At 34.4% G+C, this 72,089-nt stretch overlaps 1 protein-coding gene across 2 annotated transcripts; it reads left to right on the top strand.

Moving 5' to 3' along the window:
- Nucleotides 1–15,477: 15,477 nt before the first annotated feature.
- On the top strand, nt 15,478–29,790 carry LOC127803771 (uncharacterized). Of its 2 annotated transcripts, XM_052340248.1 has the most exons (6): nt 15,478–15,838; nt 15,934–16,123; nt 16,378–16,456; nt 21,363–21,562; nt 22,898–22,921; nt 29,058–29,790. In XM_052340248.1, exons 4-6 carry the CDS (start codon nt 21,388–21,390, stop codon nt 29,399–29,401), a joined length of 543 nt encoding a protein of 180 aa, XP_052196208.1. In that variant the 5' UTR covers nt 15,478–15,838; nt 15,934–16,123; nt 16,378–16,456; nt 21,363–21,387; the 3' UTR covers nt 29,402–29,790. The 2 variants fall into 2 exon arrangements, with proteins under 2 accessions (XP_052196208.1, XP_052196207.1); XM_052340247.1 differs by lacking the exon at nt 16,378–16,456 and having other exon boundaries at nt 15,479–15,838.
- The last annotated feature ends 42,299 nt before the right edge of the window (nt 29,791–72,089 follow it).

Here is a 72,089-nt window from a genome sequence, read left to right as displayed (position 1 = left end):
CAAGAATTTTTACCGAGCTCCATAAAATCACCATTTAAATCAATCCATTGATTGATTACCAAATTTGGAGGAAAAAACTCAAATTTTCAATTTTTCAAAATTTCAACATTATTCCCAAAAATGCCCGAAATACCCCTTTATTTTGAAAATTCCTCTAGGGCCCAAAATCAATTAAGAAATGCCCTAATTTCACCCAAAAATTCCAAATTTAAAAAAAAAAATAGCCGGCGGGGCTCGCTGGCGCACCCGAGGCCCCGCTGGGCGCTGGCCACGCATGTCACGCGCGCACGGCCCCCTGACCCACGCGCGCAGCCGCCCCCAGCGACCCTGTTGCTGCTGGCTGACCCCTTGCTGCTGCTTCTTTACTTCTTTCTTTTCTTTTTTTTTCTTTGGGCTTTTAAACCCATATTTTCTAGAAAAATAAATTAAATAAAAAAAACTTCACTTTCATCCAATTTTTGTCTCTATTTTCCAACAAAAATTTATTTTATTTTACCTCTTGGTTGCTTCCCACAACACACCCAACAATGAGGTTCATTCTCAACCCGCAATAGACACCTGATTTAAACCATGCGTAATGGTTCCTCTTGTCCTCCTTGGCAAGGACATCACCATGACAGCAACGAATTTCTCTCCCACGATCGTTGCATCACAAATTTCACAGACACCAGCCTTCATGGTCATTCACACTCGGCTTCGAGGTCCTACCATGCACCACGGTTACGCTTGACCTTCTGACAACCTCTTTTCCCCGATAGCGACAATGACAACACCATGCCATCTCAAAAGACTCGCTGCTCCATGAATCTCACTGGTCATCGCAACCAGCACGACCCCACTCTTAGGTCGCTTTTCTCATATCACTTTCTATACTTATAGCTGCTATCTAAATCCCTGAGAGACTCTGGCTTCTCTCGGATTTCTTATACATTTTGTTACAGCCAGCTCACACCACTTGGCGAGCGACCACATGGCTCTAATACCTCAACAGCTTCACTAACCGATTTCCTTTCACAACCGTTAACCTTAGACACGAGGTTAACTCTCATCAATTGCCCACACACTAAGGCATCCCTCTAGCTGTATCACTCACAGCCATTAGGTGATTTCATCACCTTAACACCATTCCTGGAAATCAATCTCGTCCCATAAGCTCTTCCTTCAAGCTCTCATCACCCATTGGCGACATCTTAAATTCACCCTCATCTTTCGACTAACCAACTAGATTAGCATCTGCCGGATCGCCCGACTTACAACCAGCACAACCTTCCTCTAGGCACTACACTTGCACTAATCGACTATCGCTTCAATATAAACTACACCCATTGGAAATCACCCCCGCTACTCCTGTGGAATTCACGCTTCCACTTTATGCCGTAGAACTCACCTTCCTACTCAGGCACTCGCCATTTCGCTAGCTTTTCCTCAGGCGATCTTTCCTGATGAAGTTGTAGCGCCTTAGGAAGTTCATCTCACGCTGTTGCCTCATGCTCAACTTCTCTTAGGAGAACATCTCAAGTTCTTCCCAGGACACATTTCACACTACCATTGATAGCTCTCTCTCCTAAGCCACACTCCCTTAAGCGGCACAATTTTGCCTTGACCAACCATCTTTTTCCCACCTTGGATCCTTTTCTCAAAATTCACCTGATCTAACCACCAGGACCCGCTGAACCTTTATGTTGCATACACGGCAACCAATAAGGCTTTACCTCATGGTCCTTGAGCCTTACGCTCCCAATCATTGCCATCAAGTGCTACCACCTGGCAACTGATCATGTGTCGTTAACTGGAAACCTTCCAGTGCCACATGAGAACACTTTCTCATTTCACATCGACACGACCCGAACTGACACCAGTCTGTGCAATTGCGAGCCTTCGCAAATTTTGAACCTTGCCTTAGCCACTCGTTCAGCCTTCCACAACTCACTTCACTGGATTAGAGATCCCTTTACTCGAAGCCTCCTCACGCTTCAATATTCCCGTCTCATGGTTGGTTTCCAACTTGTCTTGCCCTCCACGGCACTTACTTTACATTTATGGAGCCGTTTACTGACTCCACCAGTCAATCTCATCTTCATGCATTACTGCAAGATCACACTAGGTCCATCATCCCAATTATCAGATCAACCTCGATCAAATTAAGCACAACTACGTTAGCAATCCTTTAACAAGGAGCCTCATCACACATCCTGTTATCACACTATAAGATATCAACCCCCTTAGTTCACAAACTTTCTCGCTGCCTTGACACCAAAAGCACTACCACGACACTTCAACCCTTATGGAATTTTAGGTCTGACCCAGGCATAACCTACAGCATACCCCAAGTCTTCGGCGTCTAATCGTCTCCACCGTAGACAAGTTACTCCACATAGAGGGCTGCAGTCCCTCCCGTGAACTAACCGTCTATATTCAGTGGTCCTTAGCATTAGACTCGTCAACAATAGGCATCAACCGTAGCATTATTCCCACATTAGACCCGTTACTTTTCCCCGGGTTTATTTCTCGAACACCTCATAGATCTTTAGTCCCTGACCATCTGTATAGTCACTGTGTTGCCCTGTGCTTTAGGCGAGCCAACACTTGGTCATCATCCTCGTGTCACTCCCATACACTGGCCCAACACTAGTTCCCCATCGTGCTACCCTGTGCTTCAGAGAGTCAACACCCAATCATGTGTCACTCCCATACACTGGCCCAACACTGGTTCCCCATCGTGTTGCCCTGTGCTTCAGAGAGCCAACACCCAACCATTTCACTGTGTTACTCCCTTACACTGGCCCAACAATAGTTTCCAACAGCATGACTCAGGTCCAACTCTGATCTGTTCGCATCCCGTAGTGTGATTTTCAGCCTTTCAGTCACACCTCTGATATCGAACTTGACATGACTACCTCGCCACGCTCACAGCCACTATTCTTACCAAGCGTCCTACTCGACAACAAATCTATCATATCCCTAACGCGCTCCACGATTCCTCCTTAGGACTACTCTAAATATCGTATCCTTTACAGGAGATTCTCGGTCTCACCTGACCAAATTTCCTAAGGTGCTGCTCCAGATCTTCGACATCCGACCGTCACCTGCAGTTCACTAAATCGCTCAGGCCCACGGGCCACTTGCCCTCAACACGAGCCAACTCATTAGTCCTCTGCCACACGGTCCATAGTATCAGATCCGTCACACCGAGCTTTGCACCCATAGCATCAAAGCTATTTAAAGCCTCCCGAGCTACGATGGTTCCGCCACCACCTTAACCGAGCCATCTCGCTTGGTTATCCTTGCCTTGATAACCTCAAGCTCGTACCATGAGCCCCGCTCCTCAAGATTCTACATCTCTTATCACTTAAGAGACTCTCAACCCACTTCACATCTTGAGGCCTCATGATCTTACCCCACAAGATCATACATCACGGCTCTCATTCAACCTTTGAAAGCTCCAACTTTCCATGACAATGGATCCAAACCCATCATGACTCATTTTACCACCTAACTCATTCCAAAAGCTTGGTTGTTAATGATCTCTCAGTCCGCAACCAACATGCTGAGCCTACTTCAGGCTCTGGCACCCATAACCATAGAGTACCCACCATTACCCTCCAGGTAAATTGAGACCTCTAGTCTCTCCTTGCACACTCATGCACACATTCAGTCACTACGCCCGGCCTGACCTTCCACACGCCTCGCTCGGGCTTCCTTGACTTGGAATTAAAATTCTCGGGCTTTCACCTTGCTCACATGCCCCTGCCCACTTGGCATCTAAAGTTGGCATTTCTTATGCGCGCATAGCCCACGGATGTCCTGTTGCCAATATTTACTACCCTCGGCCCACTCACCGTTCATACCCTTCATTGGGTGACCTCCGCATCTCCCATCAAGGGTCTCATAACCTTAGGCGTCATCTCGACCCTAGGCATCAAAGTGAGGGTCTAATCACCTCTCATCTCTCGACTTTAGGCATCTCGCCTGACCCCACGAGTCAATGAGAGTTTAGATTGACCCATCATCCATCAATCACATGAATGGTTACTTGACCTTTCCCAATCAGGACTTCCAATCCCATGGCTTCCACACGCACATCTACGCAAGCCCAACTCCTTTATCCCAATCCTGGATTCCCCTGGATTCCAGCTAAACTGACTTGGGATTTCCATCTCATACAAACACCCATTAGGGTCCATTGCCACACACCTATCATTTCTTAGGATATATACTATTTCCTCATGAAACCAACTAGGGTCCACTCATACCCTAGGCACATCCCATCCAGGATCTCCATAACCATACTATCATCTCGGACCATATGCATCCCTCATGCATAACACACACCCGACTCCCCTCAGAGTCCTTTAGCAAGCCATCAACATCATGCCTACTTTGGCCATGACCAACATATATTTCACATGCTTGCTCCACTTAGAGCCTTACTGGAAGCAACCTTAGCTTTCTCCCTTCCCGAATTTCGTCACACAATCCTGTTGACGACTTCTTTGTTTGGGCTTCAAGCTAATCTCAGCCTTAGCTCACCCTAGATCAAGCACACAACCCTTAGCACACCCTCTCTATGGGAACAACTTCATTTCCTTCATACCTGCTTGATTATCTTCCCCAACATAGGAATACTCCGCTAACCCCTTTCACAGATTAGCTATACTTCGGGCTCTCCTTGTCCCTTCATGACTCTTGTCATGACTCAGCTTCGTGTCCCTGCACGAGCCTCAACTCTTTAATCACAAGGAAATCTCATCCTTATAATGCCTCATATACCCCCAAATTTCTGCATTTGGGTCATCGATACCAATTCCACATTTGGGCATTTGACTCTTCTTTGCTCAACCCGTATATCTCTTACGGTATATCATCTCGATCCATGATATTTTCTTATTCCTAAAGCAGGAATATCCAAGCATTCCATTCACATTGCCACAAGCCTCAATACCCCGACCCAACTCCTAGGGTCCTCGGTCATTTGTGGTCCTACTTCCAAGGCCTTCCGATCAACCTTCAACCACATTTCTCCAAGCATCCTCTACTTGATGCTCCAACCACGCTCTGATACCAATCTGTAACGCCCCGCTCCCACTTACGGGTGTTACTCGTGAACAATTACCCGAATTGTCCACCTGCCCGGTCTTTTGATGAAGGGCGGACCATGTTTCAAGAAGAAACGCCCTAGGTGGGAACTAGGCTCGTCATTTCCTTCCCTTAAAACCCTAGGATTTACTAGTAGAATTGGGCTTTAAACCACACCGCGTAGGCTATAAAGAAAATCTCATTCCGATGCCCAATCGCCATTTTCTCAATTTTATTTAATTCTTTTCCAACCAAGAATTTTACCGGGCTCCCTAAATCACCATTTAAACCAATCCATTGATGGATCACCAATTTTGGAGGAAAACTCATCATTTTCAAATTTTCAAAATTTCGGCATTAGACTCCTAAATGCCCAAAAAATCCCTTTATTTTGAAAATTTCTCCGGGGCCCAAATTCAATTAAGAAATGCCCCAAAATTCCCCAATTTTTTAAAAAAAATTGGCCGGCGGGGCTCGCTGGCCCGCACGGGGCCCCGTTGGCTGCGCATGCCGCGCGCGGCTGGCTGCGGGCACGGCCGCCTTGCGGCCTGCTGCAGCAGCCAACTGCTGGCTGCTGGCCGCTAGCTGCTCCTTCACTTCTATTCTTTTTTTTTTTTCTTCTTCTTGGGCCTCCTAACCCAAAATTTTCAGAAATTAAAATGAATAAATAAACTTCATTTTCCTTCAATTTTTAGCCTCTATTTCTGCAAAATCAAGGCTTAAACCATGTTCTTGATGTTTCCATAACATATATCAACCATCCACTAATTTGGAACAAAGGCTTACAAGAAAATATCCATTTTCTTCTTCCACAAAGCTTACACAATGGAGTGGAAAATACTACATCTAACCTCATTCATGGAGGTTCATACACATGAAACCAAAATGAAACATAATTTATTTTACATTTCAACCAAAATACATAGGCTACACAACTTTAGCCTTCCCCATTCATAGTCATTTCTCTCCCATTTTCACCTTTCCCATGAGGCTTTCAACACCTACAAAGAGGTTCAACAAACCTCATGAGCTCAAAAGCTCAATAAGGGTGCATATGCAAAGTAAATACAAGCATAACAAGTCTATGTAATGGCAAATGCATGCAAGTATGGTTAGGTCATTCCATCCTCACAACCCAACATGGTTTGAGGCATCAACCTACCATTTCTTTCCCACCCCCATGGCCATAGGTCTCATGAACAAATAAAGTATGCAAAGAGATACATAAAAATTTATGCAACCTACTTACAATGCAATGCAAGGCCTCCTCCACATAGGGCCATCCCTTACCTTAACTCCATTCCTTGAAGCTTGAACCCATTCTAGCTTTATTCCCACTCTACTCCTTGAAAGAACCTTGCCATATAATGGATCACAAAGTATTAAAGAAATTTCAAGAAAGGAAATTTAGCCTTAAAATGGCCAAAACACATACTTTCTTACCTTTCTTTCTTCTTTATTTTTTCTTCTCAATGGAAGACTTCTTCATTGCTTTCTTTCTTCTTTCTCTTCAAATGGGGAAAAGTTTGAGAGAAAGGCTCTCCTTCTCCTTTTATAGGCAAGTATTTCTTTTATTCATTTTGATTTAATTCTATGGCAAGAATAAATCCTAGCCCTTGGATTTAATGTGAGTTGGAAGAACCCATCCTAGCCATCCAAATAAAGCACAATCCATGTGCTCTTGTCTTCTTTAATCTCCACCATTAGATTTCTTTTACTTTTGAAGACTAGATCTCAACCATTCAAATCCCTTTACATGTGGCAATCCATGCCACTTCTCTTGAATCATCTCAACCATTAGATTTTAAAGACTTAATCTCCACCCTTGGATCAAGTCTTCCATTCCATAAATAGATTTTCTTTTCTATTTATTTAATTTGAGAAATTTTCATGCCATCAACTTTGAAAGACATAATTCAAGGCTTTTCCAATTTATTAAATCCCCATATTTTCAAGACTTGATCCCAACCATTGGATCATGTAGTCTTCCAATACCAAAATTAGCCATTTCTCATATATTTAATTTGACTAATTTCACCCTATCACATGAGTGACCACTTGAGAGACATATATAATTTCTTTCCCATTTAATTTAATGGGACCATTTTCCATCATTAATGCTTGATCATTTTCCATTTCTTTTGCATTTTCCTTTTTTTTGCAACATAATCATGTCTCCCATTAATTGCAAGAATGACCATATTCCAATTTCTTTTGCAATTAATTTAATCTTCCATTTATCTTGGACACCACTTTGCCAAGTGTCACTCCATGCCACCAACCTTGGCTTCCAAGACTAAATCTAAACCATCCATGTAGCACCCCATATAAATACACCAATTTAGGAAAAATTAATTATTTCCACTTCCATAATTAACTTCCTCTTTTTCTCATAATTAATTCCTTTATGGAATTTCTCTCCAAAATTACCAAAACACCCTTTGTGAATTTTCAATCCCATTTATTTCCACATAATGCAAAATGAGAACTAATTCACTTCCATACTTAATTCCACCTTGGAATTATCTCTAATTTACCAAAATACCCTTTATATTGGATTTCACTATCCAAATTACCAAAATACCCCTCTCATAGGGCACCCTCAATCTCAAGGATCCAATACCTTCTCAAGGGCATTTTTTGAATTTTCTCACTTTCTTTCTCATTCTTTTAACACCTGTAACACCAGGTGTTACAACAAGCTTGCCACTTTCCCTTTTCTTCTTTAACATAAGAACAACCTACAAGGGGAGGATAAAACCTCATAAGCCACAAAGCTCAGTAAGGGTGCATATGCAAAGTAAATACAAGCATAACAATTCTATGTAATGACAAATGCATGCAAGCATGGTTAGGTTATTCCATCCTCACAACCCAACATGGTTTGAGGCATCAACCTACCACTTCTTTCCCACCCCCATGGCCATAGGTCTCATGTACAATTTAAAACATACAAAGAGATACATAAAAATTTATGCACCCTACTTACAATGCAATGCAAGGCCTCCTCCACATGGGGTCATCCCTTACCTCATTCTTGAACCTTTAAATTTTTATTTCAAGAAAGCTTCCAACATCCTTTTCTCCCACCTAAAATGGCATTTCAACAAGCCACTTATTTTTACACTCAAGCATACTAAAATAAAGAGAAGAAATAAGGAACTTACATTGATTTCTTCTACTTCTTCCTCACTTTTCCCTCCATGAAAGACTTCTCTTTCCTTCCTCTCACTTTCTTTCTCTCTTTGAAATGGCAAAACTTGAGACAAGGGCTTACTTTCCCTTTAAATACTACTCTTGTCTTGAAATCTCCATTTCAAGACTTCATCTTAGCCTTTGATTTCCAAATGCTTTCTTGAGAGAAAATCCCAACCATCCATCTCTTTGGATTAAATATATCTCTCTTGGAAGAAACACAAGAAAGAACAATCCATGTGTTCCTTTCTTGATTAATCTCATCCATTGGATCATTTGGCCTTTTCAAGACTTAATCTCCACCATTTAAAGAAAGCACACTTTTAAGGAGTTGGCAATCCATGCCAACCACAAGCTTTCATCCCCCACCATTGGATCACAATCCCATTAAAAGATTAATCCCAACCATTGGATTTATTAATTTCTCAACATTTACTAAATGGAGACAATTTTCACACATCAAGAATGAATGACATAAATCATTTATTTCTCCTTTAAATAAATCTCATATTTTCCAAAGCATTAATGGGAGACCATTTTCCCATTTTCCTTTAGATTTATTTAACTCTCATATTTTCCAAGGCATTAATGGTGACCATTTACCATTTTCTTTTGGATTTTCATTAATCTATAAAATCATGCCTCTCATTAAATGCTTACAAGACCAATTAACTTTTCTTTTGCATTTAATTAATTTACCCAATTATACTTGAACCACAAAATGCCAAGTGTCACAACAAGACACTAACCTTGGCTTCCAAGTTTAATCTCATCTCTCCATGTGGCATTACCACATTAATTCACCAACTTAGGGAAAATATAATTATTCTCCTCAAATAATTTAATATCCACCATTTTCCCTATTTCCAAAATTAAATTTCCTTTATGGAATTAAATTCTCAAATACTCTTTGTGAATTTATTAATCCCATATATCTCCACATAAATACCAAATTGGGATTTTTATTCACTTACACACCTAATTCCACATAGGAATTATTTTTAATTTATCAAAATACCCTTTTATTGGATTTCTCTATCCAAATTACCAAAATACCCTTCTCATGGGCATTCTCAATCTCAAGGATCCATCACCTTCTCAAGGGCATTTTTGAAAGTTTACTTACTTCCTTTCCTAATCTATTAACACCGGTTACACCGGGTGTTACAACTCGGCCCAACCGAGTGGGGGTCCACTCAGCAATGCCGAGTGGGGGGTCACTCGGTCATGCCGAGTGGCCCCTCCCCCAAACTCGGTCTAACCGAGTGGAGGTCACTCGGCCATGCCGAGTGACCCTTTGGAATTGATGATCTAGACGAGTGCCCCCGTCTCGCCAGTCGAATGGGCCCCAAAATTCTCGGAATGGGCCACGAAAATCTTGGCGAAAATACCGCGAGGCCTCTCTCTCTCCTCCACTATAAATATGAGACCCCACCTTCATTTCAAGGTACGCAATTTTGAGTAATTGAAGCACGCTTTTCTCATTTTCTCTCGAGATCTGACTCAAGCATCAGAGGGTTTGCACGGGGACCCCCACCCGTGTCCTAACGGTGCTCTTGTTTTGTAGGCCACTCGTCATCAGGGCCACTCGTCATTAAGGCCACTCGTCATCAAGGCCATTCGTCACGAAGGTCACTCGTCATTCACCAAGGCCACTCGTCATCAGGGCCACTCGTCATCAAGGCCACTCGTCACCAAGGTCACTCGTCATCAAGGCCACTCGTCACCAAGGTCACTCGTCATCAAGGCCACTCGTCACCAAGGCCACTCGTCATCAAGGTCACTCGTCATCAAGGTCACTCGTCATTAGAGCCACTCGGTCATTTTAGGCCACCTAATCATTTTTGGTCACCTGATCATCAGCCCACCAGATCATCAGCCTTATCAGATTATCAGATCTGGACCTTTAGCAGACCCAATTGCTTGTCAAGATTCTCATCAACAAAGACACGACTCTCAAGACTCTTGCGTCTATCTGCCATTAAAAATAGATTGTTGTATTTTGGCAACAACAATTGGATTATTGAAAGATTAGTTATTAATCTATCATCACTGATGTTTCTAGCAGTGGAACTGTGGAATTCTATTATCTATATATCTAATACCAGCCACATCCGCCACCACTGGCAGCAGCCGACGACCACCATCGGCCGGAGATTTCCATGATCAAATGCTACCATTTGAAACGTAAAGCTAAGGGGGTTAATATATCAAAAAATGGGCTAGATCTAATAGTTGGATTGTCGTAGATCTGGTTTTTAATTTTTGATCAAAATGAAAAAATAATCCGCATTTTCACGAATCTATACTGAAAATAGAATTGATAAAACTAAAAATCTTACCTTCTTGTAGATCGGGATTACTTTCACGGTGAAAATGTAGTCGAATCTAAGATCGAACGGCTAGATTTCAACAAATCTGTGTTTTACTCACTTGAAAATGAGAGAGAGAGAGAGACACTGTAATGAGAAGAATAGAAATGAAGCTGGGAGAGTGGAAGTGGTGGGACCGTGGGAGGCTAAAGTGGAGCTCTAATGGGGTCACAAGTGCAGTGGGCTTGGGCTGCTGGCTTTCTTGGGCCTTTATTAAAAAAATATTATTTTTTTTTTGTCTAGCCCAGTGGGGGCAACTGCTCTCACTCGGCCTCACTTGGCTCCGTCCCTGGACAGATTTAAGAAGTTAATCGACCAAGTCAACACATAAGCACCGTTAGTCAACAAAGCTTATAGCTTAGTTGACCAAGTCAGAAACATACATGTTGTTGGTCGACCAAGTCAAGCTTTAAAATTAATTTTACAATGTTGAGCATATTGTTAGTTGACCAATTTATATTTTATCAACAGATGCATAATAATCTTGAAACCTTGTCAACTAGTTAATAAATTTCCTTTGCTTTAGGTTTTAAACATTTTGAGATATTTCAAAAACAATTTAAACCAATTTAATTTGAGTTTTCGACTCAAATAAACCCTTTGGATTTGAAATAAACCAACTTTATTTCTTTTTTGAGATACTTCATGAAATTGATTTTTGAAAGCATAGTATACATTTAATACATGAATTCCATATTAAATGAAAATTACATTATTTGACATTATCAAAACTATTTTGATTACAAGAGTAGAATATCACGATGATCAACAAAAGAACGAAGAGCCCGACGCACAAAGACGAGCATTGAGGGAGTTTAGAAATGGTTTTGATAATACTTCCATAAAAATAAGAAAATATTCCGTGAATTTATTTTTAAAATAATTTTTTTCTAATAAAAATTGCATGTTTGACTTAAGTTTTAAGAACTATTATTATATGTTGAATTTATACTATTATTGTCAAAATATAATAATAAATTTTTTTTATGCAAGATAATGTCTCAATTAAGATGCAAAAGAGTGTCTCTTGGCGTCTCTAAGAGGTTTGCAACGAGAAAATAAGTTTAGGGAATGAATGACATCGCCTGCAAACCTTTTGATATATAAGTCAATCTTGTGTTCAAAGTGAAATTATAATTTCAGTAAGATTATGAGTATATCTTAGTTTAGTGGAAAGTTTCCATATTTATAGAAAGAAAGAGACTGAAATTTGAAAATTTGAGTCGATATTTTTTCATTTTGTGATTTCTAAAATTTGAAATAATACAAAATTTAACAATATTATGGTTTTTAAACTTTTATTTTTTTTTCAAATGTAGCGTTTGTTTACATTTTGTACATATTTAATAAATATGACTAATAGTTAATTATTATATAACATTTGTAATGTTTGTTTACTACTAATTGTACACATTCAAATCTAGTGTTTGTTTATATTTTGCAATTTAAGTATAAAATCATAAAGACGTGAATACCACACATATATAACATTTAAAATTATGTATGAGTAAGTTTATAAATAATTACCCACACATACGTAATATTTATTAATATGTGTGAGTAATTGTTTAAAGAATTAAATTAATTTTTTATAATAAAATAAAAAATAATGGAATAAATTAAAAAAATAAATTAAATTAAATTAAATGAATTAATTGATTAAAAAATAAAAATAAGAGTTAACATATTTTTTAATTTTTAATATAAATATTAGATTATTTTCTAAAATTTTATGGCGAATTTTATTTTCTAAATTTTACTACTATTTTTCCAAAATCATCACAAATTTTATTTTTAATTATTAAATTAATAAAATTTGCAGCTATTAATAACCGCCACAAATGTTTATTTAATTTTATTTTTTAATTACTGTCGACGTTCGGAGTTAGTCGATGGTCATTCGTTAGCCTGCACTGGTTTGGTAGATCCGAGAGGGAGATGATGAGGTATTTGGTCTGATTCACTGAACCGCCAGCCCGTCCCTACAGGTACTCCGAAGCTCAAGTCAGTGCGTAAGTAAGCAAGTATATCGGGTGTTCGTAAGTTTTTGTTTAGAAAAGAATACATACCTCTGCCCTCAAAAGGACTAGTCGATATATATATGAGAAAGAGCCCTCCTGCATGCGTTGTATGTATGCAGGTGATAGGATAGTATAGCCGGCAGAGACGTCCCTGCAGCAATAAGGTGCCGAACGAGACCTTCATTAATGTGGATGAGATCCGTTATTAATGAGGATGGGATCTGAGGTGAACGCCCGGAAACCCAGGCACGGCTGTAATGATGTTGTTGCGAAAGGTCCAGGATGGGACTAGTATGGGTTGGCCAAGTATGGTGAGAAAGTGGGCCTTAGCAGTCTAGCTGGGGTGGCCACTGGCCTACTGATATACCGTGGCTTATGCCCTTTATATTACGCGAGCTGATCGGCTGAGCCAACAATCTACAAGGATCACTGGGAGCTCGCTCGAAACGTAGCTGATAGCTCGCCCGAATACGTTGATAAGTTAGAGGCATTACTGGCAGCTTGCTTGGTCCTACTGTATGGACTTGGGCTCCAGCAATGCGTCAGCTCGCTTTGATGGGCTCAGCTTGATGTCTCTTAGATCTTAAGCGGTTGGACCAGCCCACCGAATTAAGTCTAACTCACATAGAGCAGAGTCGGAAATACCCGTAACAATTACTAAATTTTAAGGTGATTTTGTAAAAATTGTAGCAAAATTTAATTTTTATTAATTATTAAATTAATAAATTTTGCTATGATTATTAATCATTACAAATATTAATTTAATATTATTTTTTAATTATTAAATTATTTTCTATATTTTACGGTATTTTTTCAAAAATTGTCGCAAATTTTATTTTTTTTAATTATTAAATTTTGTGACATTTTTTTAAAATTACCGCAAAATACCATGTTTTGTAGCGATTTTAAAACTATCACAACAAAATCGCTGCAAAATACCCTCCTTTTTATAATGTGATATGTGTGCGCACTAACGTGGCAATTTTCTAAATTTTCCTCAGTTCATTCTCACTAAAACACGACGTTTTTTTAGCTTATTCTTTTTCTTTAGCGTCTCATGAACTCCATTTCTTTCTTCGACTGTGTCTCCTTTTCGTCTCTGGCTGTATCACTTCAAATCTGGCCGCATCTCTAGTTTTCTTCTCTCTATTTGGTTGTCTTCTTAGCTCCCCCCCGCTTTCTCTCTCTCTTTCTCTTACGTCTTCTCAATTCCCCTCTCTCTCTCTCTTTGATGTCTCCTCAACTCCTTCCCCCTCTCCGACTGTGTCATCTCAAATTCAGATAAAGAGGAGACACCTTCAGATAGAGAAAATGAGTTGAGGAAACACAAGAGAAAGATGAAACTTTGAAGAAAGATAGAGAGGGAGCCAAGGAGATACCAAAAAATTGCCATATTAGTACATGCATATCACTTACTGACTAAATGTTTAAATAAATGATTTTGCAGGTTCAGAGATACATTTAAAACCACACAAAATTTAAGGTTCCATAAGAAAAAACGTAAAAGTTTATGAGCAAAATTATACTTTTCTAATTTTCCAAATTTAGCTAGGGTTGACAAAATTGTCATAACCATCTCTCTCGTTCTTCCCATTTGCTAGAGTTTAGTTGACCTTGTTTGCCAAGCCTCTTAATTAAGTCTTTTAATGAAATGGAAGTGATGATTAGCTCATTTAACACCACCCAAGGGATCACTTTTTCTCCTTTGTCTCTTATCACAAAAAATACTTAAAGAAGGTTCAAAACTCTCCTTAATACGAGTAAAAGAAATAGATAAAAGCTTTTGCATTGCATACAATAATCCACAATACATTTGATCTCACCTTACTAGGTTAAAGCTTAATGGTGTTGTGGTCGTAAGTTTGTAAAAAACAAATGAAGGGAAACACAAGATGAAAAAGTGAATGCATCTTATTTGATATTTAAGTAAAGAAAACAAATAAAGGAATGTTGGTAGTTACAACTCTCATTTTTCTTTTGATGATTAGTTCTCTTTCTTCATTTTCAAATAGCATGGTAAGATATTGATGTGTGAATTTTATGCACTACTTTTAGGCAAATAGACTTAATTGAATATGCAATATAAGATGGGTAAGATATCGTTCTCTCGAGAACTATCCCACAATACCAAGATAAAATGAATCTAATTGAAGCTGAACTAATTAATTAATTAAGTGAAATAATAATTTAATAAAAATTATGAATAATTCTTAATAAAAGATAAATTATGAATATAATGACATTATGGTTTAGATTTCAATTAACCTAAGTTATGTAATTGACTATATAATTCAATCCAAGACCAATATGTAATATGTTGATTGTTATTGCGTGATGACAAATTTCTCTTAATCAATTAAATAACTTTCTTGAGCTTAGTTAATTATATCCTCTATTATTAAATTAATCATATCTATATACAATTTTAAACAAGGGAGTATTGAGTTTTGTAGAAAATCTCTAGTTTAATTAAGAAGGGGAACTATTATCTCTCTTCAATTCACCACATGTGATGCTAATTTCCTCTCAGTCTCTTAGTCTAACACATGGTTTACATTATTATAGAACTAACATATATAATTATTTCTCAAGCTCATGCATGTATCACAAGCTCATTCAAAAGGTGACCAAACTTTGGAAGAATTAAAAATTCAATAATATAAACTCATTATGCCAATAACAATAAAGTCGGGAATTGAATGAAAATAATCAATCACATAGTTCAACGATTAATTTACATATAACCCTAACTTAATAATTTAACTTATCATAATTAATTCAATACATCCATAAAGTTTAAAGAAGCTTCCAATCAAAAATACAGCAGGGAATGAACCGCGTGCACAGCCGACTCCTCCTCGATTTCTCTAGGGTTTCCTCTCCCATTCGAGCCGACTTCGTTCCCTTCCTCTTCGTCGCCATCCACCGCCGAAGTCGAGCCCCTACTTGGGCTTCGTCGCCATCTCCGACTTCCTGTGAGTCGCCATCCACCGCCGAAGAAGACCATCTCCGACTTCCTGTGACTCGCCATCCACCGCCATCCATCTTCGACTTGGGCTTCGTCGCCATCTCCACAAAAGACCAGCTCTGACTTCGTTTTCGTCGCCATCTCCGCAGAAGACCATCTTCGATTTCGAGTTTCACACCACCGGCGCATCTTCATCTTCTTCCACGGTAAGGTTTCCGTCCTCGTTCTGTTCTTATTTCTGTAGATCCGGCGAGTAATTTTTGTATTTGTCCACTGATCTTGGTTTTTCTCTCTGTTTCAGTGAACGATCTTGGTCTTCGACCATCGATCTGGAGTCTTCGTCCACCGGAAGAGATCTTGTTCTCTGTTTCAGCGAGTGATCTTGGCCTCTGTTTCAGCGAGCGATCTTCGTGTTCGCCATCTCCGCCGAAGTCGACCTTCGATTCCGACTTGCAGACCGCCGTTCATCCTGGTCGCCATCTTCGTCCACGGTAAGCTTTCGTCGCCATCTTCCCCATCTTGGGCAATTTTTGTTCTAAAAATTTATAATACAGAAAACTTCTCAACATTATAAATTTAATATTCTGATATATGTCCATATTTGTGTGGAATAAAGGAAAAAAGAAACCAAAGTAGCTTTGGTTTTTGTCACTTCTGCATATTGTGATATATACTTCTGCATATTTGGGTCCACTCGTGTAGAATCAAATAAAAATATTGTTAAATGAGGCATATGCCATTGTAGGTTGAGAAACTGTGTTTCAGATGCACGGAGTTTCTGAAAAAATGGACAAGTCACTGACTGCAGAAACGAATAGTGCAAGGTGCCCATTATTCATAGACACGCACTAGTGTTGTACACCAATATAATTTGGTATATTGATTTATTTGCTTGTGTTATGTGCGTCTCTCTTCTTAAAGTACAATTCTTTAATTACTTACTGTGTTAACTTCATATACTTAGCCACCAAACTGAGCTGTAATTTGTTCATTTATCTGTTATCCTGTGTCTGTCTATGCTCATTGAGATAGATAAAACATAACTTCTTATAGTACAATTCTTTGTTGACTGTAATTTCATTCTACATGGTCATCAAACTGAGCTGTAATTTGTTCGTTTTTATCTGTTATTCTGTGTAATGTGCACATTGGGACAGATAAAACTTAACTCTCCAACCCTATCCGGTTTTCGGTTTATCCTTCATCTAAATCTAATGGGAATTTTGCTTCAATATTTGGTTAGAACTTTGGCTGAAAATGTGGACTGTGAATGAATTCATGGAACCTGCAAATTTAGCCACTAGAACCCCTTTAATTTAGTTGATGTTTAAATTCCAAAGTTGCTAGAATGCCCTTACCTTTTTACCTTTTTTGCTTCAATATACAGTTCCTTTCTGAGTGATATTGTTAGAATAATGTTGTATGTTTGTATTGGTCATCTATAAAATTATTGAGTGTTGCACTGTCAGCTATTGTGATGATGGCCTTGCAAGAGAGTGGCAATTTTTGTACTAATAATTCAGTATATCATCATGGACTCCAAGAGGACGTCCTGCAGATAAGTATGTGGAAAGTGGATAATTAATTATTAGGGGTCTTACATGAACTGCCTATCACTGTTATTAACCATTTGTTATCTGGACATTATGTATTTTCACTCTGTTGATTTCCTAATGACTGGACTCTGTTGATTTCCACTCCCATGTCTATCTATCTATCTAATCTATCTATATATGTATTTTCAAACATAATTAAAATAAATGCACCCCCATGATAATAATTCTGAGTTCAAAAGTAAAAATAAAAATAAAATAGAGGGCGATCGAGGAGTGTGGAAAGCTGCTGCCTGCATTGGAAGGAATTTTTTGACTGCATGCTTCAAAACTTTTATCTCTTTCTAGCAACATCATCAATCAGTCTTTTTTAGTAACATTTCTCACTCTTGATATCTTTCTGAATTTTACAAACTATTGTAGTTTAATTTGTCTTCTTTTTTTATATGTTGATTTTATTGAATTTTTATTTTATACGTGGTAGTGAGTAACATGCCTTCAACAAGGAATCAACGTCGACGGCAACAACAACGTTTAGGTTTATTTTGGATGATGGTCATGCAAGTGATTGTGATATATAATGATATCAGGCGTCGCAACCGACATCTCCCAAGGGCTCCTCATATAAATTGGGATTTTGAAAGACAAATGACCCTTACACGAATGTTTGGAATGAGTGATAGAATTTGTCATAACCTACTTAGGATGAAAATAGAGTCGTTTCATAGATTTTGTACTCGGTTACGAACATATGGATTGGTTGATAGTAGATCTGTCCTTGTTGAGGAACAAGTGGCTATTTTCCTAAACACGATCGGGCATGACGAACGTAATCGAGCTGGAAGTTTTACTTTCTTTAGATCTGGACAAATAGTGAGTCATTACTTCTATAGGGTCTTACACGCTTGTCTCAGACTATATAGAGATGTTGTAAGTAATGCCACTGTTCACAACTCACCATACAAGAAAGATAGTGTCAAGCCTTGGTTCACATATTTTTAGGTTAGGAGTCGAAGTTTTTTTTTTGTTAAAGTAATTTTCTGGCACTTTGGATTAACATTTAGTATAGAAACTACCTTGAATTCAAACTGGCTACTTATTTTATAAAGTTGCAAAGGTTACTGATTCCTAGTGTTGCAATCGAGCTGAGCTCAGGCTCCACTTAGAAAAAAAAAAAAAACTGGAGCTCAAGATTGAGCTCAAAATTTTGTTCGAGCTCGGGGTTGATTGAGCTAAGTCAAGCTCAAGCTTAGCTCACAAGTAGCTTGTTTACATGCAACACACCACCATATGAACAACATCCAGACAACAATACTTGGAGAGAAGGCAGGCAGGTTGAGGGAATTGAGTGAGCAAGTCCGGAAGGTACTCCCAAGTATTGTTGTCCGGATATTGTCCATATGATGGTGTGTTGCATGTAAACAAGCTACTTGTGAGCTAAGCTTGAGCTTGACTTAGCTCAATCAACCCCGAGCTTGAACAAAATTTTGAGCTCAATCTTGAGCTCCAGTTTTTTTTTTTTTTTTCTAAGTGGAGCCTGAGCTCAGCTCGATTGCAACACAAGGAATTAGTAACCTTTGCAACTTTATAAAATAAGTAGCTAGTTTGAATTCAAGGTAGTTTCTATACTAAATGTTAATCCGAAGTGCCAGAAATCACAAGGAACTAGAATAAACAATTGACTAGGTAATTAACTCTAGCATAGACATTATCTCACGTAATAGTTTCTTTTGCATCAATTCAATTGTGAAATTTCAAATAAGTCATATTTTGCCAGACCAATAAATGGAGATTAGTTTATATTTAAACCAGTTAGTTAGAAAACGGAAATACCTAGTTATAACTAGGCATGAAAAAGCTAATGTACCAAATTCTTTCTATTCATATGCTTAAAAAGAGCTAACCTAGTTAGTTTTCAGTTTTGCAAGCTTTGAGGAAACTTGTACAATCATAATAATTTAGGTTTGCAGTTAGTTAAAGCCCTATGAAAACTCTAATCAATCTGCCATAGATAGGTATGTGCATACAAATATAAAATTCAAAGATAAGGTTAGGCTCAGTAGTCTTTGCAATTACTTGAAAAGAGTATTACTATACATAACATAAGACAACATATCAAGGCTTAATTCCACTATGTGGAGTTGTCTACATGATTGAAGGACATTATATATAGTGAGTGGGAAAATATTTTTTTTTTTGGGAGGGGGGGGGGGGGCAGTTAAATTTTTGTAATATTGTTTTCCTGCTAAATTTATCTATGCAATGGATTTGGGCTATGAAATAGATTCTATTTATCATTTCAGCTTATTGAAAATCAATGAAACGTTAAATTAGTTTTTCACTCACATGAAATTCCATAATTACATGCTTTGTAATAATGGAATTGTTGTTGCCAAAAATACAACAATTAAAATTTATGATGTGGTTTCCGCTGGAGCTCGGTGTTGGGTGAAGTGAGGTTGTCGTGAGAGAAGTTGCCTCCGCCACAAGGATTAACCTTCGCCACAAGGTCTCGCTGCAAGGATTTTGCCCTGTTGATACTCAGAAATGGATTAGAAGGCTCGCGGGAATTCTTGCTCGTGACGACCCTTCGATGCCTAATTCAGTACCGAAAGCAGATAACTATTCTTGAAAACAGTGAAAATGCAATCAATGTGTTGAAATTTTATTGAAATCGAAAGTCCTTTTCAATGTCCTATAGCTGGGTATTTATAGGGCACAATTCTCAAGGATGCTTGGTACTGACATGTGTCGGTTGTTGAATGAACAATGTTCGAGATGTGTGGCTGCAATCAAGTCTTTGCCGCAAGGCCTTGCCACAAGGCTTGCCGCAATGCCTTGCCACAAGGCTTGCCGCAATGCCTTGCCACAAGGCTTGCCGCAATGCCGTAACCCTTGTGGCACACTGCCGCAAGGTCTTGCCCCAAGGCTTGCTGCAAGGCCTTGCCATAAGGCTTGCTGCAAGACCGCTTTCGCAAAGGGGGCTTGCGGCACACTGCCGCAAAGCCTTGCCACAAGGCTGCTCCCGCAAAGGGGGCTCATGTGGCACACTGCCACAAGGCCGTTGTGGCAAGCCCTTTGTCGCAAGTGGGCTTGTGGTACACTGCCGCGAGCCTTTTTATTTTTATTTTTTTAAATTCTCATTTTTTCTCAACCTATTTTTCATGGCACAATAGGAATGAACCATTGTATTTATAAGTGCCAATTGCCATCTCTCTTTTATTGTATATACTTTTACTGATTCTCTGCTATAATCTGGTGTGCATTCTCACATTTTTGCTTCCTTGTTTTGATGTGCCAACCAAATGTTGTCGCAATTTGAATTTGTTTGCTTGTTAAAGTTAATAAAATTGAAGGCCCAATGGAAAAGAATTGCCCAATTGATCTAAGCCATCAACTACAAAGTAAAATTCTTTATCTAATAGATAAAATGATCATTAACAAGGTCACTAGAGAAGCACATATGTCATCAATCAAATTGTCACAAGGGCAAACCCTTCCTTAATCATCACTTAGGAAAACTAAAATCAAATTGTGTCCCTATACTAAAATCAAAGATGACTTCAGATAAGGAAATACCTTCACAAGGGCAAACCCTTCGTTAATCACCACTTAGGAAAACTAAAAATTCAATATTTTGAAAAATAAAAATATTAACAAAACTTTATGAAATGGTAACTCTAAATCTTACATTTGTCTTTTATATTAGAATAGACAGATAATAAAAATGCAAAAAAAGGCTATTATTTTTCTTTATATAAAATTCTTGTATGTTGAGTATTTATGGTACATTTGAACTCATAATGAACAAGAATTTGTCTAAATTTTTCATTAAAAGCATCGTATTAAAAACATTTATCATAGTTTTAGTATTTTGAATTCATAAATCAAATGATAATGGATATTTATGATCTCTCTCAATAAAAATAAGAAATGATTATATTTTCCTAACTAACACTTAAAACAATTATATTTGACCTAACAAAAATTAATCTATTCTAAATCCTCAGCTTTTTGTAGAAAAAAATTCATGAAAATGGTCAAAACATTTTTCATTGAAGAATGTTGGCAAAATCACAATTCTAAAATTTCAAATACAAAAAAAATCATCTAAGAACTCTTAATTCTCAGTTTCATAGCCAAAAATCTCATAGAATTCCGGTTCTCAATCCTACAGAGATTGATAGAGAAAGCAAGTGGTGATGAATCAGGCAGCGGTAAAGGGGTTGCTGGTGCTGATGGCACTGTGCTTGGTTGGCTACATCCTTGGGCCACCACTCTACTGGCACTTCATGGAAGGGTTGGCTGCCGTCAGTCACTCCTGCCCCTCCTGTCAATGCGATTGTTCTTCTCAGCCCCTCCTCACCATTCCCCAAGGTATCCGTTTATACTTGCCTTGGATCAGATCTTTTCATTTTTATTTTTTCCATTTCAGTTGTTACGTTGATCCTAGATCTGTTGGATCGCTTCATTCCTTTTAGTTTTAATTGAGTTTTTGTATGATTATGTTCTGAAATTCCATTGATTTCTTGAATTTAGATGTATGTTGGATCAATCTACTTGAATGAGAACCGCAGCTTGTCCGTATTTGTCTAATTATGTGGAAGAGTTAGAAGTGTTTGATTTCTGAACTCCAAATCAATAAGCTTTGCAACTTTATAAAATAAGTAGCCGGTTTGAATTCAGGGTAGTATCTATACTAAATGTTAATCTGAAGTGCCAGAAATTGCAAGGAACTAGAATTAACAATTGACTAGGTAATTAACTCTAGCATAGACCTTATATCACATAACAGTTTCTCTTGCATCAATTCAATTGTGAAATTTCAAATAAGTCATATTTTGCCAGACCAATAAATGGAGATTAGATTGTATTTAAACCAGTTAGTTAGAAAACGGAAATACCTAGTTATAACTAGGCATGAAAAAGCTAATGTAACAAATTCTTTCTGTTCATATGCTTAAAAAGCTCTAACCTATCTAGTTTCCAGTTTTGCAAGATTGGAGGAAACTTGTACAATCATAATAATTTAGGTTTATGGATAGCTAAAGCCACATGAAAACTCCAATCAATCTGCCATATAGATAGGTATGTGTATACAAATACTATTCAAGGATGAGGTTGGTCTCAGTAGAGTCATTGCAATTACTTGAAAAGAGTATACATAACATAAGACAACATATCAAGGCTTAATCCCACTGTGGAGTTGGCTACATGATCCAAGGACATTATATATAGCGGCTGGGAAAATAGTTGCAGGGGGAGGGGGAAGGAAACTATCTATTAGATTTTTGTAATATTGTTTCTAGATCTTGCTAAATTTATCAATACAATGCATTTGGGCTATGAAATAGATTATGTTTATCATTTCTGCTTATTCAATACGAGTGAAATGTTAAATTAGTTTTTCACTCACATGAAAGTCCATAATTACATGCTCCGTGATAAGGAACCGAACCATTGTGTTTACAAGTGCCAAATGCCATCTCTTTTTATTGTATATACTTTTACTGATTCTCCGCCAGTCTGATGCGCATTCTCACATTTCTTGTTTTGATTTGCCAACCAAATGTTGTTGCAATGTACATTGCAACTTACATTTGTTTGCATATTGAAGTTAATAAAATTGAATGTTGCCATGCATGTATTGACATTGTGTTAATTTTCTGAAACATGAGCTTATTTTGATCCTTTGAATATCTTTTTTTGCAGGACTGACCAATGCTTCATTTGGTGGTGAGTCTTCCATCATCGTATCTTTGTTTGATTTTCAGACTGATAGTGATTCATTTATTCTGAACCTCAACTGAGTTAAATTACTTGAATAGATTCTATAATTTCCCTAGGATACTATGTTTGCCAAAAATTCGTGTTTTCAAAAGACTTAGAATGCTTGTTTAGCGCCAGCAGCTTTTTACTTGCCCAAGAAAAAAAATGAGTCCTGCAGCCTGCAGTTTGACCCATGTAGGTAGCCTGAGAATTTTGCAGAGAAAAGTAATCAGAAAAGGAAATTCTCTTGTAGCAAAAATCACATGACAAAATAGATGGTCAACTATTCTTTTTTGCTGAGTTTTGGGGTTACTTTTTTACTTACAAGAGATTTAACTTAGTGCCAGGAGGTAATAGTTATCTTCATCAAAGTGTTTAATTGGTAACTGATATTCAAAAAGCTAGGGATACATTGAGGATGAAGCTAGGTTCATGCTTTTTCCTATTTATGGGTTGTTGCTTGTCATTAGCTGTTACGGATAAAGAAGCGTATCATCTAGAAGATAAGGAGTGGCGGTTAATGATAAGAAGATAAGGAAGCATGAAGCCTAAGAAGATAAATCAAGTTTAAATTTTCATATTTTGTATAAATCTGTAAATTATAGAAGATTATTGTTCCTACTTATTAGGCTGTTATCCATTCCTAGTTTTTAGGAGATTTATTAGCATACTTCTTGTATATATAGGGTTTCATACTCATGGAATAAATATGAGAGAATTTCTATTCTACCTAAACTCTCTCAACTTGGTATCAAAGCCTGGTTTCTAGGGAATTTTGTTTAGGCCTTCATTGTCGTTTTTTTCCCTGCATAGTACCATTTCGGCTTGTTTTTTCTTGTTCTGTTTCTTGAAGTGATCAAAGTCAGCTGTGACTTTCTTCTTCACTAGATATTCTCTCATCGATTTTTTCCCTTCATCTGATTGGTTCATCACCAGATAAGTAAGTCCAAGTTTTTCCTAAGATGTCTACCGTCTCCAACACCAATCCTACATCAGAGGTGGTTGAAACAAGCAGTCCGTCAGAAGCTCCATTCACTGGATCTAGCAACTCAAGTAATGGAAGAGAAATATAAAATCTCCAGGCGGCCTACCAGCTGAATGGGAGAAACTACCTAAAGTGTGGTCCCAGCTTATTTGACCTTTCTCAAAGGTAAAGGTAAGATAAGTCATCTCTTAGGGACCGGCCCTAAAGAAGGAGATCCCATGTTTGCTGCATGGGATGAGGAGGACTCTCTAGTTATGTCTTGGCTTTGGAATTCAATGATGCCCGAGATAAGTGATATGATAATGTTTTTAACAACCGCTAAGGATATTTGGGAGGCTGTTAACCTCACCTATTCTAAAGTGAAGGATGCAGCACAGATATATGAAGTTTGAACTAAGATTGTAGCAACCAAACAAGGGGTAAGATTTGTTACTGAGTACTCTAATGTGCTGCAAACTTTATGGCAAGAATTAGATCATTATCAATGTCTAAAGATGAAATGTAGTGAAGATGCAGCCTTACATAAAAGATTTGTGGAAAAAGAGAGAACCTATGACTCCTTGGCAGGTCTAAATATGGAGTTTGATGCAGTCAGGGTTCAAATACTTGGCAAAGAGGATATACCTTCCCTAAATGAGGTAATCTCTCTAATCCAGGCTGAAGAAGGGAGAAGAGGAGTAATGCTAGACACTGCTCCTATAGAAAAGTCAGCATTAATAGCATTGAGAGGTCCTAACCAGGGTCCTAAGGAGGAAAGGAAGGTTGCTGGAGATAAAACTTCTAGCGATAGAGATTCTCGAGACTCTGTATAGTGTACCTTTTGCAAGAAACCAAGGCATACCATAGAGAGATGCTGGAAGTTGCATGGAAAACCATCTAAAGGAGGACAACTTGGGGTCCAAAATCAAGCCTATATGGCCAACAATCAACAGCAGGCAGAGCACAAGCAAGGGGAACAAAAGGAGCAGGCAGATGGCTTGGATTTCAACCGGGCAGAAATTGAAAAGCTAAGAAACTTTCTAGACTCTCTTGGAAAGAAAGAAAAAGGTACCTGTTCTCTTGCACTTACAGGTATGTCCTCTCATTCTCTTATCCCACATGCTTCGGAAATAACCCAATCTAATTCTTGGATTCTTGATTCCGGGGTAACAGATCACATGACCCCTTTATCCCATTGTTACCTATAGTCCTTGTTCAAGCTCTAAAAAGATAACCCTGGCAGATGGCTCCTTGACCATTGTTGCTGGCCAAGGAAATATTATCCTTAATAACCATCTAACTCTCAAAGATGTTCTCCATGTCCCTAAACTCTTAACCAACCTCATCTCCATTCAAAAGCTTACCCTAGACAACAATTGTAGTGTTAATTTTTCTTCTACTTGCTATGAAATTCAGGGACATGGGTTGAATAAGAGGATTGGGCTTGCTAAAGCTAGGGCTGGCCTATACTACTTTGATGGATCAAATGGGGAAGAAAACAAGGACAAAGTGAATCTTGTGTCTTATTTGGTGCAATCTAATAAGGACCAGATTTGGTTACATCACCATCATCTTGGTCATCCTTCGTTTTTTACTCTTAGAGTTATGTTTCTAGCCTTGTTTAGGAGTTGTGATATTCAAGACTTTCATTGCCCTATTTGTGAATTTGCTAAACATAAAAGGGTGTCTTACCCTTCATCCAATAAAAGAACCTCTAGTCCATTCTCTCTTCTCCATAGTGATGTTTGGGGCCTTGCAACTGTTCCCAATCTTTCTGGAGCATGGTGGTTCATAATATTTATGGATGATTGCACTAGGGTAATGTAGTTGTTTCTTATGAAAAACAAATCTGAAGTAAGCACTATTTTTCCTAACATCTATAACATGATTAGTACTCAATTTAGAGTGCCAATCAAGAGGCTAAGGATTGATAATGCCAAAGATTTTTTCAATCAATCCCTCGCACAGTTTTTCCAACAAAAGGAATTATTCATGAATCACCCTGTTCGTATACACCCCAACAAAATGGGGTGGCTGAGAGGAAAAATGTGCACCTATTGGTTGTGGGCACTACTCTTCCACGATAATGTTCCAAAAAATTATTGGGGAGAGGTTGTCCTAATAGCCACTACCCTTATTAATAGACTGTCATCTCAAACTCTTGAATCCTATAGCCCTCTTCAACTCTTAAGCAATCATTTTCCTGATTTACATATGTCTAGTTGCTGGAAACCAAAAATATTTGGGTGTATCTTTTGTGCATGTTCACAACCCTAATAGAGGCAAATTAGATCCCCGCGCTCTGAAATGCATTTTTATTGGATATTCCTCCAGCCAAAAGAGAAGTGTGTTACCACCCTCCTTCCAAAAGATTCTTTGTCTCAGCTGATGTTACTTTTGTGGAAAATTCTCCCTATTTTGATCACTCTCATGACAGTAAAAAAGCCGTCGAGGGAAATCTAGTCATATCTCTACCTGATCTAGATCCTTCACCTCAAACTACCTCCTCACCAAATCCGGTTACTACAAAGTATATACCAGACAAGGCTCTAGAGGAAACCTCACCAAGTACTCCTCTCCCTACAGGTCTACTCAAGGCGACAGAAGCTGGCTACTTGCCCAGTGCAGATCCAAGAATCTACTTCTTCCCCTGCACCTGTTACCAGCAGCTCTCTTGTGACACTAGCAGGCAGTAATTCTATCACTTCTATTGACTCCACTGCGTCTATAACTGAACATCATACACCTCAAAGTGCTCCTACCTTTTCCCCCAGTGATCTGGAATGGCCTATAGCCCTTAGAAAAAGGCACCAGGACCTACACTCAGCATCCTTTACACTTGGTCCTATCCTACTCCAAACTGTCTACCCAACACAAAACCTTCATACAATTCCAATTCCTCACCATTTTTTCGAAGCAATAAGGGATGAGAATTGGAGGACTGCCATGGAAGTCGAGATGGTAGCCCTTGAAAAAAACAACACTTGGGAGCTAGTTCAATTACCCAAAAGAAAACAACCGGTAGGATGCAAGTTGGTGTATACAATCAAATATAAATCCGATGGGAACCTAGACTGATATAAGGCAAGGCTAGTAGCAAAGGGATACACCCAAGTATATGGCATTGACTATCTAGACACCTTTGCCCCAGTTGCAAAGCTAAATACAGTAAGAGTTCTCCTATCTCTAGCTGCTAATCTAGGTTGGCCATTAATGCAATATGATGTAAAAAATGCATTCTTGCATGGAGACTTAGAGGAGGAAGTTTACATGGACTTACCACCGGGCTATAATACAGATACTCGCGGACAGGTAGTGTGCAAACTGAAAAAAGCATTACATGGCCTTAAATAGTGTCCTAGGGCCTGGTTTGGCCGGTTTACCCATGTGATGCTTACCTTAGGGTATAAATAAAGTCAAGGAGACCATACCCTCTTCGTCCATCAGTCGGCCACAGGGGGAGTAACAGTCCTATTGGTATATGTGGATGATATTGTTGTGACCGGAAATGATGAAGAAGGTATGACTAGGTTAAAGGAATGCCTAATTAAAGAGTTTGAAATTAAAGACTTGGGGAGGTTGAAATACTTCTTGGGCATAGAAGTTGCACACTCAAAAGAGGGTATCTTTATTTCTCAACAAAAGTATGTTGTGGACTTGCTAACAGAAACCGGGCTGTTAGGTTGCAAGGCTGCTACTACTCCAATTGAATTCAACCACAAATTGGGGGAGGTTCCAGAAGATAAAGAGGTGAATAAAGAATCCTACCAAAGGCTAGTAGGGAAACTAATTTATCTAGCTCACACCCGGCCAGATATTGCATTCGTAGTGGGGGTGGTCAGTCAATTCATGCATAGTCTGAAAGAAACTCACCTTAGAGCAGTTTTTAGAATACTCCATTACTTGAAAGGGACACCAGGGAAAGACATTATGTTCAAAAGAGGACATAGTATGATACTTGAAGTCTATACTGATGCAGATTATGTAGGGTCAGTGGTGGATAGGAGATCTACATTCGGCTATTGTACCTTTCTAGGGAGTAATCTTGTAACTTGGAGAAGCAAAAAAAACAAAGTGTGGTGGCCCGGGCAAGTGCAGAGGTAGAGTTCAAATCCATGGCGCTAGGGGTATGTGAGTTACTTTGGTTGAAAATCTTGTTAGATGATTTGAAGATCACTTTGGTGGAACCTATGAGATTATATTGTGACAACAAATCAACAATCAATAATGTTCACAATCCGGTACAACATGATAGCACTAAGCATGTTGAGGTGAACCGACACTTCATTAAGGAAAAATTGGATAGTGGTCTAATATGTGCTCTGTATATATCATCTTGTGAACAACTTGTAGATATTCTCACTAAAGGGTTGCCTACAGATGCGCATCAAAAGTTGACTAGCAAGCTTGGAATGGATGATATCCATTCTCAATCTTGAGGGGGAGTATTACGGATAAAGAAGTTTATCATCTAGAAGATAAAGAGTGGCGGTTAATGATAAGAAAATAAGGAAGCATGAAGCCTAAGAAGATAAATCAAGTTTAAGTTTTCATATTTTGTATAAATTTGTAAATTATAGAAGATTATTGTTCCTACTTATTAGGCTGTTATCTATTCCTAGTTTTTAGGAGATTTATTAGCATACTTTGGGATCAAAAGATGAAATCCCTCACCTTAAGGGCCCCCCGTAGCTCAGTCCCAAGATTTTTGCAGGAGAGGTAAATTACGGAATCCAACAGTGAGATTCGAACAGATTCGAACACGAGACCTGATTTATTAGCATACTTCTTGTATATATAGGGTTTCATACTCATGGAATAAATATGAGAGAATTTCTATTCTACCTAAACTCTCTCAACATTAGCGCCTCTCTATGTTTTATTCTTTTTGTCTTTGGACCAGATCAATGAGGTACAATTTTATGCGACGTATATAATGTTATATCAGTTCTGCCATGATACATATGATGTTACAACTTTATCATGTGCTGCTGGGAGTGACCTTAGATTGAGATATGAAAAATTCTTGAGTTAATGTCTGCCTGAAATACGCTAAGCCTGCCTAAAATACAAAGTACATCTGCATGTTTGAATTTTAAGTCTGCCTTTCTTCTGTTATGTTGGCATATCCACGTGCAGATTGTGCAAAGCATGATCCTGAAGTGAGCGAAGACACAGAGAAGAGTTTTGCTGAGCTTTTATCAGAGGAACTGAAGCTGCGGGAAGCTGAAGCTTTGGAAAGTCAGCAGCGTGCTGACATGGCACTGCTTGAGGCCAAGAAGATAACATCCCAATATCAGAAAGAGGCAGACAAATGCAATTCCGGGATGGAAACTTGTGAAGAAGCAAGGGAAAAAGCTGAAGCAGCTCTATCAGCACAAAAGAAACTAACTGCAATTTGGGAGATAAGGGCCCGGCAGAGAGGATGGAAAGGAGTTGCCAAATCTCGCACTCAATCCCAGGGACATGTTCAAGATGTGTGAAGAGCTGATGATGCCTAAAGTATGCTGTCTTGCGAACGGGTATGCGACATATTTCTCTAATTTCCATGTCTGACCGCAAAGCGGGATGAAGTTTTTATGAATTTGATCAACAAGGTTGAATTGTCTCATCCATTCTGATTACTTTTTAAGCGTTTGTAAGTGAAGTATCAATTTGTTTCTTGGCCTTCAACATGGCCATTTATCAGCAAACCATTGCCCCATCCCTAACCCTTAATTAAGGGAGTCCCACTTGTAAGAGTTTGAGTAGTTGTCATATGTCTGTTATTATCTTAAGATGCCAAACCAATACTGGATTGTATTTGAAAGTTTGGGAATATTGTGCTTATTGATGTAGCCCCCTATTTTTTGGAAAAAAATATAATTGGATAGAGTACGAATATATAAGGGCATGCCTGGACTTGATCTGATCCTAATTTCTGGAATTGATTCCTCTTTGCTGCCATATTCATGGTCAAAAACATATTTATGCTCTCTAAACTTTTGCATTTTTTTTTTTAATGGAACTTTAAACTTTTCGTGGTTCCAAATGTGTGCTTAAACTTAGATTAAAAACATATTTATGTTTCTGAGCTTTTCGTTTTTTTTCTTGTAGAACTCTAAACATTACGTAGTTCTAAATGTGTCTATAAATTGTACAAAATTACTTATTTAAACACTTGTCCAGCAAGAGATATGCACTCGCAATGATGTGAGAGTTTTTCGGTGTCTCCTCAGTTCTCTCTGATGTCTCTTCAGCTTCTTCTCTCTCTGCGATGGCATCTCCTTAGCTTTCTCTCTCTTTTTGACGTCTCCTTAACTTCCTTTATCTGGTTGCGTTTCATTTCTCTTCGGCATCTGTTACGTCTCTTTTGATTGCGTCTCCAGCAAGAAATGCTACCCCCAAATTAGCTCTATCTTTGATCTCCCTAGATGATTGGGTGATCATCGACTTGGGTACGTCGGTGACTCGTCTAATAAATACTGTCTAGTGGTTTATGCAATGGTTTTAGCTATTTTTTAAAAGTTTTTTTAAAATAACAATATATGCAAGACTCGATATATAATGACTATATGCAACCAAAACAAATCCATCCATGGGATAAGAAAGTTATATCTTATTGGATGATTGAGAAGATGCTGATTGTGTTGATGAACCTTAGATCTGTGGCTCTTGACCACATTGCAAGCTCCCGAAACAGTCTAACGAACAACCATGTATAGCTTCAATCCTGCTTCTTAGATGACCAGTCCACCCTCGCTAACATGAGGGACCAAGTCAGTTCATGCTCCAAGCAATGTTGGAACCCTATGAGAAATTCTTTTGTTAGTCAAGTTTCTACATAGGTGATGAGATGCTATGGTTAAGTTCTTGAACGGAAGAACCAACTGATAGTCATACTATCGGGTGCAAGATGAAAAACTGAAGCAAGTAAAATGGGAGCGCAAGTAAAATGGGAGCAAGAAGGATGGGTTTTCAAGGGAGGAAGAAGATGAAGACAACTCAAGGAGAAAAAAATGCCAGAGCCTTTTGCTTATATTATTCTTCCTTTCTTATAATCGGTCAAATTGACTTTGACAAGAGAGAGAGAGATGGAACATTGTAATAGAGATGGAAGGCATGAGAGAAAACCATTCTCTCATGCCTTCTGTCTCTCGCCCATCCCTCTTCATCATTCATTTGAAGGTTGCAATAGAGTATTAATTGCTCCGTTACAGGAAACAACAAGAGAATGTTTGCAAGTGTAAACCTTGCTGATAGAAATTGTCGACAGTTACAAGAAACAGTCGATTGTTTCAGAGTGAATAAACAAGAAACGATTAATTGTTTCAGAAAGAAGTTGACCGTGTCAGAACTACTCAGTAAGAAACAGTCGACAATTTTAGAAACCAGTTGATTGTTTTAGCTTTTTCGTCTTAACTTCCACTTAATTGTATCAAGGCTCGCCATTAACTCTTAGGAGCCTTTTCACTAACTTTTAATGAAATCAAGACCTCACATTAACTTTTAACGGCATGCTCATTAACTCTTATCATTACTCCCATTGATTAAAATTACTCCGTTAACTCTTAACGACACCCTTCATCATGAACCCTTAATGATGGTCAAGAACTTATTATAACAATACATCACTAATCCAATGCCATTCTCGAATTTGCGTGTGATCTTTTAGGTTCACTATTGAGTAGTAATCAAGACACGTCAACAACTTTGACGCCAATCAAACAATTTGATCTACAATGAAGATCTCTCCATCTCCTCGATGCATTTTGAAAAGTCGTGAGTGACAACTAGTATTATGTCAAGACGATCTTATCAATAATGAAGTCATAACTTCAAGTAAGTCTATTAGGGCATTCGATTATCGTGTACTATAATCTTTCCTTCGAATAACATCTTGACCGAGTGAGAACCATGGACTGATCAAATTCACAAGATTTGGTAGCTATGTCTAGATTTAGTATGATGTGATTGAGATGACACACCAAACTCATTCTGACATTGAAAACTCATTTCTGATCACGTACACCTAGCTAAGGGTTTAAGCAATCACAAACTAAAACTAATCGCATAGCACGTTCACTTCATGTTGGAGGTTAATGAATTCCATTAGCAATCGTCTACCTCCATATGTCACTGTATAGAGACCATTCCCACATTTATTCGGGCGATTTCGTGCAATGACAAATCTCTAACACTAATATACAAGATAATTGTGTTGCCTCCAGTCCAAGGACTAATAACACAATCGAAGCTTGTAACAAATTATTAATCCTCTTAGCCATATGATCTGTTACTTGCATCACATTTAGTAAATGGTCAACTGATATATATCCACATGCCTACTATTTTTCATTTCATGAATTATGATATGTGACTTACCAATCTTTATCATTAGCATCTTATACTAATTAAAGACTGCCTATGTGTCAATTCATAATTGATTAATCGTATTCCCTTTTTGAGAAATCTAAGAACTGAGAATATCTTTAAGAAATCTCAAACTAAAAGGTTATTGTCACATATTAACAACTTAAGAATAAGACTTTAATTAGGAGATCTATGGACTCATTTATATACAGATTGAAGAGATATGAATGAAGATATTATCATAAAATATGTGAATATATTTTATCAAATTTACAAGATTTATATCATTAGTTCTAATTTACATATGTTAGAAGTCATCTAAATCTAATATTAGGGCATACTAACTCTAACAATCGTCTAATCCAACCTGCCTACATAGCCTAACCAGAGGAGACCTATGAGAAGTTGAAGAGGGATGAGACATAGTCGGAGAGAGAAAGAAAGAGATGCCAAAAAATTACCACATCAGTGTGTGTACGTATCATTTGTTGATTAAGTGTTTAAATAAATAATTTTATACGGTTCATAGACACATTTGAAACCACAAAAAAGTTTAGGGGTGGAAATATGTTTTTGGCCTAACTTCATAAGCATATTTGAAACCACAAAAAATTTAGAAAAAATACAAAAATTAATGGACATAAATGTGCTTTTGGCTGCATATTCACTATGTGCTGTTATAAAAGCATCATAAAATAGAACTCATATTGTTCTATTGTTAAGAGCTTGCCACATTGATGACCACCCAGGAAAGAGAGAAATCCATGTGATAAAAGTGGTAGTACTCTCTTTTTTATTTTTTATATTCTTTGAGGCCTCTGATACTGCTTTCGTATTTGTGGCTCTTCATTCCGTAAAATGAAATAAAATGTGGTTGTCTTAAGAACAAGAACAAGAACATGCAATGCAATGGTGAGCAACTCATTTCAAATTGTAGTTGTCAAAGAATGTTTCCACCAAGATTTCAGCAAAACACAACCATGAAGCTTTTGACAATGCCATTGCCAGGTTCTAGGCTATGATGTACGAAAACATTTGGAGGTGTCGTTTTACCGTTTCCGAAACGTTTGCTATTTTCGAAACGTTTCATGTACCAAAATATCGAGAAACAACAATTTTTCTTTTTTATTTTGGGACTGCTTTTGTAATTTTAAAAATGTTTTAGGGTAATTTCGTAATATTAAAAAAATATTAGAGACATGTTTCCGTTCATAAAGAGATTAGAGATAAAATTATTATTGTATTTAACTCAAAACTTTTAAGTTACAATTTTTATATTAAAAATTAAAATTTTCTAATTAATTTTTTTTAAAAGTTTGAGAGAGCATACTCTTCGATAAAAATGCCAATGAGACGATAGAAAAAGAAAATGATAAAATGGATGAATTTTTTAAATTGTATTATATTTGATTTTTTTTAATTTATTATTTAGTTTTAATTAGTAAATCATGATTCATGGTGATAGAATTTATATTTTTTATATTAAAAATTATATTTACAAAAAGACACTTATAATATAATATATTATATTATATTTATGCATTTTTCCCATGTCTATGTTTTCTACATTTTTTAAAAATATTATTTTTTCGTTTCTATCCAGATTTCAAATTTTCCTGAACTAGTTTAAGAATGATGACACAAATCTATAAAACATTCATCATGACCTATGAATTAGACATACCCCCCCCCAAAAAAAAAAAAAAAAAAAAAAAGACTGCATTAAACAAAAAATCAACACCATGAACTATGAATGACACTTGGATAGGTGGAAAATATATGTTGAGATGGTCCAAGTTGGCACAGCCATGATGGATTCTTTCTCACTCCATGCTTGTTGGTTAATCAAACACAAATGAGGTGACATCATTGAGTGTTTGCAGCCCCTTCCACACTGGCCAATACATTCTTGAAATATACCATTCTCTCTCCTCCCTGCGTTAACCCACAATTAGCTAGGTAATATTAGGAAGAAAGAGAGAATTATAACACAAATCACCTTAAATAGCATAATCCTTATTGAATTTTGTACTAAGATTTTTCAAGTTAATAAATAATTCTATCATTTTTTCGTTTCTATCCAGATTTCAAATTTTCCTGAACTAGTTTAAGAATGATGACACAAATCTATAAAACATTCATCATGACCTATGAATTAGACATACCAAAAAAAAAAAAAAAAGACTGCATTAAACAAAAAATCAACACCATGAACTATGAATGACACTTGGATAGGTGGAAAATATATGTTGAGATGGTCCAAGTTGGCACAGCCATGATGGATTCTTTCTCACTCCATGCTTGTTGGTTAATCAAACACAAATGAGGTGACATCATTGAGTGTTTGCAGCCCCTTCCACACTGGCCAATACATTCTTGAAATATACCATTCTCTCTCCTCCCTGCGTTAACCCACAATTAGCTAGGTAATATTAGGAAGAAAGAGAGAATTATAACACAAATCACCTTAAATAGCATAATCCTTATTGAATTTTGTACTAAGATTTTTCAAGTTAATAAATAATTCTATCATTTTTTCGTTTCTATCCAGATTTCAAATTTTCCTGAACTAGTTTAAGAATGATGACACAAATCTATAAAACATTCATCATGACCTATGAATTAGACATACCAAAAAAAAAAAAAAAAGACTGCATTAAACAAAAAATCAACACCATGAACTATGAATGACACTTGGATAGGTGGAAAATATATGTTGAGATGGTCCAAGTTGGCACAGCCATGATGGATTCTTTCTCACTCCATGCTTGTTGGTTAATCAAACACAAATGAGGTGACATCATTGAGTGTTTGCAGCCCCTTCCACACTGGCCAATACATTCTTGAAATATACCATTCTCTCTCCTCCCTGCGTTAACCCACAATTAGCTAGGTAATATTAGGAAGAAAGAGAGAATTATAACACAAATCACCTTAAATAGCATAATCCTTATTGAATTTTGTACTAAGATTTTTCAAGTTAATAAATAATTCTATCATTTTTTCGTTTCTATCCAGATTTCAAATTTTCCTGAACTAGTTTAAGAATGATGACACAAATCTATAAAACATTCATCATGACCTATGAATTAGACATACCAAAAAAAAAAAAAAAAGACTGCATTAAACAAAAAATCAACACCATGAACTATGAATGACACTTGGATAGGTGGAAAATATATGTTGAGATGGTCCAAGTTGGCACAGCCATGATGGATTCTTTCTCACTCCATGCTTGTTGGTTAATCAAACACAAATGAGGTGACATCATTGAGTGTTTGCAGCCCCTTCCACACTGGCCAATACATTCTTGAAATATACCATTCTCTCTCCTCCCTGCGTTAACCCACAATTAGCTAGGTAATATTAGGAAGAAAGAGAGAATTATAACACAAATCACCTTAAATAGCATAATCCTTATTGAATTTTGTACTAAGATTTTTCAAGTTAATAAATAATTCTATCATTTTTTCGTTTCTATCCAGATTTCAAATTTTCCTGAACTAGTTTAAGAATGATGACACAAATCTATAAAACATTCATCATGACCTATGAATTAGACATACCAAAAAAAAAAAAAAAAAGACTGCATTAAACAAAAAATCAACACCATGAACTATGAATGACACTTGGATAGGTGGAAAATATATGTTGAGATGGTCCAAGTTGGCACAGCCATGATGGATTCTTTCTCACTCCATGCTTGTTGGTTAATCAAACACAAATGAGGTGACATCATTGAGTGTTTGCAGCCCCTTCCACACTGGCCAATACATTCTTGAAATATACCATTCTCTCTCCTCCCTGCGTTAACCCACAATTAGCTAGGTAATATTAGGAAGAAAGAGAGAATTATAACACAAATCACCTTAAATAGCATAATCCTTATTGAATTTTGTACTAAGATTTTTCAAGTTAATAAATAATTCTATCATTTTTTCGTTTCTATCCAGATTTCAAATTTTCCTGAACTAGTTTAAGAATGATGACACAAATCTATAAAACATTCATCATGACCTATGAATTAGACATACCAAAAAAAAAAAAAAAAAGACTGCATTAAACAAAAAATCAACACCATGAACTATGAATGACACTTGGATAGGTGGAAAATATATGTTGAGATGGTCCAAGTTGGCACAGCCATGATGGATTCTTTCTCACTCCATGCTTGTTGGTTAATCAAACACAAATGAGGTGACATCATTGAGTGTTTGCAGCCCCTTCCACACTGGCCAATACATTCTTGAAATATACCATTCTCTCTCCTCCCTGCGTTAACCCACAATTAGCTAGGTAATATTAGGAAGAAAGAGAGAATTATAACACAAATCACCTTAAATAGCATAATCCTTATTGAATTTTGTACTAAGATTTTTCAAGTTAATAAATAATTCTATCATTTTTTCGTTTCTATCCAGATTTCAAATTTTCCTGAACTAGTTTAAGAATGATGACACAAATCTATAAAACATTCATCATGACCTATGAATTAGACATACCAAAAAAAAAAAAAAAAGACTGCATTAAACAAAAAATCAACACCATGAACTATGAATGACACTTGGATAGGTGGAAAATATATGTTGAGATGGTCCAAGTTGGCACAGCCATGATGGATTCTTTCTCACTCCATGCTTGTTGGTTAATCAAACACAAATGAGGTGACATCATTGAGTGTTTGCAGCCCCTTCCACACTGGCCAATACATTCTTGAAATATACCATTCTCTCTCCTCCCTGCGTTAACCCACAATTAGCTAGGTAATATTAGGAAGAAAGAGAGAATTATAACACAAATCACCTTAAATAGCATAATCCTTATTGAATTTTGTACTAAGATTTTTCAAGTTAATAAATAATTCTATCATTTTTTCGTTTCTATCCAGATTTCAAATTTTCCTGAACTAGTTTAAGAATGATGACACAAATCTATAAAACATTCATCATGACCTATGAATTAGACATACCAAAAAAAAAAAAAAAAGACTGCATTAAACAAAAAATCAACACCATGAACTATGAATGACACTTGGATAGGTGGAAAATATATGTTGAGATGGTCCAAGTTGGCACAGCCATGATGGATTCTTTCTCACTCCATGCTTGTTGGTTAATCAAACACAAATGAGGTGACATCATTGAGTGTTTGCAGCCCCTTCCACACTGGCCAATACATTCTTGAAATATACCATTCTCTCTCCTCCCTGCGTTAACCCACAATTAGCTAGGTAATATTAGGAAGAAAGAGAGAATTATAACACAAATCACCTTAAATAGCATAATCCTTATTGAATTTTGTACTAAGATTTTTCAAGTTAATAAATAATTCTATCATTTTTTCGTTTCTATCCAGATTTCAAATTTTCCTGAACTAGTTTAAGAATGATGACACAAATCTATAAAACATTCATCATGACCTATGAATTAGACATACCAAAAAAAAAAAAAAAAGACTGCATTAAACAAAAAATCAACACCATGAACTATGAATGACACTTGGATAGGTGGAAAATATATGTTGAGATGGTCCAAGTTGGCACAGCCATGATGGATTCTTTCTCACTCCATGCTTGTTGGTTAATCAAACACAAATGAGGTGACATCATTGAGTGTTTGCAGCCCCTTCCACACTGGCCAATACATTCTTGAAATATACCATTCTCTCTCCTCCCTGCGTTAACCCACAATTAGCTAGGTAATATTAGGAAGAAAGAGAGAATTATAACACAAATCACCTTAAATAGCATAATCCTTATTGAATTTTGTACTAAGATTTTTCAAGTTAATAAATAATTCTATCATTTTTTCGTTTCTATCCAGATTTCAAATTTTCCTGAACTAGTTTAAGAATGATGACACAAATCTATAAAACATTCATCATGACCTATGAATTAGACATACCAAAAAAAAAAAAAAAAGACTGCATTAAACAAAAAATCAACACCATGAACTATGAATGACACTTGGATAGGTGGAAAATATATGTTGAGATGGTCCAAGTTGGCACAGCCATGATGGATTCTTTCTCACTCCATGCTTGTTGGTTAATCAAACACAAATGAGGTGACATCATTGAGTGTTTGCAGCCCCTTCCACACTGGCCAATACATTCTTGAAATATACCATTCTCTCTCCTCCCTGCGTTAACCCACAATTAGCTAGGTAATATTAGGAAGAAAGAGAGAATTATAACACAAATCACCTTAAATAGCATAATCCTTATTGAATTTTGTACTAAGATTTTTCAAGTTAATAAATAATTCTATCATTTTTTCGTTTCTATCCAGATTTCAAATTTTCCTGAACTAGTTTAAGAATGATGACACAAATCTATAAAACATTCATCATGACCTATGAATTAGACATACCAAAAAAAAAAAAAAAAGACTGCATTAAACAAAAAATCAACACCATGAACTATGAATGACACTTGGATAGGTGGAAAATATATGTTGAGATGGTCCAAGTTGGCACAGCCATGATGGATTCTTTCTCACTCCATGCTTGTTGGTTAATCAAACACAAATGAGGTGACATCATTGAGTGTTTGCAGCCCCTTCCACACTGGCCAATACATTCTTGAAATATACCATTCTCTCTCCTCCCTGCGTTAACCCACAATTAGCTAGGTAATATTAGGAAGAAAGAGAGAATTATAACACAAATCACCTTAAATAGCATAATCCTTATTGAATTTTGTACTAAGATTTTTCAAGTTAATAAATAATTCTATCATTTTTTCGTTTCTATCCAGATTTCAAATTTTCCTGAACTAGTTTAAGAATGATGACACAAATCTATAAAACATTCATCATGACCTATGAATTAGACATACCAAAAAAAAAAAAAAAAGACTGCATTAAACAAAAAATCAACACCATGAACTATGAATGACACTTGGATAGGTGGAAAATATATGTTGAGATGGTCCAAGTTGGCACAGCCATGATGGATTCTTTCTCACTCCATGCTTGTTGGTTAATCAAACACAAATGAGGTGACATCATTGAGTGTTTGCAGCCCCTTCCACACTGGCCAATACATTCTTGAAATATACCATTCTCTCTCCTCCCTGCGTTAACCCACAATTAGCTAGGTAATATTAGGAAGAAAGAGAGAATTATAACACAAATCACCTTAAATAGCATAATCCTTATTGAATTTTGTACTAAGATTTTTCAAGTTAATAAATAATTCTATCATTTTTTCGTTTCTATCCAGATTTCAAATTTTCCTGAACTAGTTTAAGAATGATGACACAAATCTATAAAACATTCATCATGACCTATGAATTAGACATACCAAAAAAAAAAAAAAAAGACTGCATTAAACAAAAAATCAACACCATGAACTATGAATGACACTTGGATAGGTGGAAAATATATGTTGAGATGGTCCAAGTTGGCACAGCCATGATGGATTCTTTCTCACTCCATGCTTGTTGGTTAATCAAACACAAATGAGGTGACATCATTGAGTGTTTGCAGCCCCTTCCACACTGGCCAATACATTCTTGAAATATACCATTCTCTCTCCTCCCTGCGTTAACCCACAATTAGCTAGGTAATATTAGGAAGAAAGAGAGAATTATAACACAAATCACCTTAAATAGCATAATCCTTATTGAATTTTGTACTAAGATTTTTCAAGTTAATAAATAATTCTATCATTTTTTCGTTTCTATCCAGATTTCAAATTTTCCTGAACTAGTTTAAGAATGATGACACAAATCTATAAAACATTCATCATGACCTATGAATTAGACATACCAAAAAAAAAAAAAAAAGACTGCATTAAACAAAAAATCAACACCATGAACTATGAATGACACTTGGATAGGTGGAAAATATATGTTGAGATGGTCCAAGTTGGCACAGCCATGATGGATTCTTTCTCACTCCATGCTTGTTGGTTAATCAAACACAAATGAGGTGACATCATTGAGTGTTTGCAGCCCCTTCCACACTGGCCAATACATTCTTGAAATATACCATTCTCTCTCCTCCCTGCGTTAACCCACAATTAGCTAGGTAATATTAGGAAGAAAGAGAGAATTATAACACAAATCACCTTAAATAGCATAATCCTTATTGAATTTTGTACTAAGATTTTTCAAGTTAATAAATAATTCTATCATTTTTTCGTTTCTATCCAGATTTCAAATTTTCCTGAACTAGTTTAAGAATGATGACACAAATCTATAAAACATTCATCATGACCTATGAATTAGACATACCAAAAAAAAAAAAAAAAGACTGCATTAAACAAAAAATCAACACCATGAACTATGAATGACACTTGGATAGGTGGAAAATATATGTTGAGATGGTCCAAGTTGGCACAGCCATGATGGATTCTTTCTCACTCCATGCTTGTTGGTTAATCAAACACAAATGAGGTGACATCATTGAGTGTTTGCAGCCCCTTCCACACTGGCCAATACATTCTTGAAATATACCATTCTCTCTCCTCCCTGCGTTAACCCACAATTAGCTAGGTAATATTAGGAAGAAAGAGAGAATTATAACACAAATCACCTTAAATAGCATAATCCTTATTGAATTTTGTACTAAGATTTTTCAAGTTAATAAATAATTCTATCATTTTTTCGTTTCTATCCAGATTTCAAATTTTCCTGAACTAGTTTAAGAATGATGACACAAATCTATAAAACATTCATCATGACCTATGAATTAGACATACCAAAAAAAAAAAAAAAAGACTGCATTAAACAAAAAATCAACACCATGAACTATGAATGACACTTGGATAGGTGGAAAATATATGTTGAGATGGTCCAAGTTGGCACAGCCATGATGGATTCTTTCTCACTCCATGCTTGTTGGTTAATCAAACACAAATGAGGTGACATCATTGAGTGTTTGCAGCCCCTTCCACACTGGCCAATACATTCTTGAAATATACCATTCTCTCTCCTCCCTGCGTTAACCCACAATTAGCTAGGTAATATTAGGAAGAAAGAGAGAATTATAACACAAATCACCTTAAATAGCATAATCCTTATTGAATTTTGTACTAAGATTTTTCAAGTTAATAAATAATTCTATCATTTTTTCGTTTCTATCCAGATTTCAAATTTTCCTGAACTAGTTTAAGAATGATGACACAAATCTATAAAACATTCATCATGACCTATGAATTAGACATACCAAAAAAAAAAAAAAAAGACTGCATTAAACAAAAAATCAACACCATGAACTATGAATGACACTTGGATAGGTGGAAAATATATGTTGAGATGGTCCAAGTTGGCACAGCCATGATGGATTCTTTCTCACTCCATGCTTGTTGGTTAATCAAACACAAATGAGGTGACATCATTGAGTGTTTGCAGCCCCTTCCACACTGGCCAATACATTCTTGAAATATACCATTCTCTCTCCTCCCTGCGTTAACCCACAATTAGCTAGGTAATATTAGGAAGAAAGAGAGAATTATAACACAAATCACCTTAAATAGCATAATCCTTATTGAATTTTGTACTAAGATTTTTCAAGTTAATAAATAATTCTATCATTTTTTCGTTTCTATCCAGATTTCAAATTTTCCTGAACTAGTTTAAGAATGATGACACAAATCTATAAAACATTCATCATGACCTATGAATTAGACATACCAAAAAAAAAAAAAAAAGACTGCATTAAACAAAAAATCAACACCATGAACTATGAATGACACTTGGATAGGTGGAAAATATATGTTGAGATGGTCCAAGTTGGCACAGCCATGATGGATTCTTTCTCACTCCATGCTTGTTGGTTAATCAAACACAAATGAGGTGACATCATTGAGTGTTTGCAGCCCCTTCCACACTGGCCAATACATTCTTGAAATATACCATTCTCTCTCCTCCCTGCGTTAACCCACAATTAGCTAGGTAATATTAGGAAGAAAGAGAGAATTATAACACAAATCACCTTAAATAGCATAATCCTTATTGAATTTTGTACTAAGATTTTTCAAGTTAATAAATAATTCTATCATTTTTTCGTTTCTATCCAGATTTCAAATTTTCCTGAACTAGTTTAAGAATGATGACACAAATCTATAAAACATTCATCATGACCTATGAATTAGACATACCAAAAAAAAAAAAAAAAGACTGCATTAAACAAAAAATCAACACCATGAACTATGAATGACACTTGGATAGGTGGAAAATATATGTTGAGATGGTCCAAGTTGGCACAGCCATGATGGATTCTTTCTCACTCCATGCTTGTTGGTTAATCAAACACAAATGAGGTGACATCATTGAGTGTTTGCAGCCCCTTCCACACTGGCCAATACATTCTTGAAATATACCATTCTCTCTCCTCCCTGCGTTAACCCACAATTAGCTAGGTAATATTAGGAAGAAAGAGAGAATTATAACACAAATCACCTTAAATAGCATAATCCTTATTGAATTTTGTACTAAGATTTTTCAAGTTAATAAATAATTCTATCATTTTTTCGTTTCTATCCAGATTTCAAATTTTCCTGAACTAGTTTAAGAATGATGACACAAATCTATAAAACATTCATCATGACCTATGAATTAGACATACCAAAAAAAAAAAAAAAAGACTGCATTAAACAAAAAATCAACACCATGAACTATGAATGACACTTGGATAGGTGGAAAATATATGTTGAGATGGTCCAAGTTGGCACAGCCATGATGGATTCTTTCTCACTCCATGCTTGTTGGTTAATCAAACACAAATGAGGTGACATCATTGAGTGTTTGCAGCCCCTTCCACACTGGCCAATACATTCTTGAAATATACCATTCTCTCTCCTCCCTGCGTTAACCCACAATTAGCTAGGTAATATTAGGAAGAAAGAGAGAATTATAACACAAATCACCTTAAATAGCATAATCCTTATTGAATTTTGTACTAAGATTTTTCAAGTTAATAAATAATTCTATCATTTTTTCGTTTCTATCCAGATTTCAAATTTTCCTGAACTAGTTTAAGAATGATGACACAAATCTATAAAACATTCATCATGACCTATGAATTAGACATACCAAAAAAAAAAAAAAAAAGACTGCATTAAACAAAAAATCAACACCATGAACTATGAATGACACTTGGATAGGTGGAAAATATATGTTGAGATGGTCCAAGTTGGCACAGCCATGATGGATTCTTTCTCACTCCATGCTTGTTGGTTAATCAAACACAAATGAGGTGACATCATTGAGTGTTTGCAGCCCCTTCCACACTGGCCAATACATTCTTGAAATATACCATTCTCTCTCCTCCCTGCGTTAACCCACAATTAGCTAGGTAATATTAGGAAGAAAGAGAGAATTATAACACAAATCACCTTAAATAGCATAATCCTTATTGAATTTTGTACTAAGATTTTTCAAGTTAATAAATAATTCTATCATTTTTTCGTTTCTATCCAGATTTCAAATTTTCCTGAACTAGTTTAAGAATGATGACACAAATCTATAAAACATTCATCATGACCTATGAATTAGACATACCAAAAAAAAAAAAAAAAAACTGCATTAAACAAAAAATCAACACCATGAACTATGAATGACACTTGGATAGGTGGAAAATATATGTTGAGATGGTCCAAGTTGGCACAGCCATGATGGATTCTTTCTCAATCCATGCTTGTTGGCTAAATGCAGAGGGTTAATCAAACACAAATGAGGTGACATCATTGAGTGTTGCAGCCCCTTCCACACTGGCCAATACATTCTTGAAATATACCATTCCCTCTCCTCCCTGCGTTAACCCACAATTAGCTAGGTAATATTAGGAAGAAAGAGAGAATTATAACACAAATCACCTAAATAGCATAATCCTTATTGAATTTTGTACTAAGATTTTTCAAGTTAATATATAATTCTATCATTATCGTTAAAAAAAGAGACTAACAAAATACTAATTTTTTTGTACTTTAGTACAAAATTTAATAATTTTTTTATACTTTAGTGTAAAGTTTAGTAACCTTTTGTGTTGTTTAGTCATCCACGTTGTTAGTCACGTTAACATCCTATTAGCTTATTTTAATGACAATTTACAGTAGTTATAAAATTGTATACTAAATTAAAATTTAGTAACCTTTTAGCTACACATTAAAGTTTAATGACCTTTTTTGTACTAAAATTTTTCAAGTTAGTATACAATTCTAACACTACTATCAATTGTCGTTAAAAAAGTCTAATGAAATGCTGACTTTTTTGTACTTTAGTACAAAATTTAATGACCTTTTTGTATCTTAGTGTAAAGTTTAATGACTTTTTTGTATTTATGTGTAAAGTTTAGTGACCATTTGTGTTATTTAGTCATCCACGTTATGAGCCACATTAACATCCTGTTAGCTTATTTTAACGATAATTTATAATAATTATGGAATTGTATACTAAATTAAAATTTAGTAACCTTTTGGCTACACATTGAAGTTTAATAACCTGTTTCTATATCTTGGTGCAAATTTTAGTGACCATTTATGTTATTTAGTTAACACAAATTACACAAGTGAAGGGGCATGAAATGAGCAATTGGATGGTGTCCACATTATTTTCGAAATGGTATCTCTAATACCTAGAAGACAAAAATTATAAACTTGTATTTATAAATAGTTAAGTAGCACTTAGTTTTGACTCAATAGCTGTTATTTTTACTTCAATTATTAGCATTTTGTGAACTCCAATACCTTAGCTTCTATTACAACACCATATCAAGCCTTAATCCTATTAGCGTGACCAACTACATGAATTCTAGATTGCCAATAATTTTCATCTATTATTGTATCTTCTATAAAGCCCTTGCAACTCTGTATCTTAGCTTTTAATGATTAGCGAAAACTTCACAAGCATTATAAGGTACTAACGATGCAAAAGCAAAAAAGAGAGTATTCATGAGAAATACACTAGTTTTCTCATGATTCTCGTTTTAGGGTTTCATAGAAGAAATGTTTGATTAGTTTTATTTGCAAATCTTCAGTTTCATCTACAAATTGCGTGAGGCAACTTGACTTGGTTGAAAAATGGGGAGAAAGAAACCCCCAAGGCATAGGTCAAATGATTGAGTTACGATAAATTGAGATTCACACCAGTAGATCGTGGGTTTAATTTTTTTCCCTATGCAATAAGGCAAAATCTCCACTTGCGATTTACCTCTTCTACTAAAATCGAGGGCATGAGCAACAGAGGACCACGCAAGAGCGATAATCTCAAGATGGGAAGATAGAAAGAATTCTCTGAAAATGAAACCATATCGATAACTTATCTAGAACAGAACAAACTAATATAAAGTAGAAGACAAAAATAATTGCTCTTTGCCACAAGAGGTTGAGAATGCTAACAATAGTTGACGACATTTTTGAGGAAATGAACTATAGGCCAATAGTGATGTCTAATACTATAAAAGATTGAAAATTGAAAACTAGGATAAAAGGTTACTATCTTACCTGAATAGATGCTTGCTTAGATTTTTGTAAATAGTTCTAAATAAGTTTATCATTTTCACTTTTTTTTTTAAATTAAAAAAAGAAGACTTTTATTTTTTATTTTTTTTTGTAATGTAGGAAACTTGAGGGGCCCTTTGATCACAGACAACCTTCAGCTCAGACCTATGTCACTTTTTCTAAAACCCACGGTCCACTTGCTCTATAGCCAGGGGCGGAGCTAGGATTTTGATTCAATGTGGGCAAAATTAAATATAAAAAATATAATTTAAAAAATAAGACAATAATAATAATATTAAAATACAAAAACTTTTTACAATTGTTTCTTATGGCTTTTCATACTTTAATAACTTCACATAATGATCTCATTATCAATTTTATTAAATACATAATTTTCAACGCACACAAGTAAGTTATCATTCATCTATTAGTCTCCAATTTTACTACGCAATCGATTCTTCACAATGTTCATTGCAGAAAATATTCTTTCAGTTGTAACAGTAGCAACCGAAAGAGTTAATGCTAAAGTCACAAACTTGTAAACTAATGGGTACATTATATTTTTTTTTGTCACAACCAACTTTTGTGCAAGTTCATTGAGTTCTCGTAATTCTTCTAACTCTTTTTTAAAAAACAGTTTATGAAAAATTATTTGAGTGTTTGGTTTATTAATATAAAATATTATTTTTTAAATATATGAAAACTTAAATAAAAATTTGGCTCAGTGGGGGCAATTGCCTTGACTGCGCCTCATGTGGCTCCGCCCTTGTCCATAGTTTTAGGTGAACGGATAGATTCGTCACAAGTTAATGCCCAAGGGCTTGACCTCTCGAATAGACATAAACAATTACATAATCTCACACAGAAACATATTTAAATCCACGATCTCGTGGTATACCAATCTTGTTATTCTCATCATGTTTGAACTCTTGATTACATCTCTGGTATGATCAGATTAAAGCATAGATTAAGGGGGAAAAGAAAGATATTTTAATGTAGTTGAGTCCCAACTATTTTTGCGCTCAGTTTGTAATAAAATAATAAATTAAATAGAATTTTGAATAAAAAACACTATAAACCCTCCCTCAATACAATTTGTACACTAACCAAATTAAGAATCATCTCAATCTTGATTATTCTATATAATTAATCACACATTTTTTAAAATTCCATTTATAGAGCAATTAATAATAATATAACTATCTTTTTTGATTGGGTCTAGATTGTTCCTAAATGTAAAAATCAATCTACTTGAAAATAATAATTATTTAATCTAAGTGTGGTGATATAAGCAATCCAAATAAAGAAATAACAATCTTTTTAAACTCTTCTAAGGAACCTAAGTATCTATTAATGAATGCTTGGATTGGATCCACTCTTAACATGATTATATTAAATACAAAAATTAAGAAAAAAAAATAAGAACAATAATGAAATAATCTACCAAATATAATTTTGAAAAAGAACAATAAAACTGTCATATAATGTTTATACGAAGATAATTACAAACCTTCAATAACCCAATTTTAGAACAAAACTAAGAAGGAAAATGCTACTTCGCCCAAATGGTTGACGCACCGGCTTACTGAAAGCTCCAAATGATTATTTTGTCCCTATTTCAAAATTTAAAGATGAAAATGCCCTTATATAAGAAATCCATCTCTCGTATTCCCACCCCTCTCTTTCTCTATCTATCTCTCTCTCTGTCCTCTGTGAAAGAGCCGCCGGCCACCGTGCGACCGCCGAAGGCGACCGCGCGACTCCCGCCCCTCTCTCTCTCTCTCTCTTTGTCAAAGAGCCACCGGCCACCGTGCGATGTCTGTAAATCCGTCCGACCTCTGTGCAACCGCCGACCAGGTAAGATCTACAGCGATGTTTGGTGATTTTTTAGCAGTTCATTTTTGTGTTATTTAGCATTGCATTGCATTGTGTGATTTTGGGTTTTTGAGAATTGATACAACCCATCGAAGCACACTGTTGGAACAATATGTGTTATTTGTGTTATTTTTAGTGTTTTTGAACATTGCATTGTACCGATGTCTGGAGTGGGAAGATGAACGGACTTTGGGCGGACCTCATCGGCGATGAAGTCCGCCCGAGGTCCGTTCGTCCTCGAACGGGGTTGGGCGGACTTTATCGAGGATGAAGTTCGCCACAACATTTTTTTTTTTTATTTTTTGATACTTACAAGTTGTAATATTATTCTTGATGTGGTGTGTATGGTGTACTGATCCAATTGCTGTTTTGTATTGTTTTGGTTTTTTATACAGATGGATTCGCAAAATAGGCAATATACTTATGTTCACGATGACCGGGTACTGCCCCCGGGAACACGGGCTACTACACACTGTGGGATAAACCAACTTGGGCCAGTTCGACTTGCTCTCGGCCATTATAACATGCTGGAAATATTCATAACGGGCCCACTCAGTTATTTCCTTAAGATCCCCCTATCCCTTCAAATGTCTGCGCTACAACTAATCTACCAAGTTTTGCTTAGGGAGGTGACATTTCCTAAGGCCCGTGACGATGAAATGTGGTTTGAGATTGGTGGGGAAACATATAGGTACAGGAAGTAGGAGTTCATCCTAATAAGTGGACTCTGATTCGGCCGAATTAATAAGCAATTGTTGGGAGCGAGGCCCGTGGGGGATGACAGTTTATGGACACGACTATTCCCATCTCAACAGTTGGTGTCCAGACATGACATAAATGTTGTATTCACTAGAGAGAATCTGGCTGCAGACGATGTCCTGAAGCTGGGTTATATTTCAGTGGTGAACATGATATTATTGGGGCACGATGAGCGAAAGAATGTGCCTGATATGTTGTGGACGATGATTGAAGATTTAGAAGCATTTCAGGCATTCCCGTGGGGCACATATATATATAGCCAGAGTCTATATTTCCTTCGTCTTGCTACTAAGGTTGAGAAGCGGAGCGGTCAGTCTGGAAAGAAAGTGAACATTTATGGATTTGTCTGGGCATTTCAGGTACAATCAGTAACATATTACTTTATTTAATTACGAAATCATTTATTTGGAAAGAAAGTGAACATTTATGGATTGTTTTGTATTTTGTATTTTTTTTATTATAAAACTTCTTTTTGTCTATAGTGGTGGTTGATTGAGACATTTCCTTGGGTTCAAGGAACATGGGCTCAAAGAGTACCCATCACAACCATGATTCCCAGATGCAGGAAGTGGCTATCTAGCAAGAGGCCTAAACAAATTAATTATGATGAATGTCTTAATAAGGTAAGTGTTCAACCTAACTGATGCTCCAACCACGCTCTGATACCAAACTGTAACGCCCCGCTGCCACTTACGGGTGTTACTCGTGAACAATCACCCGGATTGTCCACCTGCCCGGCCTTTGGTGAAGGGTGGACCATGTTTCAAGACGAAACGCCCTAGGTGGGAACTAGGCTAGTCCTTCCCTTCCCGGAACCCCAAGATTCACTAGCAGAATTGGGCTTTAACCACACCACATAGGCTAATAAAGAAAATCTACTTCAAACGCCCAATCGCCATTTTCTCATTTTTATTTAATTCTTTTCCATCCAAGAATTTTATCGGGCTCCATAAATCACCATTTAAATTAATCCCTTGATTGATTTCTAATTTTGGAGGAAAAAATCAAATTTTCAATTTTCCAAAATTTCGGCATTTTCTCCAAAAATGCCCGAAAAATCCATTTATTTTGAAAATTCCTCGGTGGCCCAAAATCAATTAAGAAATGGCCCCAAATCCCCTAAAAAATCCAATTTTTTTAAAAAATTGGGCGACGGGGCCCACTGGCACGCCTGGGGCCCGCGCGGGGCCCCGCTGGGCGCTGGTCGCGCGGGCTGGCTGCGCACGTCGCGCGCTCGCCCGCGCGCGTGCCCGCGCGGGCGGCCTTACCTGCGCGCACGGGGCTGCTGCTGGCTGCTTCCAGCAGCCTCCTGCTGCTCCTTCACTCCTTTTTTTTTTCTTTGGGCTTTAAAAACCCAAATTTCCCAGAAATTTAAAATATATAAAAATACTACACTTCCATCAATTTTAGCCTCTTTTCTCCAAAAATTAAGACTTAAACCATAACCTTGATGCTTTCAAAACATTCCAAAATAAGATTTCACCAAAACTTAGGCTTCCACATGCCATAAGCCATAATCCAATAACTTACCTTCTAAATGAAAACATACATTCCAAGATATAAAATACACACATGCCCTTGGGCTTTAACAAGCCATCATCAAACAAATGAAATTACATTCCATAAATTAAACATATCAACATAGGCTTCCATAAGCCATAACATACACTTTAGATATCTTGATTTCGGAGCACTCCCTGCAATCGATTCGATTACTCATAATTATACCGAAAATCAAGTTAAACCCCTAATCTTGTTAATATTTCAATTACAATTCCAAATAAAACTACACTTAAAACCATGTGAAATTATCTTCATTCCACCATTTAAAATTGAGAAAAAAAAAAGAAATTTTTTTTCGACCAAAGACGGGAAAAAATAAAGAAATTACGCTTACGTCCTATTGTTCGATTTGATCGCTAGTAATTTTGTTTCAACATTAAACAAGCAAAAGGTTGTTCTAATAACAAAATTAAAGTGTATTTTGAGTTCAATTGAGTTTTTGTAAACGAATTACGACGATTCGACATTTCGGCCAGAATTTTTGCTGCACAAAAACTATTTCCGATCAGATTTTTTTCGATGTCATAATAATCGTCTCGAAATTCTGGTTCGTTTCATATAATTTTTTCTAGATATCTTGATCTCGAAGCACTCCCTGCAATCGATTCGGTTACTCATAATTGTACCGAAAATCAAGTTAAACCCCTAATCTTGTGAGTATTTCAATTACACTTCCAAATAAAACTACACTTAAAACCATATGAAATTAACTTCATTCCACCATAGAAAATTGAGAAAAAAAAAAAAAAATTCGACCAAATACAGGAAAAATGAAGAAATTACGCTTACGTCCTATTGTTCTATTTGATTGCTAGTACTTTTGTTTCAACATTAAACAAGCAAAATGTTGTTCTAATAACAAAATTAAAGTGTATTTTGAGTTCAATTGACTTTTTGTAAACGAATTACGACGATTCGACTTTTCGGCTGGAATTTTAGCTGCACAAAAAATTGTTTCCGATCAGATTTTTATCGATGTCATAATAATTGTATCCAAATTCTGGTTCGTTTCATATAATTTTTTTTAGATATCTTGATTTCGCAGCACTCCTTGCAATCGATTCGGTTACTCATAATTATACCAAAAATCAAGTTAAACCCCCTAATCTTGTGAATATTTCAATTACACTTCCAAATAAAACTACACTTAAAACCATATGAAATTATCTTCATTCCACCATTGAAAATTGAGAAAAAAAAAAGAAATTTTTTTTTTGACCAAAGACGGGAAAAATGAAGAAATTACGCTTACGTCCTATTGTTCGATTTGATTGCTAGTACTTTTGTTTCAACATTAAACAAGCAAAAAGTTGTTCTAATAACAAAATTAAAGTGTATTTTGAGTTTAATTGACCTTTTGTAAACGAATTACGACGATTCGACTTTTCGGCCGGAATTTTAGCTGCACAAAAAACTGTTTCCGATCAGATTTTTTTCGATGTCATAATAATCGTCTCGAAATTCTGGTTCGTTTCATATAATTTTTTTTAGATATCTTGATTTCGCAGCACTCCCTACAATCGATTCGGTTACTCATAATTGTACCGAAAATCAAGTTAAACCCCTAATCTTGTGAATATTTCAATTACACTTCGAAATAAAACTACACTTAAAATCATATGAAATTATCTTCATTCCACCATTTAAAATTCAGAAAAAAAAAAGAAATTTTTTTTTCGACCAAAGACGGGAAAAATGAAGAAATTACGCTTACGTCCTGTTGGTCGATTTGATCGCTAGTAATTTTGTTTCAACATTAAACAAGCAAAAGGTTGTTCTAATAACCAAATTAAAGTGTATTTTGAGTTCAATTGACTTTTTGTAAACGAATTACTACGATTCGACTTTTCGGTCAGAATTTTAGCTACACAAAAAATTGTTTCCGATCAGATTTTTTTCGATGTCATAATAATCGTCTCCAAATTCTGGTTCGTTTCATATAATTTTTTTTAGATATCTTGATTTCGGAGCACTTCCTGCAATCGATTCGGTTACTCATAATTGTACCGAAAATCAAGTTAAACCCCTAATCTTATGAATATTTCAATTACACTTCCAGATAAAACTACACTTAAAAACCATATGAGATTATCTTCATTCCACCATTGAAAATTTAGAAAAAAAAAAAAAAATTTCAACCAAAGACAGGAAAAATGATGAAATTACGCTTACGTCCTATTGGTCGATTTGATCGCTAGTAATTTTGTTTGAACATTAACCAAGCAAAAGGTTGTTCTAATAAGAAAATTAAAGTGTATTTTGAGTTCAACTGACTTTTTGCAAACGAATTACGGCGATTCGACTTTTCAGCTGGAATTTTAGCTGCACAAAAAACTGTTTCCGATCAGATTTTTTTCGATGTGATAATAATCGCCTCGAAATTCTGGTTCGTTTCATATAATTTTTTTTAGATATCTGGATTTCGGAGCACTCCCTGCAATCGATTCGGTTACTCATAATTGTACCGAAAATCAAGTTAAACCCCTAATGTTGTGAATATTTCAATTACACTTCCAAATAAAACTACACTTAAAACCATATGAAATTATCTTCATTCCACCATTTCAAATTGAGAAAAAAAAAAGACATTTTTTTTTTCGACCAAAGACTTGAAAAATGAAGAAATTACGCTTACGTCCTATTATTCGATTTGATTGCTAGTAATTTTGTTTCAACATTAAACAAGAAAAAGGTTGTTCTAATAACAAAATTAAAGAGTATTTTGAGTTCAATTGATTTTTTGTAAACAAATTACGACGATTCGACTGTTCGGCCGGAATTTTAGCTGCACAAAAAACTGTTTCCGATCAGATTTTTTTCGATGTCATAATAATCGTCTCCAAATTCTAGTTCGTTTCATATAATTTTTTTTAGATATCTTGATTTCGGAGCACTCCCTGCAATCGATTCGGTTACTCATAATTGTACCGAAAATCAAGTTAAACCCCTAATCTTGTGAATATTTCAATTACACTTCCAAATAAAACTACACTTAAAACCATATGATATTATCGTCATTCGACCATTGAAAATTGAGAAAAAAAAAAAATGAAATTTCGGCCAAAGATGGGAAAAATGAAGAAATTACGCTTACGTCCTATTGTTCTATTTTATTGCTAGTACTTTTGTTTCAACATTAAACAAGCAAAATGTTGTTCTAATAACAAAATTAAAGTGTATTTTGAGTTCAATTGACTTTTTATAAACGAATTACGACGATTCGACTTTTCGGCTGGAATTTTAGCTGCACAAACAACTGTTTCCGATCAGATTTTTTTCGATGTCATAATAATCGTCTCGAAATTCTGGTTCGTTTCATATAATTTTTTTTAGATATCTTGATTTCGGAGCACTCCCTGCAATCGATTCGGTTACTCATAATTATACCGAAAATCAAGTTAAACCCCTAATCTTGTGAATATTTCAATTACACTTCCAAATAAAACTACACTTAAAACCATATGAAATTATCTTCATTCCACCATTTAAAATTGAGAAAAATATTTTTTTTTTTTCGGCTAAAGACGGGAAAAATAAAGAAATTACGCTTACGTCCTATTAGTCGATTTGATCGCTAGTAATTTTGTTTCAACATTAAACAAGCAAAAGGTTGTTCTAATAACCAAATTAAAGTGTAATTTGAGTTCAATTGACTTTCTGTAAACAAATTACGACGATTCGACTTTTCGGCCGGAATTTTAGCTGCATAAAAAACTGTTTCCGATCAGAATTTTTTCGATGTCATAATAATCGTCTCCAAATTTTGGTTCGTTTCATATAATTTTTTTTAGATATCTTGATTTCAGAGCACTCCCTGCAATCGATTCGATTACTCATAATTGTACCGAAAATCAAGTTAAACCCCTAATCTTGTTAATATTTCAATTACACTTCCAAATAAAATTACACTTAAAACCATATGAAATTATTTTCATTCCACCATTGAAAATAGAGAAAAAAAAAAAAAAAATCGACTAAAGACAGGAAAAATGAAGAAATTACGCTTACGTCCTATTGTTCTATTTGATTGTTAGTACTTTTGTTTCAACATTAAACAAGCAAAATGTTGTTCTAATAACAAAATTAAAGTGTATTTTGAGTTCAATTGACTTTTTGAAAACGAATTACGACGATTCTACTTTTTGGCCGGAATTTTTGCTACACAAAAAATTGTTTCCGATCAGATTTTTTTCAATGTCATAATAATCGTCTCCAAATTCTGGTTCGTTTCATATAATTTTTTTTAGATATCTTGATTTCAGAGCACTCCCTGCAATCGATTCGGTTACTCATAATTGTACCGAAAATCAAGTTAAACCCCTAATCTTGTGAATATTTCAAATACAACTCCAAATAAAAGTACACTTAAAACCATATGAAATTATCTTCATTCCACCATTGAAAATTGAGAAAAAAAAAAAAAAAAATTCGACCAAAGACAGGAAAAATGAAGAAATTACGCTTACGTCCTATTGTTCGATTTGATTGCTAGTACTTTTGTTTCAACATTAAACAAGCAAAAGGTTGTTATAATAACAAAATTAAAGTGTATTTTGAGTTCAATTGACTTTTTGTAAAGGAATTACGACGATTCGACTTTTCGGCTGGAATTGTAGTTGTACAAAAAACTGTTTCAGATCAGATTTTTTTCGAAGTCATAATAATCGTATCAAAATTCTGGTTCGTTTCATATAATTTTTTTAGATATCTTGATTTCGGAGCACTCCCTGCAATCCATTCGGTTACTCATAATTGTACCGAAAATCAAGTTAAACCCCTAATGTTGTGAATATTTCAATTACACTTCCAAATAAAACTACACTTAAAACCATATGAAATTATCTTCATTCCACCATTGAAAATTGAGAAAAAAAAAAAAGAAATTTTTTTTTCTACCAAAGACGGGGAAAATGAAAAAATTACGCTTACGTCCTATTGTTCGATTTGATGGCTAGTACTTTTGTTTCAACATTAAACAAGCAAAATGTTGTTCTAATAACAAAATTAAAGTGTATTTTGAGTTCAATTGACCTTTTGGAAATGAATTACAACGATTCGACTTTTCGACCGGAATTTTTACTGCACAAAAAACTGTTTCCGATCAGATTTTTTTCGATGTCATAATAATCGTCTCGAAATTCTGGTTCGTTTCATATAATTTTTTTTAGATATCTTGATTTCGGAGCACTCCCTGCAATCCATTTGGTAACTCATAATTGTATCGAAAATCAAGTTAAACCCCTAATCTTGTGAATATTTCAATTACTCTTCCGAATAAAACTACACTTAAAACCATATGAAATTATCTTCATTCCACCATTTCAAATGGAGAAAAAAAAAAGAAATTTTTTTTTCGACCAAAGACGGAAAAAATGAAGAAATTACGTTTACGTCCAATTGTTCGATTTGATCGCTAGTAATTTTGTTTCAACATTAAACAAGCAAAATGTTGTTCTAATAACCAAATTAAAGTGTATTTTGAGTTCAATTGAGTTTTTGTAAACGAATTACTACGATTCAACTTTTCGTCCAGAATTTTAGCTGCACAAAAAACTGTTTCCGATTCGATTTTTTTCGATGTCATAATAATCGTCTCGAAATTCTGGTTTGTTTCATATAATTTTTTTTAGATAACTTGATTTCGGAGCACTTCCTGCAATAGATTCGGTTACTCATAATTATACCGAAAATCAAGTTAAACCCCTAATCTTGTGAATATTTCAATTACACTTCCAAATAAAATTACATTTAAAACCATAAGAAACTATCTTCATTCCACCATTGAAAATTTAGAAAAAAAAAAAAAAAAAATTTTCAACCAAAGACGGGAAAAATGAAGATATTACGCTTACGTCCTTTTGTTTGATTTAATCAAAGTACTTTTGTTTCAACATTAAACAAGCAAAAGGTTGTTCTAATAACAAAATTAAAGGGCATTTTGAGTTCAATTGACTTTTTGTAAACGAATTACGACGATTAGACTTTTAGGTCGGAATTTTAACTGCACAAAAAACTGTTTCCGATCAGATTTTTTTCGATGTCATAATAATCGTCTCGAAATTCTGGTTCGTTTCATATAATTTTTTTTCTAGATATCTTGATTTCGGAGCACTCCCTGCAATCGATTCGGTTACTCATAATTGTACCGAAAATCAAGTTAAACCCCTAATTTTGTGAATATTTCAATTTCACTTCCAAATAAAACTACACTTAAAACCATATGAAATTATCTTCATTCCACCATTCAAAATTGAGAAAAAAAAAAAAAAAACAAATTCGACCAAAGTCGGGAAAAATGATGAAATTACTCTTACATCCTATTGTTCGATTTTGTTGGTAGTACTTTTGTTTCAATATTAAACAAGCACAAGGGTGTTATAATAACAAAATTAAATTGTATTTTGAGTTCAATTGACTTTTCGTAAACGAATCACGACGATTCTACTTTTCGGCCAGAATTTTTGCTACACAAAAAACTGTTTACGATCAGATTTTTTTCAATGTCATAATAATCGTCTCCAAATTCTGGTTCGTTTCATATAATTTTTTTTAGATATCTTGATTTCGGAGCACTCCCTGCAATCGATTCGATTACTCATAATTGTACCGAAAATCAAGTAAAAACCCCTAATCTTGTGAATATTTCAATTACACTTCCAAATAAAACAACACTTAAATCATATGAAATTATCCTCATTCCACCATTGAAAATTGAGAGAAAAAAAAAAAAAATTTTGGACCAGTGACGGCAAAAATGAAGAAATTTCGTTTACGTCCTATTGTTCGATTTGATCGCTAGTAATTTTGTTTCAACATTAAACAAGCAAAAGATTGTTCTAATAACCAAATTAAAGTGTAATTTGAGTTCAATTGACTTTTTGTAAACCAATTACGACGAATCGACTTTTCGGCCAGAATTTTAGCTTCACAAAAAACTGTTTCCGATCAGATTTTTTTCGATATCATAAAAATCGTCTCCAAATTCTGGTTCGTTTCATATAATTTTTTTTAGATATCTTGATTTCAGAGCACTCCCTGCAATCGATTCGATTACTCAAAATTGTACCGAAAATCAAGTTAAACCCCTAATCTTGTTAATATTTCAATTACACTTCCAAATAAAACTACACTTAAAACCATATGAAATTATCTTCATTCCACCATTGAAAATTGAGAAAAAAAAAAAAAAATCCACCAAAGGCAGGAAAAATGCAGAAATTACGCTTACGTCCTATTGTTCGATTTGATAGCTAGTACTTTTGTTTCAACATTAAACAAGCAAAATGTTGTTATAATAACAAAATTAAAGTGTATTTTGAGTTCAATTGACTTTTTGTAAAGGAATTACGACGATTCGACTTTTCGGCTGGAATTTTAGCTGCACAAAAAACTGTTTCCGATCAGATTTTTTTCGAAGTCATAATAATCGTATCCAAATTCTGGTTCGTTTCATATAATTTTTTTTAGATATCTTGATTTTGGAGCACTCCCTACAATCGATTCGGTTACTCATAATTATACCGAAAATCAAGTTAAACCCCTAATGTTGTGAATATTTCAATTACACTTCCAAATAAAACTACACTTAAATCATATGAAATTATCCTCATTCCACCATTTAAAATTGAGAAAAAAAAAAAAAATTTTGGACCAATGACGGCAAAAATGAAGAAAGTACCCTTACGTCCTATTGTTCGATTTGATTGCTAGTACTTTTGTTTCAACATTAAAAAAGCAAAAGGTTGTTCTAATAACAAAATTAAAGTGTATTTTGAGTTCAATTGACAATTTGTAAACGAATTACGACGATTCGACTTTTCGGCCGAAATTTTTGTTGCACAAAAAACTGTTTCTGATCAGGTTTTTTTCGATGGCATAATAATCGTCTCGAAATTCTGGTTCGTTTCATATAATTTTTTTTTAGATATCTTGATTTCGGAGCACTCCCTGCAATCGATTCGGTTACTCATAATTGTACCGAAAATCAAGTTAAATCCCCTAATTTTTTGAATATTTCAATTACACTTCCAAATTAAACTACACTTAAAACCATATGAAATTATCTTCATTCCACCATCTAAAATTGAGAAAAAAAAAAAGAAAATTTTTTTTCGACCAAAGACGGGAATAATGTAGAAATTACGCTTACGTCCTATTGGTCGATTTGATCGCTAGTAATTTTGTTTCAACATTAAACAAGCAAAAGGTTATTCTAATAACAAAATTAAAGTGTATTTTTAGTTTAATTGACTTTTTGTAAACGAATTACTACGATTCGACTTGTCGGCCAGAATTTTAGATGCACAAAAAACTGTTTCCGATCAGATTTTTTTCGATGTCATAATAATAGTCTCCAAATTCTGGTTTGTTTCATATAATTTTTTTTAGATATCTTGATTTCGAAACACACCCTGCAATCGATTCGGTTACTCATAATTGTACCGAAAAGCAAGTTAAACCCCTAATCCTGTGAATATTTCAATTACACTTCCAAATAAAACTACACTTAAAACCATATGAGATTATCTCCATTCCACCATTGAAAATTGAGAAAAAAAAAAAAAAAAATTTCGACCAAAGACGGGAAAAACAAAAAAATTCGGTTACGTCCTATTGTTCGATTTGATTGCTAGTACTTTTGTTTCAACATTAAACAAGCAAAAGGTTGTTATAATAACAAAATTAAAGTGTATTTTGAGTTCAATTGACTTTTTGTAAAGGAATTATGACGATTCGACTTTTCGGCTGGAATTTTAGCTGCACAAAAAACTATTTCCGATCAGATTTTTTTTGAAGCCATAATAATCGTATCAAAATTCTGGTTCGTTTCATATAATTTTTTTTAGATATCTTGATTTTGGAGCACTCCCTGCAATCGATTCGGTTACTCATAATTGTACCGAAAATCAAGTTAAACCCCTAATGTTGTGAATATTTCAATTACATTTCCAAATAAAACTACACTTAAAACCATATGAAATTATCTTCATTCCACCATTGAAAATTGAGAAAAAAAAAAGATTTTTTTTTTTGACCAAAGACGAAAAAAATGAAGAAATTACGCTTACGTCCTATTGTTAGATTTGATCGCTAGTACTTTTGTTTCAACATTAAACAAGCAAAACGTTATTCTAATAACAAAATTAAACTGTATTTTGAGTTCAATTGACTTTTTGTAAACGAATTACTACGATTCGACTTTTCGGCCGGAATTTTTGCTGCACAAAAAACTGTTTCTGATCAGATTTTTTTCGATGTCATTATAATCGTCTCGAAATTCTGGTTCGTTTCATATAATTGTTTTTAGATATCTTGATTTCGGAGCACTCCCTGCAATCGATTCGGTTATTCTTAATTGTACCGAAAAGAAAGTTAAACCCCTAATCTTGTGAATATTTCAGTTACACTTCCAAATAAACTACACTTAAAACGATATGAAATTATCTTCATTCCACCATTTAAAATTGAAAAGAAAAAAAAAAAAATTTTCTTTTTGACTAAAGACGGGAAAAATGAAGAAATTACGCTTACGTCCTATTGTTCGATTTGATCGCTAATAATTTTGTTTTAACATTAAACAAACAAAAGGTTGTTCTAATAACAAAATTTCAGTTTATTTTGAGTTCAATTCAGTTGTTTTAAACAAATTACTACGATTTGACTTTTCGCCCAGAATTTTAGCTGCACAAAAAACTGTTTGCAATCAGGTTTATTTCGATGTCATAATAATCGTCTCGAAATTCTGGTTCGTTTCATATAATTTTTTTTAGATATCTTGATTTCGGAGCACTCTCTACAATCGATTCGGTCACTCATAATTATACAAAAAATCAAGTTAAACCCCTACTCATGTGTATATTTCAATTACACTTCGAAATAAAACTACACTTAAAACCAAATGAAATTATCTTCATTCCACCTTTGAAAATTGAGAAAAAAAAAAAATCGACAAAAGATGGGAAAAATGAAGAAATTACGCTTACGTCTTATTGTTCGATTTGATTGCTAGTACTTTTGTTTCAACATTAAACAAGTAAAAGGTTGTTCTAATAACAAAATTAAAGTGCATTTTGAGTTCAATTGACTATTTGTAAACGAATTACGACGATTCGACTTTTAGGCCGAAATTTTTGTTGCACAAAAAACTGTTTCTGATCAGATTTTTTTCGATGGCATAATAATCGTCTCGAAATTCTGGTTCGTTTCATATAATTTCTTTTTAGATATCTTGATTTTGGTGCAATCCCTACAATCGATTCGGTTACTCATAATTGTACCGAAAATCAAGTTAAATCCCCTAATTTTGTGAATATTTCAATTACACTTCCAAATAAAACAACACTTAAAACCATATGAAATTATCTTCATTCCACCATCAAAAATTGTGAAAAAAAAAAAAAGAAATTTTTTTTTCGACCAAAGACGGGAAAAATATAGAAATTACGCTTACGTCCTATTGGTCGATTGGATCGCTAGTAATTTTGTTTCAACATTAAACAAGCAAAAGGTTGTTCTAATAACAAAATTAAAGTGTATTTTTAGTTTAATTGACTTTTTGTAAACGAATTACTACGATTCGACTTTTAGGCCAGAATTTTAGATGCACAAAAAACTGTTTCCGATCAGATTTTTTTCGATGTCATAATAATAGTCTCCAAATTCTGGTTTGTTTCATATAATTTTTTTTAGATATCTTGATTTCGAAACACTCCCTGCAATCGATTCGGTTACTCATAATTGTACTGAAAAGCAAGTTAAACCCCTAATCCTGTGAATATTTCAATTACACTTCCAAATAAAACTACACTTAAAACCATATGAGATTATCTTCATTCCACCATTGAAAATTGAGAAAAAAAAAAAAAAATTTTCGACCAAAGTCGGGAAAAATGATGAAATTACTCTTACATCCTATTGTTCGATTTTGTTGGTAGTACTTTTGTTTCAACATTAAACAAGCACAAGGGTGTTATAATAACAAAATTAAATTGTATTTTGATTTCAATTGACTATTTGTAAACGAATTACTACGATTCGACTTTTCGGCCGGAATTTTAGATGCACAAAAAACTGTTTCCGTTCAGATTTTTTTCGATGTCATAATAATCGTCTCGAAATTCTGGTTCGTTTCATATAATTTTTTTAGATATCTTGATTTCGGAGCACTCCCTACAATCGATTCGATTACTCATAATTGTACCGAAAATCAAGTAAAAACCCCTAATCTTGTGAATATTTCAATTACACTTCCAAATAAAACAACACTTAAATCATATGAAATTATCCTCATTCCACCATTGAAAATTGAGAGAAAAAAAAAAAATTTTTGGACCAGTGACGGCAAAAATGAAGAAATTACGTTTACGTCCTATCGTTCGATTTGATCGCTAGTAATTTTGTTTCAACATTAAACAAGCAAAAGATTGTTCTAATAACCAAATTAAAGTGTAATTTGAGTTCAATTGACTTTTTGTAAACCAATTACGACGAATCGACTTTTCGGCCGAAATTTTAGCTTCACAAAAAACTGTTTCCGATCAGATTTTTTTCGATATCATAATAATCGTCTCCAAATTCTGGTTCGTTTCATATAATTTTTTTTAGATATCTTGATGTCAGAGCACTCCCTGCAATCGATTCGATTACTCAAAATTGTACCGAAAATCAAGTTAAACCCCTAATCTTGTTAATATTTCAATTACACTTCCAAATAAAACTACACTTAAAACCATATGAAATTATCTTCATTCCACCATTGAAAATTGAGAAAAAAAAAAAAAAAATCGACCAAAGGCCGGAAAAATGAAGAAATTACGCTTACGTCCTATTGTTCGATTTGATTGCTAGTACTTTTGTTTCAACATTAAACAAGCAAAAGGTTGTTGTAATAAGAAAATTAAAGTGTATTTTGAGTTCAATTGACCTTTTGTAAAGGAATTACGACGATTCGACTTTTCGGCTGGAATTTTAGCTGCACAAAAAACTGTTTCCGATCAGATTTTTTTCGAAGTCATAATAATCGTATCCAAATTCTGGTTCGTTTCATATAATTTTTTTTAGATATCTTGATTTTGGAGCACTCCCTGCAATCGATTCGGTTACTCATAATTATACCGAAAATCAAGTTAAACCCCTAATGTTGTGAATATTTCAATTACACTTCCAAATAAAACTACACTTAAAACCATATGAAATTATCTTCATTCCACCATTTAAAATTGAGAAAAAAAAAAAAGAAATTTTTTTTTCTACCAAAGACGGGAAAAATGAAGAAATTACGCTTACGTCCTATTGTTCGATTTGATGGTTAGTACTTTTGTTTCAACATTAAACAAGCAAAAGGTTGTTCTAATAACAAAATTAAAGTGTATTTTGAGTTCAATTGACCTTTTGTAAACGAATTACGATGATTCGAATTTTCGGCCGGAATTTTTACTACACAAAAAACTGTTTCCGATCAAATTTTTTTCGATGTCATAATAATCGTCTCGAAATTCTGGTTCGTTTCATATAATTTTTTTTAAATATCTTGATTTCGGAGCACTCCCTGCAATCCATTCGGTTACTCATAATTGTGCCGAAAATCAAGTTAAACCCCTAATCTTGTGAATATTTCAAATACACTTCAAAATAAAACTACACTTAAAACCATATGAAATTATCTTCATTCCACCATTTCAAATTGAGAAAAAAAAAAGAAATTTTTTTTTCGACCAAAGACGGGAAAAATGAAGAAATTACGCTTACGTCCTATTGTTCGATTTGATCGCTAGTAATTTTGTTTCAACATTAAACAAGCAAAAGGTTGTTCTAATAACCAAATTAAAGTTTATTTTGAGTTCAATTGAGTTTTTGTAAACGAATTACTACGATTCGACTTTTCGTCCGGAATTTTAGCTGCACAAAAAACTATTTCCGATTAGATTTTTTTCGATGTCATAATAATCGTCTCGAAATCCTGCAATCGATTCGGTTACTCATAATTGTATCGAAAATCAAGTTAAACCCCTAATCTTGTGAATATTTCAATTACACTTCCAAATAAAATTACATTTAAAACCATAAGAAACTATCTTCATTCCACCATTGAAAATTTAGAAAAAAATAAAAAAAAATTTTTCAACCAAAGACGGGAAAAATGAAGAAATTACGCTTACGTCCTATTGTTTGATTTAATCAAAGTACTTTTGTTTCAACATTAAACAAGCAAAAGGTTGTTCTAATAACAAAATTAAAGGGCATTTTGAGTTCAATTGACTTCTTGTAAACGAATTACGACGATTCATCTTTTAGGCCGGAATTTTAACTGCACAAAAAACTGTTTCCGATCAGATTTTTGTCGATGTCATAATAATCGTCTCGAAATTCTGGTTCGTTTCATATAATTTTTTTCTAGATATCTTGATTTCGGAGCACTCCCTGCAATCGATTCGGTTACTCATAACTGTACCGAAAATCAAGTTAAACCCCTAATTTTGTGAATATTTCAATTACACTTCCAAATAAAACTACACATAAAACCATATGAAATTATCTTCATTCGACCAATGACGGTAAGAATGAAGAAATTACGTTTACGTCCTATTGTTCGATTTGATCGCTAGTAATTTTGTTTCAACATTAAACAAGCAAAAGGTTGTTCTAATAACCAAATTAAAGTGTAATTTGTGTTCAATTGACTTTTTGTAAACCAATTAGGACGATTCGACTTTTTGGCCGGAATTTTAGCTTCACAAAAAACTGTTTCCGATCAGATTTTTTTCGATGTCATAATAATCGTCTCCAAATTCTGGTTCGTTTTCATATAATTTTTTTTAGATATGTTGATTTCGGAGCACTCCCTGCAATCGATTCGATTACTCATAATTGTACAGAAAATCAAGTTAAACCCCTAATCTTGTGAATATTTCAATTCCACTTCCAAATAAAACTACACATAAATCATATGAAATTATCCTCATTCCACCATTTAAAATTGAGAAAAAAAAAAAAAATTTGGACCAATGACGGCAAAAATGAAGAAATTACCCTTACGTCCTATTGTTCGATTTGATTGCTAGTACTTTTGTTTCAACATTAAAAAAGCAAAAGGTTGTTCTAATAACAAAATTAAAGTGTATTTTGAGTTCAATTGACTATTTGTAAACGAATTACGACGATTCGACTTTTCGGCCGAAATTTTTGCTGCACAAAAAAGTGTTTCTGATCAGATTTTTTTCGATGGCATAATAATCGTCTCGAAATTCTGGTTCGTTTCATATAATTTTTTTTTAGATATCTTGATTTCGGAGCACTCCCTGCAATCGATTCGGTTACTCATAATTGTACCGAAAATCAAGTTAAATCCCCTAATTTTGTGAATATTTCAATTACACTTCCAAATTAAACTACACCTAAAACCATATGAAATTATCTTCATTCCACCATCAAAAATTGAGAAAAAAAAAAAGAAAATTTTTTTTCGACCAAAGACGGGAATAATGTAGAAATTACGCTTACGTCCTATTGGTCGATTTGATCGCTAGTAATTTTGTTTCAACATTAAACAAGCAAAAGGTTATTCTAATAACAAAATTAAAGTGTATTTTTAGTTTAATTGACTTTTTGTAAACGAATTACTACGATTCGACTTGTCGGCCAGAATTTTAGATGCACAAAAAACTGTTTCCGATCAGATTTTTTTCGATGTCATAATAATAGTCTCCAAATTCTGGTTTGTTTCATATAATTTTTTTTAGATATCTTGATTTCGAAACACACCCTGCAATCGATTCGGTTACTCATAATTGTACCGAAAAGCAAGTTAAACCCCTAATCCTGTGAATATTTCAATTACACTTCCAAATAAAACTACACTTAAAACCATATGAGATTATCTCCATTCCACCATTGAAAATTGAGAAAAAAAAAAAAAAAAAATTTCGACCAAAGACGGGAAAAACAAAAAAATTCGGTTACGTCCTATTGTTCGATTTGATTGCTAGTACTTTTGTTTCAACATTAAACAAGCAAAAGGTTGTTATAATAACAAAATTAAAGTGAATTTTGAGTTCAATTGACTTTTTGTAAAGGAATTATGACGATTCGACTTTTCGGCTGGAATTTTAGCTGCACAAAAAACTGTTTCCGATCAGATTTTTTTTGAAGCCATAATAATCGTATGAAAATTCTGGTTCGTTTCATATAATTTTTTTTAGATATCTTGATTTTGGAGCACTCCCTGCAATCGATTCGGTTACTCATAATTGTACCGAAAATCAAGTTAAACCCCTAATGTTGTGAATATTTCAATTACATTTCCAAATAAAACTACACTTAAAACCATATGAAATTATCTTCATTCCACCATTGAAAATTGAGAAAAAAAAAAGATTTTTTTTTTGACCAAAGACGAAAAAAATGAAGAAATTACGCTTACGTCCTATTGTTAGATTTGATCGCTAGTACTTTTGTTTCAACATTAAACAAGCAAAACGTTATTCTAATAACAAAATTAAACTGTATTTTGAGTTCAATTGACTTTTTGTAAACGAATTACTACGATTCGACTTTTCGGCCGGAATTTTTGCTGCACAAAAAACTGTTTCTGATCAGATTTTTTTCGATGTCATTATAATCGTCTCGAAATTCTGGTTCGTTTCATATAATTTTTTTTAGATATCTTGATTTCGGAGCACTCCCTGCAATCGATTCGGTTATTCTTAATTGTACCGAAAAGAAAGTTAAACCCCTAATCTTGTGAATATTTCAATTACACTTCCAAATAAACTACACTTAAAACGATATGAAATTATCTTCATTCCACCATTTAAAATTGAAAAGAAAAAAAAAAAAAATTTCTTTTTGACTAAAGACGGGAAAAATGAAGAAATTACGCTTACGTCCTATTGTTCGATTTGATCGCTAATAATTTTGTTTTAACATTAAACAAACAAAAGGTTGTTCTAATAACAAAATTTCAGTTTATTTTGAGTTCAATTCAGTTGTTTTAAACAAATTACTACGATTTGACTTTTCGCCCAGAATTTTAGCTGCACAAAAAACTGTTTGCAATCAGGTTTATTTCGATGTCATAATAATCGTCTCGAAATTCTGGTTCGTTTCATATAATTTTTTTTAGATATCTTGATTTCGGAGCACTCTCTACAATCGATTCGGTCACTCATAATTATACAAAAAATCAAGTTAAACCCCTACTCATGTGTATATTTCAATTACACTTCGAAATAAAACTACACTTAAAACCATATGAAATTATCTTCATTCCACCATTGAAAATTGAGAAAAAAAAAAAAAATCGACAAAAGATGGGAAAAATGAAGAAATTACGCTTACGTCTTATTGTTCGATTTGATTGCTAGTACTTTTGTTTCAACATTAAACAAGCAAAAGGTTGTTCTAATAACAAAATTAAAGTGCATTTTGAGTTCAATTGACTATTTGTAAACGAATTACGACGATTCGACTTTTAGGCCGAAATTTTTGTTGCACAAAAAACTGTTTCTGATCAGATTTTTTTCGATGGCATAATAATCGTCTCGAAATTCTGGTTCGTTTCATATAATTTCTTTTTAGATATCTTGATTTTGGTGCAATCCCTACAATCGATTCGGTTACTCATAATTGTACCGAAAATCAAGTTAAATCCCCTAATTTTGTGAATATTTCAATTACACTTCCAAATAAAACAACACTTAAAACCATATGAAATTATCTTCATTCCACCATCTAAAATTGTGAAAAAAAAAAAAAGAAATTTTTTTTTCGACCAAAGACGGGAAAAATGTAGAAATTACGCTTACGTCCTATTGGTCGATTGGATCGCTAGTAATTTTGTTTCAACATTAAACAAGCAAAAGGTTGTTCTAATAACAAAATTAAAGTGTATTTTTAGTTTAATTGACTTTTTGTAAACGAATTACTACGATTCGACTTTTAGGCCAGAATTTTAGATGCACAAAAAACTGTTTCCGATCAGATTTTTTTCGATGTCATAATAATAGTCTCCAAATTCTGGTTTGTTTCATATAATTTTTTTTAGATATCTTGATTTCGAAACACTCCCTGCAATCGATTCGGTTACTCATAATTGTACTGAAAAGCAAGTTAAACCCCTAATCCTGTGAATATTTCAATTACACTTCCAAATAAAACTACACTTAAAACCATATAAGATTATCTTCATTCCACCATTGAAAATTGAGAAAAAAAAAAAAAAAATTTCGACCAAAGACGGGAAAAACAAAAAAATTACGCTTACGTCCTATTGTTCGATTTGATTGCTAGTACTTTTGTTTCAACATTAAAGAAGCAAAAGGTTGTTATAATAACAAAATTAAAGTGTATTTTGAGTTCAATTGACTTTTCGTAAACGAATCACGACGATTCTACTTTTCGGCCAGAATTTTTGCTACACAAAAAACTGTTTACGATCAGATTTTTTTCAATGTCATAATAATCGTCTCCAAATTCTGGTTCGTTTCATATAATTTTTTTTCTAGATATCTTGATTTCGGAGCACTCCCTGCAATCGATTCGGTTACTCATAATTGTACCGAAAATCAAGTTAAACCCCTAATTTTGTGAATATTTCAATTACACTTCCAAATAAAACTACACTTAAAACCATATGAAATTATCTTCATTCCACCATTCAAAATTGAGAAAAAAAAAAAAAAAATTTTCGACCAAAGTCGGGAAAAATGATGAAATTACTCTTACATCCTATTGTTCGATTTTGTTGGTAGTACTTTTGTTTCAACATTAAACAAGCACAAGGGTGTTATAATAACAAAATTAAATTGTATTTTGATTTCAATTGACTATTTGTAAACGAATTACTACGATTCGACTTTTCGGCCGGAATTTTAGATGCACAAAAAACTGTTTCCGTTCAGATTTTTTTCGATGTCATAATAATCGTCTCGAAATTCTGGTTCGTTTCATATAATTTTTTTTAGATATCTTGATTTCGGAGCACTCCCTACAATCGATTCGATTACTCATAATTGTACAGAAAATCAAGTAAAAACCCCTAATCTTGTGAATATTTCAATTACACTTCCAAATAAAACAACACTTAAATCATATGAAATTATCCTCATTCCACCATTGAAAATTGAGAGAAAAAAAAAAAATTTTTGGACCAGTGACGGCAAAAATGAAGAAATTACGTTTACGTCCTATCGTTCGATTTGATCGCTAGTAATTTTGTTTCAACATTAAACAAGCAAAAGATTGTTCTAATAACCAAATTAAAGTGTAATTTGAGTTCAATTGACTTTTTGTAAACCAATTACGACGAATCGACTTTTCGGCCGAAATTTTAGCTTCACAAAAAACTGTTTCCGATCAGATTTTTTTCGATATCATAATAATCGTCTCCAAATTCTGGTTCGTTTCATATAATTTTTTTTAGATATCTTGATTTCAGAGCACTCCCTGCAATCGATTCGATTACTCAAAATTGTACCGAAAATCAAGTTAAACCCCTAATCTTGTTAATATTTCAATTACACTTCCAAATAAAACTACACTTAAAACCATATGAAATTATCTTCATTCCACCATTGAAAATTGAGAAAAAAAAAAAAAAAAATCGACCAAAGGCCGGAAAAATGAAGAAATTACGCTTACGTCCTATTGTTCGATTTGATTGCTAGTACTTTTGTTTCAACATTAAACAAGCAAAAGGTTGTTGTAATAACAAAATTAAAGTGTATTTTGAGTTCAATTGACCTTTTGTAAAGGAATTACGACGATTCGACTTTTCGGCTGGAATTTTAGCTGCACAAAAAACTGTTTCCGATCAGATTTTTTTCGAAGTCATAATAATCGTATCCAAATTCTGGTTCGTTTCATATAATTTTTTTTAGATATCTTGATTTTGGAGCACTCCCTGCAATCGATTCGGTTACTCATAATTATACCGAAAATCAAGTTAAACCCCTAATGTTGTGAATATTTCAATTACACTTCCAAATAAAACTACACTTAAAACCATATGAAATTATCTTCATTCCACCATTTAAAATTGAGAAAAAAAAAAAAGAAATTTTTTTTTCTACCAAAGACGGGAAAAATGAAGAAATTACGCTTACGTCCTATTGTTCGATTTGATGGTTAGTACTTTTGTTTCAACATAAAATAAGCAAAAGGTTGTTCTAATAACAAAATTAAAGTGTATTTTGAGTTCAATTGACCTTTTGTAAACGAATTACGACGATTCGAATTTTCGGCCGGAATTTTTACTGCACAAAAAACTGTTTCCGATCAAATTTTTTTCGATGTCATAATAATCGTCTCGAAATTCTGGTTCGTTTCATATAATTTTTTTTAAATATCTTGATTTCGGAGCACTCCCTGCAATCCATTCGGTTACTCATAATTGTGCCGAAAATCAAGTTAAACCCCTAATCTTGTGAATATTTCAAATACACTTCAAAATAAAACTACACTTAAAACCATATGAAATTATCTTCATTCCACCATTTCAAATTGAGAAAAAAAAAAGAAATTTTTTTTTTGACCAAAGACGGGAAAAATGAAGAAATTACGCTTACGTCCTATTGTTCGATTTGATCGCTAGTAATTTTGTTTCAACATTAAACAAGCAAAAGGTTGTTCTAATAACCAAATTAAAGTTTATTTTGAGTTCAATTGAGTTTTTGTAAATGAATTACTACGATTCGACTTTTCGTCTGGAATTTTAGCTGCACAAAAAACTATTTCCGATTAGATTTTTTTCGATGTCATAATAATCGTCTCGAAATTCTGGTTCGTTTCATATAAGTTTTTTTAGATAACTCGATTTCGGAGCACTTCCTGCAATCGATTCGGTTACTCATAATTGTACCGAAAATCAAGTTAAACCCCTAATCTTGTGAATATTTCAATTACACTTCCAAATAAAATTACATTTAAAACCATAAGAAACTATCTTCGTTCCACCATTGAAAATTTAGAAAAAAATAAAAAAAAAAATTTCAACCAAAGACGGGAAAAATGAAGAAATTACGCTTACGTCCTATTGTTTGATTTAATCAAAGTACTTTTGTTTCAACATTAAACAAGCAAAAGGTTGTTCTAATAACAAAATTAAAGGGCATTTTGAGTTCAATTGACTTCTTGTAAACGAATTAGGACGATTCGTCTTTTAGGCCGGAATTTTAACTGCACAAAAAACTGTTTCCGATCAGATTTTTGTCGATGTCATAATAATCGTCTCGAAATTCTGGTTCGTTTCATATAATTTTTTTCTAGATATCTTGATTTCGGAGCACTCCCTGCAATCGATTCGGTTACTCATAACTGTACCGAAAATCAAGTTAAACCCCTAATTTTGTGAATATTTCAATTACACTTCCAAATAAAACTACACATAAAACCATATGAAATTATCTTCATTCGACCAATGACGGTAAGAATGAAGAAATTACGTTTACGTCCTATTGTTCGATTTGATCGCTAGTAATTTTGTTTCAACATTAAACAAGCAAAAGGTTGTTCTAATAACCAAATTAAAGTGTAATTTGTGTTCAATTGACTTTTTGTAAACCAATTAGGACGATTCGAATTTTGGCCGGAATTTTAGCTTCACAAAAAACTGTTTCCGATCAGATTTTTTTCGATGTCATAATAATCGTCTCCAAATTCTTGTTCGTTTTCATATAATTTTTTTTAGATATGTTGATTTCGGAGCACTCCCTGCAATCGATTCGATTACTCATAATTGTACAGAAAATCAAGTTAAACCCCTAATCTTGTGAATATTTCAATTACTCTTCCGAATAAAACTACACTTAAAACCATATGAAATTATCTTCATTCCACCATTTCAAATAGAAAAAAAATAAAAAAGAATTTTTTTTTTCAACCAAAGACGGGAAAAATGAAGAAATTACGCTTACGTCCTATTGTTTGATTTAATCAAAGTACTTTTGTTTCAACATTAAACAAGCAAAAGGTTGTTCTAATAAAAAAATTAAAGGGCATTTTGAGCTCAATGGACTTTTTGTAAACGAATTACGACGATTCGACTTTTATGCCGGAATTTTAACTGCACAAAAAACTATTTCCGATCAGATTTTTTTCGAAGTCATAATAATCGACTCAAAATTCTGGTTCGTTTCATATAATTTTTTTCTAGATATCTTGATTTCGGAGCACTCCCTGCAATCGATTCGGTTACTCATAATTGTTCCGAAAATCAAGTTAAACCCCTAATTTTGTGAATATTTCAATTACCCTTCCAAATAAAACTACACTTAAAACCATATGAAATTATCTTCATTCCACCATTCAAAATTGAGAAAAAAAAAAGAAAAATTTCGACCAAAGACGGGAAAAATGATGAAATTACTCTTACATCCTATCGTTCGATTTTGTTGGTAATCCTTTTGTTTCAACATTAAACAAGCACAAGGGTGTTATAATAACAAAATTAAATTGTATTTTGATTTCAATTGACTATTTGTAAACGAATTACTACGATTCGACTTTTCGGCCGAAATTTTTGTTGCACAAAAAACTGTTTCTGATCAGATTTTTTTCGATGGCATAATAATCGTCTCGAAATTCTGGTTCGTTTCATATAATTTTTTTTTAGATATCTTGATTTCGGTGCAATCCCTACAAACGATTTGGTTACTCATAATTGCACCGAAAATCAAGTTAAATCCCCTAATTTTGTGAATATTTCAATTACACTTCCAAATAAAACTACACTTAAAACCATATGAAATTATCTTCATTCCACCATCTAAAATTGAGAAAAAAAAAAAGAAATTTTTTTTTCGACCAAAGATGGGAAAAATGTAGAAATTACGCTTACGTCCTATTGGTCGATTTGATTGCTAGTACTTTTGTTTCAACATTAAAGAAGCGAAAGGTTGTTATAATAACAAAATTAAAGTGTATTTTGAGTTCAATTGACTTTTTGTAAACGAATTACGACGATTCTACTTTTCGGCCAGAATTTTTGCTACACAAAAAACTGTTTACGATCAGATTTTTTTCAATGTCATAATAATCGTCTCCAAATTCTGGTTCGTTTCATATAATTTTTTTTAGATATCTTGATTTCAGAGCACTCCCTGCAATCGATTCGGTTACTCATAATTGTACCAAAAATCAAGTTAAACTCCTAATGTTGTGAATATTTTAAATACACTTCCAA

The sequence above is a fragment of the Diospyros lotus genome, chromosome 6, assembly GCF_014633365.1.
Source record: "Diospyros lotus cultivar Yz01 chromosome 6, ASM1463336v1, whole genome shotgun sequence".
Classification (NCBI taxonomy): domain Eukaryota; kingdom Viridiplantae; phylum Streptophyta; class Magnoliopsida; order Ericales; family Ebenaceae; genus Diospyros; species Diospyros lotus.
Note: the sequence above shows the minus strand (reverse complement) of the source record. Positions and strands in the feature narration are given on the sequence as shown.

Coding starts and splice junctions, on each gene's coding strand:
- LOC127803771 (XM_052340248.1), top strand. CDS start 21,388: ATGAATCAGGCAGCGGTAAAGGGGTTGCTGGTGCTGATGGCACTGTGC. Junction 21,563..22,897: donor CCTCCTCACCATTCCCCAAG/GTATCCGTTTAT, acceptor CTTTTTTTGCAG/GACTGACCAATGCTTCATTT. Junction 22,922..29,057: donor GACCAATGCTTCATTTGGTG/GTGAGTCTTCCA, acceptor ATCCACGTGCAG/ATTGTGCAAAGCATGATCCT.